Source organism: Eleutherodactylus coqui, unplaced genomic scaffold, assembly GCF_035609145.1.
Source record: "Eleutherodactylus coqui strain aEleCoq1 unplaced genomic scaffold, aEleCoq1.hap1 HAP1_SCAFFOLD_99, whole genome shotgun sequence".
NCBI lineage: Eukaryota > Metazoa > Chordata > Amphibia > Anura > Eleutherodactylidae > Eleutherodactylus > Eleutherodactylus coqui.
In genome coordinates, this window is record NW_027102144.1 from 99,051 (window position 1) to 169,641 (window position 70,591).

At 51.9% G+C, this 70,591-nt stretch overlaps 5 protein-coding genes across 5 annotated transcripts; 2 read left to right on the forward strand and 3 right to left on the reverse strand.

Moving 5' to 3' along the window:
• Window positions 1-25,742: 25,742 nt before the first annotated feature.
• LOC136598640 (histone H4) lies at window positions 25,743-26,054 on the forward strand. The gene has a single exon (XM_066588746.1). It carries the CDS (start codon window positions 25,743-25,745, stop codon window positions 26,052-26,054), a length of 312 nt encoding a protein of 103 aa, XP_066444843.1.
• A 1,146-nt stretch (window positions 26,055-27,200) lies between these two features.
• On the reverse strand, window positions 27,201-27,599 carry LOC136598645 (histone H2A type 1). Its single transcript, XM_066588750.1, has one exon. It carries the CDS (start codon window positions 27,591-27,593, stop codon window positions 27,201-27,203), a length of 393 nt encoding a protein of 130 aa, XP_066444847.1. The 5' UTR covers window positions 27,594-27,599.
• A 307-nt stretch (window positions 27,600-27,906) lies between these two features.
• LOC136598646 (histone H2B 1.1) lies at window positions 27,907-28,330 on the forward strand. Its single transcript, XM_066588751.1, has one exon. The coding sequence runs from the start codon at window positions 27,924-27,926 to the stop codon at window positions 28,302-28,304; it is 381 nt and encodes a 126-aa protein (XP_066444848.1). The 5' UTR covers window positions 27,907-27,923; the 3' UTR covers window positions 28,305-28,330.
• Window positions 28,331-30,766: 2,436 nt separating this feature from the next.
• LOC136598644 (histone H3) lies at window positions 30,767-31,250 on the reverse strand. Its single transcript, XM_066588749.1, has one exon. It carries the CDS (start codon window positions 31,236-31,238, stop codon window positions 30,828-30,830), a length of 411 nt encoding a protein of 136 aa, XP_066444846.1. The 5' UTR covers window positions 31,239-31,250; the 3' UTR covers window positions 30,767-30,827.
• Window positions 31,251-31,843: 593 nt separating this feature from the next.
• On the reverse strand, window positions 31,844-32,535 carry LOC136598650 (histone H1B-like). The gene has a single exon (XM_066588754.1). It carries the CDS (start codon window positions 32,518-32,520, stop codon window positions 31,864-31,866), a length of 657 nt encoding a protein of 218 aa, XP_066444851.1. The 5' UTR covers window positions 32,521-32,535; the 3' UTR covers window positions 31,844-31,863.
• Window positions 32,536-70,591: the final 38,056 nt, after the last annotated feature.

The window sequence follows — 70,591 nt, forward strand, 5'->3', positions numbered from 1 at the left end:
AGAGAGGTTGAATATAGTGGTGAGATGGGAGATGACCACTGGGGAGAAGGAACGGAGGAGGTGTGAGGGGAGAGGGTCGCTAGCGCAGGTGGTGGGGCGAGCAGAGAAGAGCAATTTGGAGACTTCTTCCTCTGTCGCTGGTCTGAGTACAGACAGTGAGCAGGAGCTAGATGCAGTGCTGACAGGACTGGGGTCAGGGCTAGTCTGGGATTGGGAAGTTATTTCCTGACGGATGTCGTCTATTTTCTTTTTGAAGTAAGCAGCCAACTCTTCAGCACTGAGATCCGTCACTGGGGGCTGCGGTTTTGGGCTGAGAAGGGAGTGAAAAGTATCAAAGAGCCGTTTAGGGTTGTGCGATAATGAGGAGACTAGAGAGGTGAAGTAGACTTGTTTGGCATGGTGGAGGGCGAGGTTGTAGGTTCTGAGCATGCATTTGTAGTGGAGGAAGTCTGGTGCCGTTTGCGACTTCCTCCACAGCCGTTCAGCACTTCTAGAGCACCGCCGGATGAAGCGTGTATGAGGTGTGAGCCAGGGTTGCCGTGTTCTACATCGAATGGCTCAGGTTCTGGGGGGCGCTGCTTCATCCAGGGCATGTTTGAGAGCGGTGTTGTAGTGAGCGGCAGCCAGGTTGGGGCAGGAGAGGAGAGAGATGGGGGACAGAGAGGACTGTAGGGATTCAGCAAAGTCCTGGGTGTGAATGGCCTTAAGGTTCCTGTAGGTACTGTAGGTAGGTGGGTCTGGAGAGATGGTAGGGAGCGTGACAGAGAAAGAGAGGAAGTTATGATCCGAGAGCGGGAGAGGGGAGTTAGTGAAGTTGGAAACAGAGCAGAGACGGAAGAAGACCAGATCAAGAGTGTTGCCATCCCTGTGAGTGGGAGAGGCTGTGAGTTGAGAGAGACCAAGGGAGGAGGTGAGCGAAAAAAGCTTAGAGGCAGATGGGGACATAGGGTCATTAGTGGGGATGTTAAAATCACCTAAGATGAGGGTTGGAATTTCATAGGATAGGAAGTGGGGGAGTCAGGCAGCAAAGTGGTCCAAAAACAGGCGAGGAGCACCTGGGGGGCGATAGATAACTGCTACTCGCATGGACAGCGGGCGGAAAAGCCGTAGCATATGTACCTCAAATGATGGAAACGTGAGTGAGGGTACAGGGGGGGGTGACCTGGTAGGTGCATTTCGGGGAAAGAAGAACACCTACTCCTCCGCCACGCCTGTCATCTGGTCTCGGGGTATGGGAGAACTGCAGGCCATTGTAAGACAGTGCAGCAGGGGAGGCTGTGTCAGACTGCTGGATCCACGTTTCTGTGAGAGCTAGCAGGTTTAAAGATTTAGCAGTAAAAAAGTCATGGATGGTGGGGAGTTTATTACATGCTGACTGGCAGTTCCAGAGGGCACATTTAAAGGAGTCAGGGGAGGCTATGCATGGGCTAGCAGTTGGGCTTGGGGATTTTCTTAGTGAGTCAGGTAGGGGTTGATAGCTAGGAGCTGTGGAGGGTGGGCCAGGATTGGGAGAGATATCCCCAGCAGCTAGTAGCAGCAGGATAGAGAGGGTTAGCAGATGGCTAGGAGATTTATGAGGGCGGCTGTTATTTTTGTTAGTGGCACTAGGGGGTTTGAGGCTAAGCAAGAAGGTAAAGAGTGGATGAGAGCTGTGCATAGGCGAGGACAGGAGAGAGGGGCTAATGTGTATAGAGTGCCCCAGAGGTGGGCACTTGAAAGAAGTTCTGAAACTGAGAGCAAGAATGAGAACAGAGGTGACAGCATTAGCGATAGCTTTGAAGTGCAAAGTATTTAGGCAGAGTTTGTGGCCTACCTGCCTCCTACCATGTCGAACTGCCATGGTCAAACTGTCTCATACTTTCTACAGCATACTTCATAACAGCATTATATTCGCGTGGCAGCCACCCGCGTGGCATGCATGCTTACACTGATATTATAGTAAAAGTTTAAGGTATGACTAGGAAACAGCTGGGAGTGGCTAATCAGGTTCCAATTGACTGGCCAGCTGACTTTAGCATTGCAAACCTAATGACTAGAGATGAGCGAACGTATTCGTCCGAGCTTGATATTCGTGCGAATATTATGGTGTTCGGGATGTTCGTTATTCGTAACGAACACCACGCGGTGTTCCGGTTACTTTTGCTTCCTTCCCTGAGACGTTAGCACGCTTTTCTGGCCAATTGAAAGACAGGGAAGGCATTACAACTTCCCCCTGTGTTGTTCCAGCCCTATACCACCCCCCCTGCTGTGAGTGGCTGGGTGATCAGGTGTCCGCCGAATATAAAAGTCGGCCCCTCGCCTCAGATGCCTGGTGAGTTAGTGAGGGACAGTGCTGCTGGTACCGGAGCTGCTGTAGGGAGAGAAATAGCAGTTAGTGTAGGCTTCAAGAACCCCAAAGGTCCTTATTAGGGCCAGTAATACCTGTGTGTTGGCTGCTGTTAGCAGTGCCTTTTTTTTCCCCTCAAAATCGCCTCTGCAGAGCGTTGCACCCGGCATTAGGGACAGAAGTGTTGGATAGGCAGGGAGAGTGTTAGGAGTGAGTGTAGCCTTCAAGAACCTCAACGGTCCTTTCTAGGGCCATATTTAACCGTGTGCAGTACTGTGCTGGCTGCTGTTAGCTGTGCTGCATTTTTTTTTTTTTTCTCAAAATCGCCTCTGCAGAGCATTGCACCCTCCATTGATACTACAGGGAAAGAATTGTGTAGGCAGGGCCACAACACAGTTATTATTCATTGAATATACGCAGTGCGGCCTTTTGGTGGAAAAAAAAGGGAAACCAAATCTATTTGTCCTGCCTCTGTGCGTCCTAAGGGCGGTGGACACGAGTGAGCTGCGTGTACAACGTTAAAAAATCAGACGCACCCAGCTACGGTTTACTGCTGGCTTCGCCATTTGCTTTCCTTAATTGGGAAAAAAATACCTGCTCTGCCAGAGTTAATAACTCTGCTACCCTCAAGTTCTGTGACACATTAGCAGGGCCACAGCACAGTTATTAAACTTAGATTATTCATTCACTAGAGGCAGTGGGGCCTTTCGTTTTCAAAAAAAGGGAAAAAAATATATTTGGCCTGCAGTCTTGTGCCAATTTATTTCCTGCCTCTGAAATCAAATCACTGGTAATACAGCATGCTGAGGGGTAGGGGTAGGCCTAGAGGACGTGGACGCGGGCGAGGACGCGGAGGCCCAAGTCAGGGTGTGGGCACAGGCCAAGCTCCTGATCCAGGTGTGTCGCAGCCGACTGCTGCGCGATTAGGAGAGAGGCACGTTTCTGGCGTCCCCACATTCATCGCCCAATTAATGGGTCCACGCGGGAGACGGTTATTAGAAAATGAGCAGTGTGAGCAGGTCCTGTCCTGGATGGCAGAAAGTGCTTCGAGCAACCTATCGTCAACCCGCAGTTCTGCGCCGTCCACTGCTGCAAATCAGAATCCTCTGTCTGCTGCTCCACCTTCCTCCCAGCCTCCTCACTCCACTACAATGACACCCGCTCAGGAGCGGGAACACTCCCAGGAACTGTTCTCGGGCCCCTGCTTAGATTGGGCAGGAGTGGTTCCTCTCCCACCAGAGGAGTTTATCGTCACTGATGCCCAACCATTCGAAAGTTCCCGGGGTCCGGGGGAAGAGGCTGGGGACTTCCGCCAAATGTCTCAAGAACTTTCTGTGTGTGAGGAGGACGATGACGATGAGACACAGTTGTCTTGCAGTGAGGTAGTAGTAAGGGCAGTAAGTCCAAGGGAGCAGCGCACAGAGGATTCGGAGGAAGAGCAGCAGGACGATGAGGTGACTGACCCCACCTGGTGTGCAACGCCTACACAGGACAGGTCTTCAGAGGGGGAGGCACGGGCAGCAGCAGGGCAGGTCGCAAGAGGCAGTGCGGTGGCCAGGGGTAGAGGCAGGGCCAGACCGAATAATCCACCAACTGTTTCCCAAAGCGCACCCTCGCGCCATGCCACCCTGCAGAGGCCGAGGTGCTCTAAGGTCTGGCAGTTTTTCACAGAGACGCCTGACGACCGACGAACAGTGGTGTGCAACCTTTGTCGCGCAAAGCTCAGCCGGGGAGCCAACACTAACAGCCTCACCACCACCAGCATGCGCAGACATATGATGGCCAAGCACCCCACAAGGTGGGACGAAGGCCGTTCACCGCCTCCGGTTTGCACCCCTGCCTCTCCCCCTGTGCCCCAACCTGCCACTGAGATGCAACCCCCCTCTCAGGACACAGGCACTGCCGCCTCATGGCCTGCACCCACACCCTCACCTCCGCTGTCCTCGGCCCCATCCACCAGTGTAGTTCAGCGCACCGTCCAGCCGTCGCTTGCACAACTGTTGGAGCGCAAGCGCAAGTACGCCGCCACGCACCCGCACGCTCAAACGTTAACCATCCGCATAGCAAAATTCATCAGCCTTGAGATGCTGCCGTATAGGGTTGTGGAAACGGAGTCCTTCAAAAGTATCATGGAGGCGGCGGCCCCGCGCTACTCAGTTCCCAGTCGCCACTACTTTTCCCGATGTGCCGTCCCAGCCCTGCACGACCACGTCTCCCGCAACATTGTACGCGCCCTCACCAACGCGGTTACTGCCACGGTCCACTTAACAACGGACACGTGGACAAGCACAGGCGGGCAGGGCCACTATATCTCCCTGACGGCACATTGGGTGAATTTAGTGGAGGCTGGGACAGAGTCAGAGCCTGGGACCGCTCACGTCCTACCCACCCCCAGAATTGCGGGCCCCAGCTCGGTGGTGGTATCTGCGGAGGTGTATGCTTCCTCCACTAAACCACCCTCCTCCTCCTCCTCCTCCTCCTCCTCCGCAACCTCTGTCTCGCAATCAAGATGTGTTAGCAGCAGCATGTCGCCAGCAGTCGGTGTCGTGCGGTGTGGCAGCACAGCGGTGGGCAAGCGTCAGCAGGCCGTGCTGAAACTATTCAGCTTAGGAGATAAGAGGCACACGGTCCACGAACTGCTGCAGGGTCTGACACAGCAGACCGACCGCTGGCTTGCGCCGCTGAGCCTCCAACCGGGCATGGTCGTGTGTGACAACGGCCGTAACCTGGTGGAGGCTCTGCAGCTCGGCAGCCTCACGCACGTGCCATGCCTGGCCCACGTCTTTAATTTGGTGGTTCAGCGCTTTCTGAAAAGCTACCCACGCTTGTCAGACCTGCTCGTAAAGGCGCGCCGCCTCTGCGCACATTTCCGCAAGTCCCACACGGACGCTACCACCCTGCGCACCCTGCAACATCGCTTTAAGCTGCCAGTGCACCGACTGCTGTGCGACGTGCCCACACGGTGGAACTCTACGCTCCACATGTTGGCCAGGCTCTATGAACAGCGTAGAGCTATAGTCGAATTCCAACTCCAACATGGGCGGCACAGTGGGAGTCAGCCTCCTTGATTCTTTTCAGAAGAGTGGGCCTGGTTGGCAGACATCTGCCATGTCCTTGGTAATTTTGAGGAGTCTACCCAGGTGGTGAGCGGCGATGCTGCAATCATTAGCGTCACCATTCCTCTGCTATGCATCTTGAGAAATTCCCTGCAAAGCATAAAGGCAGCTGCTTTGCGCTCGGAAACGGAGGCGGGGGAAGACAGTATGCCGCTGGATAGTCAGAGCACCCTCCTGTCTATTTCTCAGCGCGTACAGGAGGAGGAGGAGGAGCATGAGGAGGATGAGGAGGAGGGGGAAGAGACAGCTTGGCCCGCTGCTGACGGTACACCGGCTGATTGCCTGTCATCCTTTCAGCGTGTATGGCCTGAGGAGGAGGAGGAGGAGGAGGAGGAGGAGGAGGAGGATCCTGAAAGTGATCTTCCTAGTGAAGACAGCCATGTGTTGCGTACAGGTACCCTGGCACACATGGCTGACTTCATGTTAGGATGCCTTTCTCGTGACCCTCGCGTTGCACGCATTCTGGCCACTACGGATTACTGGGTGTACACACTGCTCGACCCACGCTATAAGGAGAACCTGCCCACTCTCATTCCCGAAGAGGAAAGGGGTTCGAGAGTGTTGCTATACCACAGGACCCTTGCGGACAAGCTGATGGTAAAATTCCCAGCCGACAGCGCTAGTGGCAGAAGGCGCAGTACCGAGGTCAAGGTAGCAGGGGAGGTGCGGAGATCGAGCAGCATGTACATCCCAGGCAGTGCAACAGTCTTTAAGGGCCTGGCCAGCTTTATGGCTCCCCACCAAGACTGTGTCACCGCTCCCCAGTCAAGGCTGAGTCGGCGGGAGCACTGTAAAAGGATGGTGAGGGAGTACGTAGCCGATCGCACGACCATCCTCGGTGACGCCTCTGCCCCCTACAACTACTGGGTGTCGAAGCTGGACACGTGGCCTGAACTAGCGCTGCATGCCCTGGAGGTGCTTGCTTGTCCTGCGGCTAGCGTCTTGTCGGAGAGGGTGTTTAGTGCGGCTGGGGGAATCATCACAGATAAGCGTAGCCGCTTGTCAACCGACAGTGCCGACAGGCTAACACTCATCAAGATGAACAAAGGCTGGATTTCCCCAGACTTCTGTTCTCCACCAGCGGACAGCAGCGATACGTAAGCAATACGTAGGCTGCACCCGCGGATGGAAGCTACGTTCTCTCTCAGCATCCAAAACGGGGACATTTCTGCTTCATCAATCTGTGTCTAATATTCCTCCTCCTCCTCCTGAAACCTGAACGGGCAATTTTTCTTAGGGCCACAAGGCTCACTCAAACAATTTTTCTGAACAATTTTTATAAGTTTCAATGCGCTTAAAAGCGGCAGAGAAGTGGCAGCGGAGTGTCATCCAGGCAGTGATTGTGCTTTGTTGTAGCTAGTGTGGTGCTTAGCAAAGGCATGCCATGCTAATGAGGGCTTTTCAGAAGTAAAAGTTGTTGGGAGGGGGGGGGGGCACTCTTGCCGGTATTGTGGCTTAATAGTGGGACCTGTGAACTTGAGATGCAGCCCAACATGTAGCCCCTCGCCTGCCCTATCCGTTTCTGTGTCATTCCCATCACTTTCTTGAATTGCCCAGATTTTCACACATGAAAACCTTAGCGAGCATCGGCGAAATACAAAAATGCTCTGGTCGCCCATTGACTTCAATGGGGTTCGTTATTCGAAACGAACCCTCGAACATCGCGGGAAGTTCGTTTCGAATAACGAACACCCGAACATTTTGGTGTTCGCTCATCTCTAGTCAAGACTAGAGATGAGTGAGCACCAACATGCTCGGGTGCTCGTTGCTCGAGTCGCGCTTTCCGCGATGCTCAAGAGTTTGTTTCAAGTAACCAACCCCATTGAAGTCAATGGGCGACTTGAGCATTTTTGTATATAACCCATGCTCCGCTAAGGTTTTCTACGTGAAAACCTAGAAAACCCAAGAAAGTGATGGAAACGACACAGGAACGGATAGGACAGGCGAGGGGAAACATGCAGGGCTGTATCTCAGGTTCCCAGGTCCCACTATTAAGCCACAATAGCGGCAAGAGTGGACCCCCCCCCCCCTTTTTACAATTTTTACTTCGGACAAACCCTCATCAGCAAGGCACACCTTAGCTAAGTACCACACTACCTCCAACCAAGCACAAGCACCGCCTCCGAGACACACCGCTGCCTCTTCTCCTGGGTTGCATGCTGCCCAACCCCCCCGTACGACCCTGCGTCCGCAGCGCACACAAAAGTGTCCCTGCGCAGCCTTCAGCTGCCCTCATGCCACACACTGGCCTCAGCCGCACCACCCTCATGTATATTTATAAGTGTGTCTGCTATGACGAGGAACCAGAGGCACACACTGCAGAGGGTTGGCGGGGCCAGGCAGCGACCCTCTTTAAAAGGGGTGGGGCGATAGCTTACAATGCTGTAGAGAATCGATGAGAAATTGACGTTCAATCTTCATTCCAATCCTGTGCCACCTCCGTCAGGAGCTTCAAACGTGGGCATGAGTTACATAGCTATGGGGAATCCATGTGCCCACACAGTATTCATTTTCTCTAGGTGTCGCATAGCTCAATCGACACCGCAAGGGGAAAGCCATCTGCACTCTGCCCCCTACCCAAGTCAGTCAGTGTCTTTGTGCCAGACAGGTCAAATACTGTGATGGGAACTAAGTTTGCACCAACAACGTGAGATAAAATGCAGGTAGGCTTCGGCCCACACTGAATGCCCTAGTCAGTCTGGGTAATTTTTTGGGTGGCCATGTACGTTGAACACCACGATGGAAACACTTAGTGCACTCATAGTATGCACAGACCCCTGTAATACTCCTGAAGCAAAGGTATAGGCTGACCCCACTAACAGTTATGTTGCAGAAGTCCAGGGAGACCCTATTAACACTTCTGTAGTAATAGTATAGCCGCACCCCAGTAACATTCCAGTAGCTGCAGTATAGGCAGAGCCCAGTATCAGTTACATTTCAGTAGTAACAGTATAGACAGATTGACAACACCTATGTGGAAAAGTTTTATTTTCTGAGACAAGAGAGGGGCATTTGATTGCAATGAAAAGGATATTCAAGGTACTGAAAGTCTGCACTCCTCCCCATCTCCAACTGAAATATGGAAAGGCGTCATTCATATGTTTTCTGTTGTCCATTTCAAAGTGTTAGCAAAAAGCAATCCAAGTTTCTGGCTATACCACGCATCTTTCTTAGGAATTACCAAAGATGATCACAAGTAAAGGCCTCATCATCGGTCAGTCCAAAATCCTTCAGGGAGTATGTGGTTCTCAGCTGGCCTGCTTCCACCAAGGATCGATGCCTGCTGCTACTCTGTCCCTTGCCCTGCAGGGATGCTGTGTTCTATAGTCACCTGTATTCCGATCTCAGCTGTACGCTTATCTTTGGACTTAGCAGTACCAACAAGTTGGAAGCCACCATTGTTCTACCAGTCGGCTGAAAGCTTCAGCTAGGGATAACGGACTACCACCACTGTTTTGTTTAGTTGGTTTTCGGAATGTGGCCAGGATGAAGTTGTGGAGTGTCGACCTAGTAGCACGGTTGTATTTAGTTGGTTTTCGGAATGTGGCCAGGATGAAGTGGGGGCTTTCTTATTGTGTCATTTTAGGTGAAATTCTTGGACTGCTGCCAGATGGACCACTGTGAAAGCATTTGCCAAGAATGTTTTCATTGTTGGAGGAGGAGGGGAATGTTTTTGAGGCAGTACGTGTCCTGCACACGTGTCCGTGGTTATATGCACCTTCCCAGTAACCACGTTGGTATACAAATTGCTGCGACTGTGGACCTACTAGCTCGGCCTCGCCACTGATCATGTCTTAGGAAAGCCTCAGTTTTCACAAGCCTGTAACATTGCCGTAGCAGCAGTATAGGCAGAGCCCAGAATTAGTAACATTTCAGTGGTAAGAGTATAGACAGACCCCAGTAACATTTCCGTAGCAGCAGTATAGGCAGAACCCATAACATTTGAGTAGTAACAGCATAGACAGACCCCAGTAACATTTCATTTGCAGCAGTATAGGCAGGCCCCAGTAACATTTCATTGGCAGCAGTATAGACAGACCAAGTAACATTTCACTAGTAACAGTATAGACCAGACCTGGGCAAAGCACGGCCCGCGGGCCACATCCGGCCCGCTGAATAGCTCGGACCGGCCCGCAAAGAGTGTCCTGAATGAAGTTAAGGGCTCATGCACACTGCTGTAGTTTCGCCCGGCCCGTAACCCAAGCGAAACTACGGCGTGCTGCTGCGGAGAGGAGATGGGAGTGCTCCTTACCGCTCCCCTCTCCATTGGCATACACGGGGGCCGCGCCGTAAAACGGGGTGAAACACCGTTAAAAACCCTTTCTGCCTTCTCCTCGGGGGTCCTCGATGAGGACCAGTGCAGGAGTGCATCTGCACCCGATGTGCCTGACGATCGGGTGCAGATCCACTCCTGCACTGCAGTGTCGGGCCTGCCCCGACATCGGAGCTGTGGAGGGAAATTATGATGTCGGGGCAGGCCCGACATTGGACTGGAAAGGGTTAAGGCAATGTGCATGGAGCCTTCGTATGTTGGTCTGGCCCTCTAAAACCATTCCAATTTCTCATGTGGCCCCATGGGAAAATTAATTGCCCACCCCTGGTATAGACAGACCCCTGTAACATTTTAGTAGCAGCAGCGTAGGCAGAGCCCAGTAACATTTTAGTAGCAGCAGCGTAGACAGAGCCCAGTAACATTTCGGTAGTAACAGTATAGACATACCCCTGTAACATTTCATTTTCAGCAGTAAAGCCAGAACCCAGTAACATTTGAGTAGTAACAGCATAGACAGACCCCAGTAACATTTCATTTGCAGCAGTATAGACAGACCCCAGTAACATTTGAGTAGTATCAGTAACAGTATAGACAGACGTCTGTAACATTTTAGTAGCAGCAGCGTAGGCAGAACCCAGTAACATTTGAGTAGTAACAGCATAGACAGACCCCTGTAACATTTGAGTAGTATTAGTAACAGTATAGACAGACGTCTGTAACATTTCCGTAGCAGCAGTATTGGCATAGCCCAGCATTAGTAACAACGCGGCGCACCTTGCCGAGCAGGTCAGGCAAGTGAGGGTAGTTTTTAAGAAACCGCTGAACCACCAGATTGAAGACGTTGGCCAGGCATGGCACGTATGTGAGGCTGCTGAGCTGCAGAGCCGCCACCAAGTTACGGCTGTTGTCATACACGACCATGCCCGCTTGGAGGCTCAGCGGCGAAAGCCAGACGTCGGTCTGCTCTGTCAGACCCTGCAACAGCTCGGGGCCGTGTGCCTCTTGTCACCTTGGTTTAGTAGTTTCAGCACGGCCTGCTGATGCTTGCCCACCGCTGTGCTGTCATGCCACACCGACTGCTGGCGACGTGCTGCTCACACTTCTTAATTGAGAGGTACAGGTTGCGTATGAGGAGGGGGAGGGTTTAGAGGGGGTGGCATAGACCGCCGCAGATACCAGCACTGAGGTAGGACCCGCTATTCTGGGTGTGGGTAGGACGTGGGCGGCCCCAGGCTCTGACTCGGTCCCAGCCTCCACCAAATTCACCCAATGGGCCATCAGGGAGATATAGTGGTCTTGCCCCCCAGTACTTGTCCACGTGTCCGTGGGTCTTGCCCCCCAGTACTTGTCCACGTGTCCGTGGTTAAGTGGACCTTCCCAGTAACCGCATTGGTGAGGGCACAATTTATGTTGCAGGAGCCGTGCTGGTGTAGGGCTGGGACGGCATACCGGGAAAAATAGTGGTGACTGGGACCGAGTAGCGCGGGACCGCTGCTGCCATCATGTTTTTGAAAGCTTCCGTTTCCACAAGCCTGTACGGCAGCATCTCTAGGCTGATTAATTTTGCAATGTGCACATTTACAGCTTGTGCGTATGGGTGCGTGGTGGCGTTTTTGCGCTTTTGCTCAAACGCTTGTGTTGGCGACAGCTGAACGCTGCGCTGAGAGACATTGCTGGGTGGAGTGGAGGACAGTGGAGGTGAGGGTGTGGTTGCAGGCTGGGAGGCGCACGTGCCTGTGTCGTGAGCGGGGGGGGGGGTGGATCTGAGTGGCAGGTTGGGACACAGGGGGAGGTGGTGTGCTGGAGGTGGTGAACGGCCTTTGTCCCACCTTGTGGGGTGCTTGGCCATCATATGCCTGCGCATGCTGGTGGTGGGGAGGCTGGTAGTGGTGGCTCCCCGGCTGATCTTGGCGCGACACAGGTTGCACACCACTGTCCGTCGGTCGTCTGTGCTCTCACTGAAAAACGTCCACACCTTTGAAGACCTAGACCTCTGCAGGGTGGCTTGGCGTGAGGGGGTGCTTTTGGGAAACAGTTGGGGGGGTCTTCGCTCTGGCACCTGCCTCTACCCCCGGCCACTCCACTGCCTTTTCCAACCTGTCCTGCTGCTGCACTTGCCTCCCCCTCTGAAGAACTCTTCTCAGTTGGCTTAGCGAACCAGGTGGGATCAGTCACCTCATCGTCCAGCGGTTCTTCCTCCGAATCCTCTGTGCTCTGCTCCCTCGGACTTACTGCTCTTACTACTACCTCACTGATAGACAACTGTGTCTCATCATCATCGACCTCCTCACCCACTGAAAGCTCTTGAGACAGTTGCCGGAAGTCCCCGGCCTCATCACCCGGACCCCGGGAACTTTTCAAAGATTGGGCATGGGTCACGACAAACTCCTGAGGTGAGAGAGGAACTATTATTTCCCAATCAAGGCAGGGGCCCCAGAACAGTTCCTGGGAGTCTGCCTGCTCCTCAGAATGTGTCATTTTCATGGAGTGAGGAGGCTGGGAGGAAGGAGGAGCAGCAGCCAGAGGATTCAGAGTTGCTGTAATGGACTGCGTAGAAGACTGGGTGGTCGATAGATTGCTGGATGCATTTTCTGCCATCCACGACAGGACCTGATCACACTGCTCTGTTTGTAATAAAGGTCTATTAAGTGGACCCAAAAATTGTGATATGAAGCTGGGGACCCCAGAAACTTTCCTCTCTCCTAATCCCGCAGCAGCCGGCTGCAATTCACCTGGACCAGGAACTCGTCCTGTGCCCACACCCTCACTTGGACCTCCGCGTCCTCGACCCTTACCCCTACTCCTCATCATGGCGGATTAAGAATAGAGCAGGGCCCAAATAAATTACCCCACTGTACAGCACTGACAACTGGGCCTTAATTCACCGCACACAGAGACTTGTAGATAGCGGAGGCTCTATGCTGTGACTTGAAAACATTTACCCGCTGTCTTGCGCTGATACCTAGGGGTAATTTACTGCTCGCAGAGACTTGTAGATAATAGAGGCTGTGTGGAGGGGGAGAAGAGTCTAACGCCAGTGGATAGTGCTGGTAACTGCGGCGATCTCAACCCCACAAAGGAAAGGGTATAGTGGGACGCTCTGCACAGCGGCAGAGCTGAAATACTTTGCAGTGGCCCCGGTAATATTACGGTACTGTTTAGCGGTGAGACCGCTGTCTAATACACTGCAGACACAGAACGGTATAACTGAAGTCGTTTGCAGTAGGCTAGGAAATATTTGAGTGCAGTTTCATGGTGAGAGCCGGTTGTACGGCACTGCAGCCTGAGAACGCCTATTACTGAAAGGCTGGGAACAGGCCTAGATGCGTAATACAAAAATGGATGCACTACAACTCCCAGCAGGCCACAAGTATAATGTACACGGTCAGATGCAGCCCAATGGAGGAGCTTTGGGGTTTTTGTAGACAGGATCCTACTCTAACACTTTCCCTATATCAGCAGCTCTTTCCCTATACTCTGTATAATACACTGCAGACTTAGAACGCTATAGCTGTAATGGCCTGCACAGCCCGAGATGGGGGGGGGGGGGGGGGGTGCACTACTGCTCCCTGCCAGCCACAACAGTAATGCACACGGTCAGATGTGGCCCTAAGGAGGACAGTTGGGGTTCTTGTAGACAAGAACCTATGCTAACCCTATATCAGCAGCAGCACTGTCCCTATACTCTCCCAGCGTGTGTCTTAGGCGAGGCACGGGCGGGACCGCTTTAGGTACTCGGCGGTCACCTGATCTCGCCAGCCACTCACTGCTGGGGGGTGGGATAGGGCTGGCGTGTCACAGCAGGAAGTGGTAATGCCTTCCCCGCATGTCTATTGGCTAGAAAATGGCGCTAAACATGCAGGGAAGGACATGGAATTGACTGGAGTACCGCGTGGTGTTCGTCTCCAGTCCCCTAATGCTCGGGTGAGTGTGCTCGCTCATCTCTCGTTATTACCTTAATTATATCAATGTGGATTCTATCATTTATATTGATTACATAGTATATCTAAAGATAGACAGACAGACATACAAACACATTGCATGCTAATGAGCCCGCCTGTCTGGCAGTTGACTGTGCATTGTGATGTTATCAATCTGGTGTGACACGGGCCGTATAGAATGATGAATACTGGAGCTTGGTGGCCATCTGAAGTCAGTCTCCACTTCGGACGGGTTACAGATTAAACAGTATTGTATTGTCGTAAATGTGCCCGGTCATATCTCTGCTTGCTGCATGCGGTGTGCTATATTGTTGCAGCGTGTGCATCTTCCATGCTGGCACTTATAGGATCCTGCCGGTAGGGTAGATAAATTGCCCCTATGTTTTTGATGTGTCCTTACAGAATACTATATTGGGCCTGGGGGTTATGGTATCTATTAGGTAAATATCACTTTTAAGTATCTCCCGGTGTTTAATGAAGAGAATTCTAAAGGCCCATTTAGACACAACGATTATCACTCAAAATCCACGCACACGGCAGTTCATGGGGCAGTTTTGAGCGTTCGCTTTGCATAAGCGTGTAAATGAAGACTCACGCTGTATGCAGAATACAAGCGGGACCGCTATCTTCTCCATACAGCTGTTGTCTTCTCGGAGCGCTCAGCTGATATCCCGCTAAGCACTCCTAGTGGGGTATGCAGAACACAGCTGGAGCGCTTGTCTTCTTCATATTCCGGCTGTGTTCCCCAAGCAGGATACCAGCTAAAACAATAGTATCAGTGGCATCCCGCTGAGAATGCAGCATGCAGCATGGATAAGGCTCATCGTTGTCTTTCAGCTAGCTAAATGGGCCTTTATTGAAACATTGAAACATGTCTGCTTGCTGGGGGGGGGGGCAGTGCCCGTGTAAGGGTCTAGTACTATGTTGTATGCATTGCACAGCTGCAGCATGTAAGGGGCTAATGTCTGAAAGTGGCTGGGATATGTCTACAAAAGTACCAATATCTGTACCGTCACAAGAAGTCTGCCTTCTATAAATGCGAGTGATTGAGGTGTAGTTGGAGTCCATCCTCTTCAACGGTTAGGAGTGAAGGGTACTATTGTACCCTGATGCTGTTGGGGCATGGTGGTCTGGACGCAGGTCAAGACCTGTTGCCGTGTTATGGAGGACAGGGGTTAATGCACCATGTGGAGAGACTGCTGGTGCTGCCTGTCTTTGATGCATGCTGGATTAGTCATGCCTGGGAGTAGGGTGATGTTGTGTGGTTTCCCATTCACTCTGCCAGTTCCCATGTGCATAGTGGCTATATATTATCACGCCTCCCTTTGCTCAGTGCTGCTTATTATGTTCCATAGTGGAGTCCCTGGAGTTTGGAGCTCTTCTGTGCTGGGTATTTTTCTACTTGCAGATAAGTCGCTGTGGGTTCCTTTTCAGTTGCATTTCTGTTTTTCATTTCTGTGTTGCTTTGCTGTTCGGTTCATCTCTCCAGGGGTCCTTTCAGGGACAGACAGGGCCCAGGAGGAAGACCGTGGGGCTGTCTCTATCAAGACTACTACTCTTCTTTAAGGCAGGGCCCCCTCACCCCACTTACTAGGTTAGGGCCAGGCTTCATCCTCCCTGGAGCGGTGCTACCATTCAGCATAGCATGGTGTGCGGCTCTTCCTACAGCGCATGCGTTCCCTGTCGCCGTGCTGAGTGTGGTACCCTGGTGTCGCACAGGCTTTTCATCAGGGTTATGCATTTCAGTTGTGGTGCACACTGCTCTTCGGTGCATATCTATCTACCAGAGTAGTTGTGAACATCACCCTGAGCCGGTGCTGAGCGTAGTGCTTGTGAACCATTGGGGCGTCACGCCCGCAGCAGTCAGGAACACGGCGATCCATGGGCAACCATATATATCCTGACAATGGTAATGATCTCACCTATGTAGCAGGTTATGTTAGCTCCCGTCTTATATGTCTTGCTGTGTCCTCTTTTCTGCATGAAGAAAGCAGTCTCTCATCCATACCGCTCGATCCTAGGCGGTACGTCCGGAGACGTTTGTATTTTTCTTGTTATAATGGGCACATACTGAATACATAGAGGAAAGCTTTTATCTCTATGCCTCCAGGCTCCTATCATTTAAATGCACATATATATCCTGGGCCTGCTAACCTGAAGTTGAATGCACATTAAATATGCTAATCATAGAGCCTCTGAGGCGAAGCAGGGTAATTTGGAAGTGGGCCCACTCAGCAGATAATAGGCTCTCTGCCTGAAAGAAGGTAGTCATAGATTCATAGAATGGTAGAGTTAAAAGGACCCCCAGGGTCATCGGGTCCAACCCCCCGCTCAGTGCAGGATCACTAAAACATCCCAGATAGATGGTTGTCCGGCCTCTGAAGACTTCCATTGAAATAAAATTCCCCACCTCCCGTGAAAACCTGTTCCAATCATTGATCCCCCTCACTGTCTAATATCTAATCTGTGTCTCCTCCCTTTCAGGTTCATCCCATTGCTTCTAGTCTTTCCTTGTGCAGATGAGAATAGGGCTGATCCCTCTGCTCTGTGACAGCCCTTCACATATATGTTGGCAGTAGAGATGAGCGAACACCAAAATGTTCGGGTGTTCGTTATTCGTAACGAACTTCCCGTGATGCTCGAGGGTTCGTTTCAAACAACGAACCCCATTGAAGTCAATGGGCGACCAGAACATTTTTGTATTTCGCCGATGCTCGCTAAGGTTTTCATGTGTGAAAATCTGGGCAATTCAGGAAAGTGATGGGAATGACACAGTGACGGATAGGGCAGGCGAGGGGCTACATGTTGGGCTGCATCTCAAGTTCCCAGGTCCCACTATTAAGCCACAATACCGGCAAGAGTGGGCCCCCCCCCCTCCCAACAACTTTTACTTCTGAAAAGCCCTCATTAGCATGGCATACCTTTGCTAAGCACCACACTACCTCCAACAAAGCACAATCACTGCCTGCATGACACTCCACTGCCACTTCTCCTGAGTTACATGCTGCCCAACCGCCCCCCCTCCCCCCCCACAGCGCACACCAAAGTGTCCCTGGGCAGCCTTCAGCTGCCCTCATGCCACACCACGCTCATGTCTATTTAGAATTGCGTCTGCCATGACGAGGGACCGCAGGCACACACTGCAGAGGTTGGCACGGCTAGGCAGCGACCCTCTTTAAAAGTGGCGGAGCGATAGCCCACAATGCTGTACAGAAGCAATGAGAAATAGAATCCTGTGCCACCGCCATCAGGAGCTGCACACGTGGGCATAGCAATGGGGAACCTATGTGCCACACACTATTCATTCTGTCAAGGTGTCTGCATGCCCCAGTCAGACCGGGCTTTTTAATTCATAGACACAGGCAGGTACAACTCCCTATTGTGAAGTCCCTGTCGACCGACAGCATGGGTGGCTCCCTGGAACCCACCGGTAGTACACAGAAATATCCCATTGCATTGCCCAACACAGCTGAGGTAGTAATGTCGTGCTTAATGCAGGTGGGCTTCGGCCCACACTGCATGCCCCAGTCAGACCGGGCTTTTTAATTCATAGACACAGGCAGGTACAACTCCCTATTGTGAAGTCCCTGTCGACCCACAGCATGGGTGGCTCCCTGGAACCCACCGGCGGTACACAGAAATATCCCATTGCATTGCCCAACACAGCTGAGGTAGTAATGTTGTGCTTAACCCTTTCCAATCCAATTTGTATATGGTTTTCCTAGGGGGCTTACTCTTTTTCTGCCGTTATACAACGGCGTTATATGCTGGCTAAAGCCAGTACTGCATGAGGTGACACGTAGGATAGGCTCCGACAGCAGAGAGGCTGGCAATATACAGTAAGAGAACCCCGACGGACGTCTACCAACAACGGAGCTGTACAGCCTTAAACCCTAATGTCTTCACAGGTCACACAGTGGACTGGAAAGGGTTAATGCAGGTGGGTTTCGGCCCACACTGCATGCCCCAGTCAGACTGGGGTTCTTTACAAGTGGACACATGTAGGTTAAACTCCCTGTGGACCCACTGCCTAGGTGGGTGCCAGGAAGCCACCGGCGGTACATAGAAATATCCCATTGCATTGCCCAACACAGCTGAGGTAGTAATGTCGTGCGTAATACAGGTGGGCTTCGGCCCACACTGCATGGCCCAGTCAGACGGGTTCTTTAGAAGTGTACAGATGTATTAAAAACTCAGTGTGCACCTACAGCATGGGTGGCTCCCTGGAACCCACCGGCGGTACATAAAAATATCCCATTGCATTGCCCAACACAGCTGAGGTAACGTCAGCTGTAATGCAGGTGGGCTAAAAATTAATTTGATTACACTGTAGGCGAGGGCCCCCAAAAATTGCTGTATCAACAGTACTAATGTACATCCCAAAAATTGGCCATGGCCAGCCAAGAGGGCAGGTGAAACCCATTAATCGCTTTGGTTAATGTGGCTTAAGTGGTAACTAGGCCTGGAGGCAGCCCAGTGTAACGAAAAATTGGTTCAAGTTACAGTTCCAACGCTTTTAAGCGCATTGAAACTTATAAAAATTGTTCTGAAAAATTATTTGAGTGAGCCTTGTGGCCCTAAGAAAAATTGCCCGTTCAGCGTGATTACGTGAGGTTTCAGGAGGAGGAGCAGGAGGAGGAGGAGGAGGAATATTAGACACAGATTGATGAAGCAGAAATGTCCCCGTTTTGGATGGTGAGAGAGAACGTAGCTTCCATCCGCGGGTGCAGCCTACGTATTGCTTACGTATCGCTGCTGTCCGCTGGTGGAGAACAGAAGTCTGGGGAAATCCAGCCTTTGTTCATCTTGATGAGTGTTAGCCTGTCGGCACTGTCGGTTGACAAGCGGCTACGCTTATCTGTGATGATTCCCCCAGCCGCACTAAACACCCTCTCCGACAAGACGCTAGCCGCAGGACAAGCAAGCACCTCCAGGGCATACAGCGCTAGTTCAGGCCACGTGTCCAGCTTCGACACCCAGTAGTTGTAGGGGGCAGAGGCGTCACCAAGGATGGTCGTGCGATCCGCTACGTACTCCCTCACCATCCTTTTACAGTGCTCCCGCCGACTCAGCCGTGACTGGGGAGCGGTGACACAGTCTTGGTGGGGAGCCATAAAGCTGGCCAGGCCCTTAAAGACTGTTGCACTGCCTGGGATGTACATGCTGCTCGATCTACGCACATCCCCTGCTACCTTGCCCTCGGTACTGCGCCTTCTGCCACTAGCGCTGTCGGCTGGGAATTTTACCATCAGCTTGTCCGCAAGGGTCCTGTGGTATAGCAACACTCTCGAACCCCTTTCCTCTTCGGGAATCAGAGTGGGCAGGTTCTCCTTATACCGTGGATCGAGCAGTGTGTACACCCAGTAATCCGTCGTGGCCAGAATGCGTGCAACGCGAGGGTCACGAGAAAGGCATCCTAACATGAAGTCAGCCATGTGTGCCAGGGTACCTGTACGCAACACATGGCTGTCTTCACTAGGAAGATCACTATCAGGATCCTCCTCCTCCTCCTCCTCCTCCTCAGGCCATACACGCTGAAAGGATGACAGGCAATCAGCCGGTGTACCGTCAGCAGCGGGCCAAGCTGTCTCTTCCCCCTCCTCCTCATCCTCCTCATGCTCCTCCTCCTCCTCCTGTACGCGCTGAGAAATAGACAGGAGGGTGCCCTGACTATCCAGCGGCATACTGTCTTCCCCCGCCCCCGTTTCCGAGCGCAAAGCAGCTGCCTTTATGGTTTGCAGGGAATTTCTCAAGATGCATAGCAGAGGAATGGTGACGCTAATGATTGTAGCATCGCCGCTCACCACCTGGGTAGACTCCTCAAAATTACCAAGGACATGGCAGATGTCTGCCAACCAGGCCCACTCTTCTGTAAAGAATTGAGGAGGCTGACTCCCACTGCGCCGCCCATGTTGGAGTTGGTATTCGACTATAGCTCTACGCTGTTCATAGAGCCTGGCCAACATGTGGAGCGTAGAGTTCCACCGTGTGGGCACGTCGCACAGCAGTCGGTGCACTGGCAGCTTAAAGTGATGTTGCAGGGTGCGCAGGGTGGCAGCGTCCGTGTGGGACTTGCGGAAATGTGCGCAGAGCCGGCGCGCCTTTACGAGCAGGTCTGACAAGCATGGGTAGCTTTTCAGAAACCGCTGAACCACCAAATTAAAGACGTGGGCCAGGCATGGCACGTGCGTGAGGCTGCCGAGCTGCAGAGCCGCCACCAGGTTACGGCCGTTGTCACACACGACCATGCCCGGTTGGAGGCTCAGCGGCGAAAGCCAGCGGTCGGTCTGCTCTGTCAGACCCTGCAGCAGTTCGTGGGCCGTGTGCCTCTTATCGCCTAAGCTGAGTAGTTTCAGCACGGCCTGCTGACGCTTGCCCACCGCTGTGCTGCCACACCGCGCGACACCGACTGCTGGCGACATGCTGCTGCTAACACATCTTGATTGTGAGACAGAGGAGGAGGAGGAGGAGGAGGAGGGTGCTTTAGTGGAGGAAGCATACACCTCCGCAGATACCAGCACCGAGCTGGGGCCCGCAATTCTGGGGGTGGGTAGGACGTGAGCGGTCCCAGGCTCTGACTCTGTCCCAGCCTCCACTAAATTCACCCAATGTGCCGTCAGGGAGATGTAGTGGCCCTGCCCGCCTGTGCTTGTCCACGTGTCCGTAGTTAAGTGGACCGTGGCAGTAACCGCGTTGGTGAGGGCGCGCGCAATGTTGCGGGAGACGTGGTCGTGCAGGGCTGGGACGGCACATCGGGAAAAGTAGTGGCGACTGGGAACTGAGTAGCGCGGGGCCGCCGCCTCCATGATACTTTTGAAGGACTCCGTTTCCACAACCCTATACGGCAGCATCTCAAGGCTGATGAATTTTGCGATGCGGACGGTTAACGTTTGAGCGTGCGGGTGCGTGGCGGCGTACTTGCGCTTGCGCTCGAACACTTGCGCAAGCGACGGCTGAACGGTGCGCTGAACTACACTGCTGGATGGGGCCGAGGACAGCGGAGATGAGGGTGTGGGTGCAGGCCATGAGGCGGTAGTGCCTGTGTCCTGAGAGGGGGGTTGCATCTCAGTGGCAGGTTGGGGCACAGGGGGAGAGGCAGGGGTGCAAACCGGAGGCGGTGAACGGCCTTTGTCCCACCTTGCGGGGTGCTTGGCCATCATATGTCTGCGCATGGTGGTGGTGGTGAGGCTGTTGGTGTTGGCTCCCCGGCTGAGCTTTGCGCGACAAAGGTTGCACACCACTGTTCGTCGGTCGTCAGGCGTCTCTGTGAAAAACTGCCAGACCTTAGAGCACCTCGGCCTCCGCAGGGTGGCATGGCGCGAGGGGGCGCTTTGGGAAACACTTGGTGGATTATTCGGTCTGGCCCTGCCTCTACCCCTGGCCACTGCACTGCCTCTTGCAACCTGCCCTGCTGATGCCCTTGACTCCCCCTCTGAAGACCTGTCCTCCTGAGTAAGCGTTGCACACCAGGTGGGGTCAGTCACCTCATCGTCCTGCTGCTCTTCCTCCGAATCCTCTGTGCGCTGCTCCCTGGGACTTACTGCCCTTACTACTACCTCACTGCAAGACAACTGTGTCTGATCGTCATCGTCCTCCTCACCCACAGAAAGTTGTTGAGACAGTTGGCGGAAGTCCCCAGCCTCTTCCCCCGGACCCCGGGAACTTTCGAATGGTTGGGCATCAGTGACGATAAACTCCTCTGGTGGGAGAGGAACCGCTGCTGCCCAATCTAAGCAGGGGCCCGAGAACAGTTCCTGGGAGTGCTCCCGCTCCTGAGCAGGTGTTATTGTAGTGGAGTGAGGAGGCTGGGAGGAAGGAGGAGCAGCAGACAGAGGATTCGGATTGGCAGCAGTGGACGGCGCAGAACTGCGGGTAGACGATAGGTTGCTCGAAGCACTTTCTGCCATCCAGGACAGGACCTGCTCACACTGCTCATTTTCTAATAACCGTCTCCCGCGTGGACCCATTAATTGGGCGATGAATGTGGGGACGCCAGAAACGTGCCTCTCTCCTAATCGCGCAGCAGTCGGCTGCGACACACCTGGATCAGGAGCTTGGCCTGTGCCCACACCCTGACTTGGCCCTCCGCGTCCTCGGCCGCGTCCACGTCCTCTAGGCCTACCCCTACCCCTCAGCATGCTGTATTACCAGTGATTTGATTTCACAGGCAGGAAATAAATTGGCGCAAGACTGCAGGCCAAATATAATTTTTGCCCTTTTTGGAAAACGAAAGGCCCCACTGCCTCTAGTGAATGAATTATCTAAGTTTAATAACTGTGCTGTGTCCCTGCTTATGTGTCACAGAACGTGAGGGTAGCAGAGTTATTATAACTCTGGCAGAGTAGGTATTTTTTTTCCCAATTAAGGAAAGCAAATGGCGAAGCCAGCAGTAAAGCGTAGCTGGGTGCGTATGATTTAGCACTGTTCTTCACGCAGCTCACACGTCTCCACCGCCCGTAAGGACGGACAGAGGCTGGACAAATAGATTTGTTTTCAGTTTTTTCCCACCAACAGGCAGCACTGCGTATATTCTATGAACATGAGAAGTTTAATAACTGTGCTGTGTCCCTGCTTATGTGTCACAGAACGTGAGGGTAGCAGAGTTATTATAACTCTTGGAGAGCAGGTATTTTTTTTCCCAATTAAGGAAAGCAAATGGCGAAGCCAGCAGTAAAGCGTAGCTGGCTGCGTATGATTTAGCAATGTTTTTCACGCAGCTCACACGTCTCCACAGGCGTAAGGACGGACAGAGGCTGGACAAATAGATTTGTTTTCAGTTTTTTCCCACCAACAGGCAGCACTGCGTATATTCAATGAACCTGAGAAGTTTAATAACTGTGCTGTGTCCCTGCTTATGTGTCACAGAACGTGAGGGTAGCAGAGTTATTATAACTCTTGGAGAGCAGGTATTTTTTTTCCCAATTAAGGAAAGCAAATGGCGAAGCCAGCAGTAAAGCGTAGCTGGCTGCGTATGATTTAGCAATGTTTTTCACGCAGCTCACACGTCTCCACAGGCGTAAGGACGGACAGAGGCTGGACAAATAGATTTGTTTTCAGTTTTTTCCCACCAACAGGCAGCACTGCGTATATTCAATGAACCTGAGAAGTTTAATAACTGTGCTGTGTCCCTGCTTATGTGTCACAGAACGTGAGGGTAGCAGAGTTATTATAACTCTTGGAGAGCAGGTATTTTTTTTCCCAATTAAGGAAAGCAAATGGCGAAGCCAGCAGTAAAGCGTAGCTGGCTGCGTATGATTTAGCAATGTTTTTCACGCAGCTCACACGTCTCCACAGGCGTAAGGACGGACAGAGGCTGGACAAATAGATTTCTTTTCAGTTTTTTCCCACCAACAGGCAGCACTGCGTATATTCTATGAATAATAACTGTGTTGTGGCCCTGCCTATACAATTCTTTCCCTGCAGTATCAATGGAGGGTGGAATGCTCTGCAGAGGCGATTTTGAGAAGCCCAAAAAAAATGCAGCACAGCCAACAGCAGCCTGGACAGTACTGCACACGGATAAATATGGCCCTAGAAAGGACCGTTGAGGTTCTTGAAGGCTACACTCACTCCTAACACTCTCCCTGCCTATGCAGCACTTCTGTCCCTAATGCCAGGTGCAACGGTCTGCAGAGGCGATTTTGAGAAAAAAAAAAAAATCCCACTGCTAACAGCAGCCAACACACAGCTATCAGTGGCCCTAATAAGGACCTTTGGGGGGTCTTGAAGCCTACACTAACTACCAATTCTTTCCCTACAGCAGCTCCGGTATAAACAGCACTGTCCCTCATCTAACTCACACCGCATCTGAGGCGAGCCGCGGGAGGGGCCGACTTTTATATTAGGCGAACACCTGATCTCGCCAACCACTCACAGCAGGGGGGTGGTATAGGGCTTAAACGTTGCAGGGGGAAGTTGTAATGCCTTCCCTGTCTTTCAATTGGCCAGAAAAGCGCGCTAACGTCTCAGGGAAGGAAGTGAAAGTAACCAGAACACCGCATGGTGTTCGTCACGAATAACGAACATCCCGAACACCCTAATATTCGCACGAATATCAAGCTCGGACGAACGCGTTCGCTCATCTCTAGTTGGCAGCTATTAAGTCTCCTCTCAGCCTTCTTCTCTACAAGGTAAACATTCCCAGATCCCTTAACCGTTCCTCATAGGACATGCTTTGCAGACTGCTCTCCATCTTGATAACTCTTGCCTGAACTTGCTCCAGTTTGTCGGTCTTTTTTTAAAGTGGGGTGCCCAGAACTGGACCCAGTATTCCAGATGAGGTCTGACTAAGGAAGAGTAGAGGGGGGTAATGACCTCACGTGAGCTAGACTCTGTGCTTCTCTTAATACATCCCAGAATTCTGTTTGCCTTTTTGGCTGCTCCATCACATTGTTGACTCATGTTCAGTCTATGATCTATTAGTATACCCAAGTCTTTTCCTTAGATAAGTGTACATTTCAGTCACTCTGGTTGATGCCTGTTAGACAGCCATTCCTCAGCCTCAGACGACGAAGAGAAGAAACTTGTGCGGTCCCCATCCACCACTCGCAGTCGCACAGGATATGCCATGGAGTATGGCAGCTGGAGATCTCAGAGTTGCCTTTTGATCCCAAAGATGGGCGCTCTCTGCTTTTGTAGATCTGCCGAGAAGTCCGGGAAGATGGATTTTGCAGCATTGTTGCATCTAAGAGGGCCTCCTGTTCTGGCAGCTTGTAGGATCACCTCTCTATCCCAGGAGTTGAGCAGCTTTGCCAACAGGGGTCTAGGAGGAGCGCCCGCCTGGTATAGGTGGTTTCATGGGTACTCAGTGTGCGCGCTCCACCACAAAGACCTGTGTGACAGGGAAGCATTCAGGTAGTCACCGTTCCATGATCCCCTGCGGTCTCTGCCCCTCAGTGCGTTCTGGCAGGCCCACAACACAGTTTATACCGCCGTGAACCATTTTCCAAGCCGCCCGCCTTTTGTTTCCAGATTTCTGCTTTTGCCGTAAGCTCTCGCACAGTAGCTGCCGTCGGGGATACGGTATCATCCAGCACAGAGATCCTGTCCTCTGTACTAGTGACGCGGTCTCTTAGATTCACAGTAGCTGTCTGCATCGCTGATAAGAGCCGATCGGACAGTCATTGCAAAGTCTGAACCAACCCAGCAAGCGAACTCAAACAGGCGGTTGGTGCAGAGGCCACGTCTCCTGATGCAGATGATGTAGTAGGCTCCGTGTCGGGGGGTTCCCCCCTCACAAACATCTTTAGTTTATCACTGGGAGAGTTCTGTCTAGTGGGTCCCATAGCAGAACCACTTCTGCGTTTCTTGCCTTTGTAGGGGATTTTGCAAATTGCTTAAAGCTCCTTAAGTAGACCTGTAAAGGCCCCTAAGACATAAGGAGTATACAGCAGTGTCTGGCAGCAGTCACACAGGGAAGTCGTTTGGTTTGCACTTCATTGATGACTGTAAAGGGGGACTCCGGGTCTTGAGAATCTGCAGAGTGTTGCACAGCATGGTGGCCACAGCAGAGGAGGAGTAATCCTGGCGCTTCTTGGGGTGGCAGTAGAAGTGCCACGGTATGCCCTGTGCCGGGGACTGTCACAGGTTATGGGGCCTCCTTGTTATACACAGTGCCCTGATGTTCCTGCCGCCCACAGCTGTCTGTTGTGGCTCCTGAGTGTCTCTCTGCTCCGGCAGGGGAGCGCTGATGCAGCAGAGCTCTAGTACTCCCCTTCACCGAAGCCTCCCTGCGCGCTCTCCCCTCGCCCCCACGTGTTTGTGGCAGCAGCTGCACTGCTCGCTTTACAGGAGGGATTCACGCTCCAGCGGCTCTCTGCTGCATGGCCCTTGTCTCCGTCACCCCTCCTCCGTCTTCTCTCCCACTGCTTCAGGAGCTGACAGGCCAGTCGGCTGCACAAGATGGCTAGGGCTCTTGTATTCAGCCAATCAGCAGGGAGAGGGGATGGGCCTTTACGCTAGACAACTAAAAGAAACGCCCCGCAATGACGGCCCTGATCAGTAGTTCCCTCTCTGGTCCGCTCCCTGTCTATATAGAGTAGGGCTCTGCGCTGAGCACTTATTGCTTTCTACTGACAACGTGGAAGATGTCTGGTCGCGGTAAAGGAGGGAAAGGTCTTGGGAAGGGCGGCGCCAAGCGGCACAGGAAGGTGCTCCGTGATAACATCCAGGGCATCACCAAGCCTGCCATCCGCCGTCTAGCTCGCAGGGGTGGCGTCAAGCGTATCTCCGGCCTCATCTATGAAGAGACTCGCGGCGTCCTGAAAGTCTTCCTGGAGAACGTGATCCGCGACGCCGTCACCTACACCGAGCACGCCAAGCGCAAGACCGTCACTGCTATGGACGTGGTGTACGCGCTCAAGCGCCAGGGCCGCACTCTCTACGGCTTCGGAGGTTAATAATTCTGCTTTTTCTCCATAACACAAAGGCTCTTCTCAGAGCCGCCCACCTCTTCCAAGGAAAGGCTGTAATCCAACTCCTTGTGGGGTCGTCAGCAGCGGTGATAGTCTATGCGCTCTGACATGATACAGCCGGGGTGTAGCAGCCTCCCCGACAGGGTGCGCTTCAGGCTGCGGTCACGGCACGCTTTTAAACCCCTTAACCTGTTTAGGGCAGGCAGGTTATGTTTATAATACGCGAGGAGCTGGGCCTGAATTAATGAGTGCGGTGAAGGGTTAACAGACCTGCCGTTGGAGGTCGGGTGGTTTTAGTGCCGCCTATGGGCGGGGCTATAGTCAGATTCTTCCCGCTCATTGGCTGATCCCCGGAGATTTTGAACTTCCCGCTCAGTTGATCGCGTCTCCCGCTCTTCCTGTCCTCCATTCATCCATGTAACACGTGTAATCAGTGACCAGGCCGTCTGATATAGAGGCGCTCGGGGCTGGAGGTAAAGAACCCTCAGATACACCCCCTAATCCCAGCCCTACGACGGGCGGTGGAATCCTCTACCTGCTCCACCCGTAACGCAAGAGGACGTCTAATCCCTGTAGGTTTACTATAATCCAAAACCAGCCTGTGCCGTGCAGGGCTCTGGGAAAGCTGGGTGATATAGCTACACCTCCATAAAAGGGGCATGGCCGTGGTGAACTGGGTGACATGATGAGCGCACTTCTAAGGGGGCGACCGTGCAGAGCTCTGAGAGGGCTGGATGATGCGGCTGCAACGCTTTGTAAGCATACGGCCCACGCAGGACCCTGAGAAAGCTGGGTGTTCTATCCGAAACACAACGGAAGCGTTCCGATTCTTGTATATACGTGACCAAACAGAGGACTCTGTTAACCCCTACAGCCGCCCGTCCTCTGGACATGAGGTCACCTAGAGCAGGACGATTGTCCGCTTCTGCCGGTGACAGGGATGGCCACATTGGCATCCGCCCCAACCTCTGCCTCCTTGTGGAAAGTCCTGTACTACATTTATACAGTTTCCTGGTGCAGCCGGCGTACCGGCCACCGAGTATCACAGCATAGAAGCGGCGAAGCTCTGTTATAAGGAGCATGTGGGTGGCTCTTAGAAGAGCCTTTGGTTCTATGGAGGGATCGGCACGATCACTTGCTCTTGCTCGTCTTGCTGCTCTCGGTCTTCTTGGGCAGCAGCACGGCTTGGATGTTGGGCAGGACGCCTCCCTGGGCGATGGTCACCCCACCGAGCAGCTTGTTCAGCTCCTCGTCGTTGCGCACAGCCAGCTGGAGGTGACGGGGGATGATGCGGGTCTTCTTGTTGTCCCGGGCGGCATTGCCAGCCAATTCCAGGATCTCAGCGGTCAGATACTCTAGCACTGCTGCCAGATAGACCGGAGCGCCGGCACCCACCCTCTCAGCGTAGTTGCCCTTGCGGAGAAGCCTGTGTACACGGCCGACAGGGAACTGCAGTCCTGCCCGGGATGAGCGAGTCTTGGCCTTAGCACGGACTTTGCCTCCTTGTTTGCCGCGTCCAGACATCTTCTAGCACAGGAAAGCAGAATTAGGATAAAACACCTTGAAAGTTGTGATAACGAGAAGGCGCAGTTCTGTTGATTTTTATAACCTGCTGCTCCGCCCTCCTCTCTTCTAATTGGGTAGATTGCAAACACGCAATAGAGGCCAGACTTGAGGAAGAACCAATGAGCTGCACTGGGCGTGGCTAAAGACGCTCACAGAGGCCACATGTCGCTCCAGTAGAACGGCAAGCAGACGGCGGTCCTCATTTGCATGGCCCCGCTATAAATACCGCAGCGCTGGGAGGTGCAAGAACACTGTTCTCTCTAGTGAGGAAAGTATCTCTACGTTATCATGCCTGATCCCGCCAAGTCTGCTCCAGCGCCCAAGAAGGGCTCCAAGAAAGCCGTGACCAAGACTCAGAAGAAGGACGGCAAGAAGCGTAGGAAGACCAGGAAGGAGAGCTATGCCATCTACGTGTACAAGGTGCTGAAGCAGGTCCACCCCGACACCGGCATCTCCTCCAAGGCCATGGGCATCATGAACTCCTTCGTCAACGACATCTTCGAGCGCATCGCAGGGGAAGCCTCCCGCCTGGCTCACTACAACAAGCGCTCCACCATCACCTCCCGGGAGATCCAGACCGCCGTGCGCCTGCTGCTGCCCGGGGAGCTGGCCAAGCACGCCGTGTCCGAGGGCACCAAGGCCGTCACCAAGTACACCAGCGCCAAGTAATCTGTCTAGTGGCCCGCCGTGCACGATCACCCCAAAGGCTCTTCTAAGAGCCACCCACCCCGTCTACAGCAGAGCTGCCACCTCCTAGTCGGTGTGTAGGTTATTGTAATACGTTGCTGTAGAGTGAATGATAACCAGATTGTGTGCTAGTTCTCTCTGGTGTCTCTTCTGCATCGTGCAGTATAAATGGCATTATTGGGGGAGGCAGCAGCGGAACACAGATGATCATCTCAGACTCCACCGCCTGCTGCGGTTTGGGGCTCCGTTTTCTTCCCCGTGTCCACAAGCGCTCGGGGGGGCTCTGTCCTATTGCCTTCCAGCAATAGCAATCATGTCTCCTGCTGGCAGTAGGTGGGGATAGACCGCCGTTATGTCGGCGCGGCTGCAGGGTGTTGATGCATTGCTCCCGGTGTGAGGACAAAGCGGCCGCAGCATTGTTATGGACGATGCCCTGACGGACTGCTCAGAACCCGTGGTTTATATCGCCAGTAATGCAGCTGGGATGAATTAGAAGAAAGCTGCGGATGGTAAAGAGCAACTAGGAGGATCGCCGACACAAGGTGCAGTTCCAGCACACTTTAGGGAATATTTAGAAACCCAGCGCGGGAGTTCGGGATATTAACCGAGTGTGATCGGTGGAGTGTACAGCGCCGGCCGCATGCTTCTCCCGATATGTACCCGTCCCGGCAGCTCGCTGATAACCCCAACTGTTCTCTCAGAAATGGTGAATACGTGACAGCCGGGCCGGGGAGCTGATAGTGAGCGGACCTGGAGCTTGTGTCCTGGGAATAGGCAGATCTCTAAACCATCCGGGGGACCCGCGGGCAGAAGAGCCGTCACTCTAGAGCACCCGCGGACGCCTCCATACTGGTGGGCACTGTGCGGCGCTCTACCTAGATTTAGTGGCGCCGCACCGGACAATAAAGCCATCAGATAATCGGCGACTGTTGCTGCTCGCGGTAATCTGAGCACAGTGTATCCCCTGCTGATCAGATACCGGCAGCCCTGATCGCCGCTCTATCAGATTCCCCGTCAGTGATTACACGGGTTACATGGAGTGTGTGTGACCGAAGCAGTGGGGTGCACAACGGGTCGGAGGCAGACGACATAGTTGTCCAAGGATGACATGCTGGGGGCTGTAGTGCATTGTAGTGGGTACAAGGGGGTAGCGGAGGCAACCCGGGATGCCTGACAATGAGAGGCTTGAAGCGCCAGGAAAGGGGAGGAGGAGCATGACGAGAAGAGCCTCACACTCCCCAGCTCCGCATGTAGAGGTGTCCAGGCGCCTCTTGACTCCTTTTACTCCAGCGGCCGCAAAGGGAACGAGAGCGGTGCAGGGACCAGAGTAGCAGCAGCAGTGGGAATGGGAGCCAAGATAGCCTGGCGGGGACCAGAGTGACAGCGGTCATCCCCTCACATAGAGGCGCAGACTGTATCTCTCAGAGATCTGCAGGGCCACCCTCTTGCCTAGGTTTAGTGCTGCGGCTATATCATTCAGCTCTCCCAGAGTCCTGCAACACGATGTCAGTGCAGTATTCTGGGAGAGCTGGGTGCTATGACCACAACTCTATATAAAATAATGGCTCCGCGGGTCCTTGGGAGATCTTGGTGCAATTGCAGCACTTCTATATGAGAGGACGGCCGTGCAGGACGCCTCCAATATGGTAGCACTACACGGATTAGCGGGCAGGCCGTATGCTTTAGTGCAAGGAGGACATACAATCAGTGCGCCGCAGCCTGCTTCCTCCTCTCTATCGGTAGGAGGGAAAAGGGACTAGAGCCTGAAGTACGCGCGGGCCAGGAAGCTCTTCCTTCACCTGGGACATTCCAATTATCAGACTGGCAATCAGACAGAATCAGCGGCAACCCCCCACAAGGAGTTGGATTACAGACTTTTCTTGGAAGATGTGAGCGGCTCTGAGAAGAGCCTTTGTGTTATGGTGAAAGAGCAGAATTAGAAAACAATAATAAATGACGCAAGTTTAAGGCCTTCCTAATGGGGCAATTACATGTTGGCCACTCCCCTTCCTTGCTGATTGGTTTAGCACAGAACCGTTTGAAATTTGGAATTTACCCGCTTCCTCTACAACTCTCAAAAGCCTCCTGGCTAGGTGCCTCATGTCGTTGTGTAGTATTATTGTTGTTTTTGTATTGCTTTCTTTCTCCTTGGTACAATGAGATAACATCCACATATAAAATACATCATCAACACTAATCCCTTCCCTCCCGGCGGACTACAGGAACCGATAGATGCCTCTCACTGACAACTTCATCGCTTTGTCTCTTTCTACAATATGGAAATATGAGAAAATGGCATAAATTACCCGAGGTACTGACTAGGTCACTGAAGGGGTTAACAGACCACCTCCTGCTGACGACACATTATTGCGGACAGGCTGGCTGTGAACCCAAATGGGGAGGGAATCGGAAGAATGACAGCGGAGGACAGGATGCAGCTCGTTTGAGGAGGATTTGGTGGCTCTGAAAAGAGCCTTTGTGTTCCATGCGGTGCCCAGAGCAGATCTAAGCCCTCTCTCCACGAATCCTGCGGGCCAGCTGGATGTCTTTGGGCATAATGGTGACCCGCTTGGCGTGGATGGCGCACAGATTGGTGTCCTCGAACAGTCCTACCAGGTAAGCCTCGCTGGCCTCCTGCAGGGCCATGACCGCTGAGCTCTGGAAGCGCAGATCAGTCTTGAAGTCCTGGGCGATCTCTCTCACCAGGCGCTGGAAGGGAAGCTTACGGATCAGCAGCTCGGTGGACTTCTGGTAGCGACGGATTTCACGGAGAGCCACTGTACCTGGACGGTAGCGGTGAGGCTTCTTCACTCCGCCGGTGGCAGGAGCGCTCTTCCTGGCGGCCTTCGTAGCCAGCTGCTTGCGGGGAGCTTTCCCTCCGGTGGATTTACGAGCGGTCTGCTTGGTTCTGGCCATAGCGCTGCTGTAGAGATGCACACAGATGTGATATGATGGGAGCCGTAGAAAGAGCAGAGCCTTTATACCCTACTTGCTCTTCCCTATTGGCTCTTAGAAACAACGCCCCCTACATCTCATTGGCTTTTTCGAACAAACCACTAGCCCGCCAAAACGCTTGACGACCAATCAGCGTTCGGCAGAGGCTTGCCCTACCTCAGCATGATACGTACGGGTGTCTGTGAAATCATGTTCTCAGCTGCTTCCCTGCATTGATATGTCCGCAGAAACACACACTCCACGCTGCACGGCAGTCTCCCCCATTAGAAGCTGTGCTGCTTTTATGGGAAATGCATTAGGTCGGCGAGTCCCCTCCCTCTTCACACTCAGCCCGGCATCCATACACACGTTGGTCACAGTGCCCAACAGTAACGGGGGTGATGCGGCGACAATGTCTCGTATTACTCCCCCTCTACAGCCTCCCCCTCGCTCCCTAGACTCCCAACTGATATGAAGTCCCCTGTAGCCGCTATGGGGGCGCTGCTATCTAGAACAGAATTCGAGGCAGTGATAATACAGCTCTGCGGTGAGAAGGTGGCGGCTCTGAAAAGAGCCTTTGTGGGGTAAATGCACGGGCGGCTTCAGCTTATTTCTTAGCCGCACTCCTCTTGGCTTTAACAGCCTTCTTAGCCGGACTCTTGGCAGCTTTGGGTTTGGCCGCCTTCTTAGCCGGACTCTTCGTCACCTTCTTGGGCTTTGGGGCGGCCTTCGGCTTTGAGGCTTTCTTCGGGCTCTTGGCCACTTTCTTGGCGGCGGCCGCTGCAGGTTTCTTTGCTTTTTTCGGGCTTTTGGCCGGAGCCTTCTTGGGCTTCTTAGGAGATTTCGCCGCTTTCTTGGCTCCAGCGGGCTTCTTGGGCTTGGCCGCAGACGCTGGCTTCTTTTTGGCCGGCTTGTCCTTAGTCTCCTGCTTCTTGTTCAGCTTGAAGGAGCCGGAGGCGCCGCTGCCTTTCACCTGGAGCAGGCTGCCCTTGGTGACCAGAGACTTGACGGCCAGCTTCAGGCGGCTGTTATTCTTCTCTACATCGTACCCTCCGGCAGCCAGAGCCTTCTTCAGGGCGGCTAGAGACACCCCGCTGCGCTCTTTAGAGGCGGACACGGCTCTGACGATCAGCTCCGACACGCCGGGACCGGAGGACTTCTTGCTTTTCTTGGCGCCCCCTGCGGCGGATTTCTTCGGCTGCTTCTTGGATTTGGCAGCCGGCTCGGCGGCAGGAGGAGCGGCGGCTGGCGCGGTTTCTGCCATTGTGTGCTGCGGAAATCAAATAGTAAAACTCTCCTGGAAGAGAAACTCTGAGAGCGGCGCTGGTGGCGCCTCTTATATGTACAGCGGCCGCGCTCTGATTGGCTCGTGAGCAGGCCCGTCCTGAGCTGCTATTGGCTGACACTGAGCACAGCTAGTGCCTTATCCCATCCGGGCCTCCTCTCCGCTCCGTTCTCCTCTTGTGCTTCCCTGCCCGGGATAAGAGTCCGTTACCGGTCAGAACCGGACAGGAGAGCTCGCTTTCAACGTGACTCCTCACTCTCTGACATCTCATGCAACCGTTTACAGCCGCCGCTGGCGGAGGTTCCGGGGAGGAGCGGAGAGGAGGCCACGAGATCTTCGCCATAGTTCTCCCGATCTGCACATCACCGCCTATCTGCGGAGATAAAACCGCTGCGGGAGCGCCTTCCCTCTATTCCCGGCCCTTGTCACCATCCCCGGGATCTACTCCACAATCTCCATCGTGCAGAAGCTGATTGCACAATGTGAGGACGACCTGGAGCTGCCGAGAGCCCAGAGGTGTAGCACAGGCGGCGCCTCCGCTCACTGCCAGCTCCCGGGTGCTGAATGTATACTGTATATACTGCAGACTTCTCTATACTGCGGCGCAATGTAAGATGAGGAAACCCAGTACCCCCCCTGTACACTCAGACGATCGGGAATGCCACACGTTATCGTCCCTTTAATACCCCGGACATGATGGGTGTGGTTGTCCACAAGAAGAAGCGATTATTCTTCTCTGCAGGTTCATCTCCTCCCGCGGGCTGCTGCCCGTTCTATATCATCCCAGGGATATCATGTGCTGGACGTGACGGCCATTGCATCGGCTCTGTAGTTCCCATCAATCGTTGACGGTGAAGATGGAACTTGGGATTCTGCTGAAGAGCGGTGGCATCTAACAACGCTCTAATCGGGATGTAGATCGCCAAAAAATGACGCCTGAACAAAGCCTTCTACCCGCGGTTCTCCTGCAGCCGGCGATGGCCTGTCAGTCACTGATGCCGGAGCGGAGCAGTAATACAGCGGGACTCTCAGCGCCAGATCCAGTGCCGCAGTCGGTGACATCGTACAGAACCCGCAGGGAGGGTTCTACTGTAGATCCCCGGGGCAGCAGATGTTGTACAGTGTCCGCTGGGATTCCTATGGCAGAGCGTGTTGGTCCAGAAAGCTTTCACAGACCCTGAAGGACCATCGGTACTGTGAGACCCCCCGCTTCTCCCACAACCCCGTCCCATATACCCCTCCAGATCGCTAATCAGCTCTTCTATTTAGCGCCCAATGAGGCTACCCAGAAAAAGAGCAGTGCAGGGGCAGCTAGTGGAGCTCTTGTAGGCAAGCCGCTGCTCCGACCGAACAAAAGCAGCGCACAGTCATCGGCAGAGCTGGCCACCAGCGGCGCCATGGACAGCGAGAGCGGGGTTCGCCGTGGCAGCGGCGCTAGTGCCATCGGTGTACGGGAGCTGAGATATGTGAGCTTGCCAGGGGAATGGGCGGTACATGTGGGGAGGTGTGTGTGCGGCAGCCGGTCCACCGTCGTGCCCCTCGCCTAGACGTACCATCTAACTCAGGGCTCCCAACCCATGTTTCCACCCTTACATCCGCGGGAGACATAATGCACCAGGGCCGCTCAGCTGTAAGTGAATAGGAGCAACGCAGATGGTACGGCATCAGTACACCTGTAGCTGAGCTCCGTCTCCCGGCCGGCCTCCAGCTTCCTTCTCAGTACAGTAGGGTCACTCCGGCTTTGCTGCACCTCATGCCCTCCCATGAACCCTCCTCCGGGCAGGTGTGAGGGGAGGGGGCAGCGCTCTCTAGGACGGGCTCTCCTAGCTGCCTCGGACGCTGCTCTTGTTCTATGTCTACGTGATGCCCCCGTGGGGAGGAGAGGATAATAAATACCATCGGGTGCCATCAAGAAGCTTCACGGAAGACAGCTCCCTGTCCGGGCTGCCCCATGCGTGACTTCCCACGGGACACCGGCCTAGCTATGTACATTTAACCCTTAACCCACTAGCCTCCGGTCACTGTACCTACCTGCAGTCATACATGTAAAGGCAGTAGCCGCAGTACACGGTGCGGCCGGCGGGTCAATAATCTGCTCACAATGACCAACATGGACATACAATGGAGAACAATACAATAAATGAGTTCTGAATGTAATGTTTATGTAAAGGTCGCCGTGTCCGTACAAAGGGTCTAGTGTTCTTGTGTCACATTGTGTGCAAGTAGTAGCGGCAAAGGGAAACCTTTAGGCTGATATCTTGTCACGGAGTGTTGTTCAATCTTTGGCAATCCGGACTGATGCCCCAATAATAGTCGGCCCTGATATATGCACCCCGTCTACCCTGATACCCTGCCTCCATGACCTTCACATCTTGGTGGGATCGTCCACCTTGCTCATGGCTGAGGGCACCAAGGTTTTCCGGGAAGTTACCACGATGGCTGAGCAGAAAATGCCTCTCGCTGCTGATGTTGCAGCATTGTGTAGATTCGGACAAACTGCGGACAAACCCTCATTAGCAAGGCACACTTTAGCTAAGCACCACACTACCTCCAACCAAGCACAAGCACTGCCTGCGGGACACATCGCTGCCTCTTCTCCTGGGTCACATGCTGCCCAACCCCCACCCTGCGTCTGCAGCGCACACAAAAGTGAGACATTGACGTTTGATCTTCATTCCAATCCTGTGCCACCTCCGTCAGGAGCTGCAAACGTGGGCATGCGTTACATAGCAATGGGGAATCCATGTGCCCACACAGTATTCATTCTGTCTAGGTGTCGCATAGCTCAATCGACACAGCAAGGGGAAAGCCATCTGCACTCTGCCCTCTACCCAAGTCAGCCAGTGTCTTTGTGCCAGACAGGTCAAACACTGCGATGGGAACTAAGTTTGCACCAACAGCTTGGGTGGTTCCTAGGCAACCCAAGACATGAACAATAAATAAATCAGAGCGGCCAAACATGGCAGACTTGCACCGCACCGGCGACATAGGCCTCGGCGCACAGCTTCAGCAATCGTAGGCATGAAGCGGACTTCGATGCTAGTTCATCTGCGACGGGCTCATCAAATCAGTTAGCTTTCCTTTCACCGCTCCAATGACTGGATTAGCAGGGAAAAGTTGCACAGCCCCAACCTGGCGCAGTTGCAGTTCCCCCGGGACATAGTCCTCGGCCAACAGCTTCAGCATTCATAGGCAGGAAGCGGACTTTCACTGCACCCAGTACATAGGCCTCTGCACAAACCCTCAGCAATCGTGCGCCTAGAGCGGACTCCCATGCTAGCATAGCTGTGAACGTCTCATTAGCGCTGTATTGCTCCTCTTGTTTGTCCCAATGCAGCGCCCCGGATAGCTGAGGTAACGTGAGATAAAATACAGGTTGGCTTCGGCCCACACTGCATGCTAGTCAGTCTGGCCTTTTTTCATAGTAACAGGCAGGTAAAACTCCGCTATGGGAAGTCAGGGTTGACCTACAGCATGGGTGGGTCCCAGGAAGTACACAAATAAATCCCATTGCAGTGCCCCCAGATAGCTGAGCTAACGTGAGATAAAGTACAGGTTTGCTTCGGCCCACACTGCATGCCCTAGTCAGTCTGGGTTTTTTGGGGGGTCAGATACGTAGAACACTGCGATGGGAACACTTAGTGCACCCATACTATACACAGACCCCTGTAATATTCCTGTAGCAAAGGTATAAGCTGACCCCACTAACAGTTATGCTGCAGAAGTCCAGGGAGACCCTATTAACACTTCTGTAGTAATAGTATAGACGGATCCCAGTAACATTTCAGTAGCTGCAGAATAGGCAGAGCCCAGTAACATTTCAGTAACAGCAGTATAGGCAGAGCCCAGTATTAGTAACATTTCAGTAGCAGCATTATAGACAGACCCTAGTAACATTTCCGTAGCGGCAGTATAGGCAGAGCCCAGTATTAGTAACATTTCAGTAGTAACAGTATAGACAGACCCCAGTGACATTTCTGTAGCAGCAGTATAGGCAGAGCCTAATATTAGTAATTTTTCAGTAGTAACAGTATAGACAGACCCCTGTAACATTTCCGTAGCAGCAGTATAGGTAGAGCCGAGTATTAGGTACATTTCAGTAGTAACAGTATAGACAGACCACAACAACATTTTAGTTGCAGAAGTATACACAGACCCCAGAAACATTTATGTAGCAGCAGTATTGGCAGATCCCTGTAACATTTCTGCAGCTGAAGTATAGGCAGGCCCCTGTAACGTTAATGCAGTTACACTCCTCTCCTTTGGCCCAAACAAGTTTCTCCGATAACTGTGGTAACACAGGAGAAAGCACATGATGTGCATTGCTGATCCCCTGACCCCAAGCGGGAGGAGGTGGCATTACAAGGCCAAGACACCATGACCAGGACCCGCTATAGTCTGTGTTGGAAGCATGCTAGCGGGCCCAGGGTCAGGCTCGGTTCCAAGCCTCCACCTTTGTGACCCAAGGTGCCCTGAGTTACATAGCAACAAGAAATCCATGTGTTGCACCATAGATAGCTCAACACTGGAAGAGGCAGTCTTTGTGTTCCTTGGCCTAGCCTATGCTGTAAGTGCACAAAGATGGTATTACACAGGAAGAAATTGGAGTGCCCAACCATGGGAGAGTTTTGCCCCGCCAAGCCACTTGGCCTCGGACAGCAATTCAGGCCTAGTCAGCCACTGTACTATTTGTGCCAATTAGGTAAAACACCGCGATGGGAAGACTTAGTGCACCCATAGTATAGACAGACCGCTGTAACATTCCTGTAGCAGAGGTATATACTCACCCCAGGAACATTTCTGTAGCAGCAGTATAGGCAAACCCCTGTAACATTTGTGTAGCAGAAGTATAGACCGACCCCAGTACCATTTTTGAAGCAGCAGTATAGGCAGACCCCAGTACCATTTCTGTAGTGGAAGTATAGGCAGACCCCAGTAACATTTCTCTAGCAGCAATATACGCAGACCCCTGTAACATTTCTGTAGCAGCAGACCCCTGTAACATTTATGTAGCAGAAGCGTATGCAGACCCCAGTACCATTTCTCTAGCAGCAATATACACAGACCCCAGTACCATTTCTGTAGTGGAAGTATAGGCAGACCCCAGTAACATTTCTCTAGCAGCAATATACGCAGACCCCTGTAACATTTATGTAGTAGAAGCTTATGCAGACCCCAGTACCATTTTTGTAGCAGCAGTATAGGCTGTGAGGAAGGAGGAGCAGCAGCCAGAGGATTCAGAGTTTCAGCAGTGGGTGGCGTAGAAGACTGGGTGCCTGATACATTGCTGGATGCATTTTCTGCCATCCACGACCGGACCTGCTCACACTGCTCTGTTTGCAATAAAGGTCTACCACGTGGACCCACAAATTGTGATATGAAGCTGGGGACCCCAGAAACTTGCCTCTCTCCTAATCCTGCAGCAGCCGGCTGGGATACACCTGGACCAGGAACTTGGCCTGTGCCCACACCCTCACTTGGAACTCTGCATCCTCGCTCACGTCCACATCCTCTACCCCTACCCCTACCCCTCAGCATGGTGGATTACGAATAGAGCAGACACCGACTGCTGTAAATAATTATGGAATCATATGCGTACACTTTCACGCAGAGAGCGGAATCGTAACACTAACTCCAGGCAGAAAAAATGGAAGCAATGCAATAGTGATGCACCAGAACTCCCGCCAGGCAGCCAGTAAAATGCAGACGCTCAGCGGTAGCCCTAAGTAGGAGCTTGTTGGGGGTTTTTTTTGGTCAATGAATACAGGCTATATAGTGTGTATATCACTTTCCCTCTATCAGTCGCTGTGGCCGTATGTTGTGCGTCTCTAATTCACTGCAGACACAGCCCGGTGTAAATGATCTTGGAATTATGTGCCTAGACTTTGTCACTGAGAGCGGTCTAGTAAGGCAAACTCCAGGCAGAAAACAAATATAGTCAGGAAGGCCGCAAACAGGCCTAAGTGCAATAGTGATGGACTACAACTCCCATCAGACAACCTGTAAAATGCACACGGTCACAGGTAGTCCTAAGAAGGACCGTTGGGGTTCTTGTACACAGGATGCTACACTACCACTCTCCATATCTCAGCAACGCTGTCCCTATACTACTACTACTACTACTACTACTACTACTACTACTACTACTACTACTACTACTACTACTACTACTACTACTAATAATAATAAACAACTTTATGTGTATAGCGCCAACATATTCCGCAGCGCTTACATAGACAGGGGATACAGAAAGACAAAAGTACAAACATTACAGAACCACGGTTACATAGTAATCAATTGATGGAAACAATAGGGGTGAGGGTCCTGCTCCAACGAGCTTACATACTACAAGTAATGGGGTGATACAGAGGGTAAAGGGGCTGGAGATGTGTACGGTATGGCGAGGTGGAGAGTGAGGGATGCTATACACATAGACAATGGTCAGACATTTAGCCGTGTGACAGCAGAATCGGTATGACTGCAGGAGCGGTTTATGATGGCTAGCAGGGATTGCAGTCAGTAGGTCAGGGAGCATGTTATCAGGCGGAGTGCAGAGGGGTTTGTTTAGGGAATGCGGTATGCCTCCCTGAAGAGGTGCATTTTTAGAGCACGCCTGAAGTTCTGCGAGTCCTGGATTGCTCGGGTAGCCTTTGGTAGTGCGTTCCAGAGGACCGGTGCTGCTCTGGAGAAGTCTTGGAGGCGGGAATGAGAAGTTCCAATTAAAGGCGAGCTCAATCTGGTTTCGTTAGCAGAGCGGAGAGCCCGGGCTGGTTGATGGATTGAGATGAGGGAGGCAATATAGGGGGGTGCTGCGTTGTGGATGAGGGATACAATATAGGGGGGCGCTGCGCTGTGGAGGGCTTTGTGGATGAAGGTGGCGAGTTTAAATTGAATTCTGTATTTAACGGGCAGCCAGTGCAGTGACCGGCACAGGGCAGAGGCGTCCGAGTAGCGGCTGGACAGGAAGATGAGCCTGGCTGCCGCATTCAGGATGGATTGGAGAGGGTAGAGTCTGGTGCAGGGGAGGCCGATCAGCAACGAGTTGCAATAATCGAGCCGGGAGTGGATGAGGGCGACAATAAGCATTTTTAGTGTGTCCACAGTGAGAAAAGAGCAGATTCTTGCGATGTTCTTGAGGTGCAGCTGACATGTTCGGGCCAGAGATTGGATGTAGGGGGTAAAAGAGAGATCAGAATCAAATATGACTCCAAGGAAGCGGGCGTGTTGTCTAGAAGTTATGGTGCCACACACTGAGATGGAGATGTCAGGATGAGGGCGGTTAGTGGAGGGTGGAAATACCAGCAGGTCAGTTTTAGAGAGGTTTAGTTTTAGGTAGAGAGAGGACATAGTGTTAGAGACAGCGGACAGACAGTCGGTGATGTTTTGGAGTAAAGGTGCAGAGATGTCACGGGATGAGGTGTATAGTTGGGTGTCATCAGCATACAGGTGGTATTGGAGGCCAAATCTCCTGTTGGTTTGTCCAATAGGGGCTGTGTAAATAGAGAAAAGTAGTACAGACTGCAGCCTGAGAACGCTAAAGCTGTAATGGGGCTGCACGCCCGATATAAAAAAATAAATAAATGCAAAACTGCTACCAGCAGCCACAACAGTAATGCAGACGGTCAGATGCAGCTCTAAGAAGGACCGTTGGGGTTCTTGTACACAGGTTCCTACACTAAGGGCTCATGTCCACGGGGAAAATATGATTTAGGATCCTCAGCGGATCTCCCGCATGCGGATCCGCATCCCATAGGGATGCATTGACCACCCGCGGGTACATAAATACCCGCGGATCGTCAATAAAAGTGATTTAAAAAAAAATGGAGCATGAAAAAATCTGGACCATGCTCCATTTTCATGCGGGTCTCCCGCGGGGACGGCTCCCGCGGGCTTCTATTGAAGCCTATGGAAGCCGTCTGGATCCGCGGGAGACCTAAAATAGGAATTTAACCCCTTAATGACGCGGCCATTTTTCGTTTTCCATTTTCGTTTTTTCCTCCCCCCTTTAAAAAAATCATAACTCCTTTATTTATCCATCCACGTCACTGTATGAGGGCTTGTTTTTTGCGGGATGAGTTGTATTTTTCAATGGTGCTATTTAAAGTACCATATAATGTACTGAAAAACTTTTTAAAAATTCTAAGTGGAGTAAAATGGAAAAAAACCGACATTTTGTCATCTTTTAGTACGTCTTGCTTCTACGGCGCACAAATGGCAACAAAAACGACATGATAACTTTATTCTATGGGTCGGTACGATTACTACGATGCCAAACTTGTTTAGTTTTTTTTTTACTATACTCCTCTTTTTTTTTTTTAAAGACATAAAATTTTTTTCAATTATTTTCTGTCGTCATTTTGTGCGCGCGATAACTTTTTTAATTTTCCGTCGACGTAGTTGAGCAAGGTCTCATTTTTTGTGGGATGTCCTGTAGTTTCTGATAGTACCATTTTGGAATACATATGACTTTTTGATCGCTTTTTATTGCGTTTTTTATTGGAGACAGGGTAACTAAAAAAGTGCATTTCTGGCGTTCTTCATTTTTTGTTTCGGACGACGTTCACCGTGCGGGAAAAATTATGTGCTACTTTGATAGATCGGACTTTTACGGACGCGGCGATATCAAATACATATTTTTAATTTATTATTTAGATTTTTTAATAATAGATATGGCAAAAGGGGGGTGATTTAAACTTTTACAACTTTTTTTTTTTTTTCAATTAAAAAAAAACTTTATTGATTCTTTTTTTTACTTTACTTTGAAGTCCCCCTGGGGGACTTTAAGATGCGATGCTTTGATCGCTCCTGCAGTATGACGTAATGCTATAGCATTACGTCATACTGCTTTTTGACAGGCAGCCTATGAAGCCACCCCACGGGGACGGCTTGATAGGCAGTCTGCTAAGGCAGCCCTGGGGCCTTTCATTAGGCCCCCGGCTGCCATGATACGTGCAAGGCTCCCCCGATCTCACCGCGGGGGGGCCGCGCGGGACCCCCGAACATCGTTCGGGGGATTTAAATGCCGCTGTCAGAATTGACAGCGGCGTTTAAATGGTTAATAGCCGCGATCGGCCGCGCGGCCGCTCGCGGCTATTGCCCGCGGGTGTCAGCTGTTATAAACAGCTGACGCCCGCGCTGTATGAAGAGAGGTTGCCACGCAACCTCTCTTCATACATACCCCGACGCTCTATGACGTACCAGGTACGTCATTGGTCGTTAAGGGGTTAAAGCATTTACTCACCCGCAGCGGACCGGGAAGCTCTGCTCTTCCTCACGGCCGCATCTCCCTTGCTTCGGCTCGGCGGATGTGCCGGCGCATGCGCGCGGCACGTCGACGACGTGCCGGCGACGTGCCGCCGGCGTCAGGAATTCATCCGCCGGCCGAAAATGAAGATCCGGCCGTGAGGAACAGCTGATCTTCCCCGCCCGCGCCGGATAGGTAAATGCTTTTAAATTGCTATTTTCGGCGCTCATGTCCACGGGGCAGGAGGGACCCGCTGCAGATTCTACATTGAGAATCTGCAGCGGATCTGATTTTCCCCGTGGACATGAGGCCTAACACTCTCCCTATAGCAGCAGCAGCACTGCCCCTGATCTCTCTCAGTGTGTGACTGTGGCGAGCCGCAAGCGGACCCACTTTAAATACTCGGGGGTCACTTGATCTCGCCAGCCACTCACTGCAGGGGGGTGGGATAGGGCTGGAACGTCACAGGAGGAAGTTGTAATGCCTTCCCTGCATGTCTATTGGCCAGAAAATTGTGCTAACATTTCAGGGAAGGAAATTGAATTGCCTCGAGTACCGTGTGGTGCTCGTCTCGAGTAACGAGCATCCCGAGTGCCCTAATGCTCAAACGAGTATCAAGCTCAGACGAGTACGCTCGCTCATCTCTATTAGTTAGAATATTTAAAGCGGGCCCGCTCGCGGCTCGCCTCAGACACACACTGGGAGTGTATAGGGAAAGTGCTGCTGCTGCTACTATAGGGAGAGTGTTAGTGTAGGATCCTGTCCTCAATAACCCCAACGGTCCTTCTTAGGGCTACATCTGACCGTGTGGATTTTACCGGGTGGCTACTGGGAGTTGTAGTGCTTCCATTTTAGTATTATGCAGCTAGGCCTGTTTGCAGCCCTCCGTAATGTTTTTTTTTGTTTTTTTTTTGTTTTTTTTTTTTTTTTCTGGCCGGAGTGTGCGTAAAAATACCGCTCTCAGCGTGGAAGTGTACGCAAATAATTCCTTGCTTATTTATAGGGGTCTGTGTCTGCAGTAAATTAGACGCACAGCGTAGGGCCACAGCCACTTCTAGAGGGAAAGTGATATACACTATACGGCCTGTATCCTCTGCGCAAAAAAAAAAACCCAAAAGCTCCTTGTTGGGCTACATCTGACCGTGTGCATTTTACTGGGTGGCTGATGGGAGTTGTAGTGCTTCCATTTTAGTAATACGCAGCTAGGCCTGTTTGCAGCCTGCCGTGTTATTTTTTTTCTGGCTGGAGTGTGCAGTAAAATACCACTCTCACGATAAACAGTACTGTAATATCACCGGGCTATTGCGAAGCACTTCAGCTGAGCCGCTGTGCAGAGCGCCTCACAATACCCTTTCCTTGGTGGGGTTGAGATCGCCGCAGTTACCAGCACTCTCCACTGGCTTTACAGTCTTCTCCCACTCCACACAGCCTCTCTTATCTACAAGTCTCTGCGAGCAGTAAATTACCCCTAGGTATCAGAGCAAGACAGCGGGTTACTTTTTTCAAGCCACAGCATAGAGTCTCCGCTACCTACAAGTCTCTGTGTGCGGTGAATTAAGGCCAAGTCGTCAGTGCTGTACAGTGGGGTAATTTATTTAGACCCTGCTTTATTTGTAATCCGCCATGATAAGGAGTAGGTGTAAGGGTCAAGGAGGTGGACACGGATGTCCAAGTGAGGGTGTGGGCACAGGCCGAGTTCCTGGTCCAGGTGAATCACAGCCGGCTGCTGCGGGATTAGGAGAAAGGCAAGTTTCTGGGGTCCCCAGCTTCATATCACAATTTATGGGTCCACATGGTAGACCTTTATTACAAACAGAGCAGTGTGAGCAGGTCCTGTCGTAAATGGCAGAAAGTGCATCCAGCAATGTATCGACCACCCAGTTTTCTACACAGTCCACTACTCCCAGATAGGGACTGCAACTCTGATTCCTCTGGCTGCAACTCCTCCTTCCTCCCAGCCTCCTCACTCCATGAAAATGACATATTCTGAGCAGACAGACTCCCAGGAACTGTTCTCGGGCCCCTGCCATGAGTGGGAAAAAATGGTTCCTCTCTCACCTGAGGAGTTTGTCGTGACCGATGCCCAACCTTTGGAAAGTCCCCGGGGTCTGGATGATGAGGCTGGGGACTTCCGGCAACTGTCTCAAGAGTTTTCAGTGAGTGAGGAGGATGATGATGATGAGACACAGTTGTCTATCAGTGAGGTAGTAGTAAGGGCAGTAAGTCCGAGGGAGGAGCGCACAGAGGATTTGGAGGAAGAGCAGCTGGACGATGAGGTGACTGACCCTACCTGGATTGCTAAGCCTACTGAGGACAGGTCTTCAGAGGGGGAGGCAAGTGCAGCAGCAGGACAGGTTGGAAGAGGCAGTGGAGTGGCCAGGGGTAGAGGCAGGGCCAGGGCGAAGAATCCTCCAACTGTTTCCCAAAGCACCCCCTCGCGCTAAGCCTCCGTGCAGAGGGCTAGGTGTTCAAAGGTGTGGATGTTTTTCAGTGAGAGCGCAGACGACCGGTGAACAGTGGTGTGCAACCTGTGTCGCGCCAAGATCAGCCTGGGAGCCACCACGACCAGGCTATGGCATATGAGGGCCAAGCACCCCACAAGGTGGGACAAATGTCGTTCACCGCCTCCGGGTTACACCACTGCCTTGTCCCCTGTGCCCCAACCTGCCACTCAGATCCACCCCCCCCACCCCCCCCCCCCCACCCCCGCTCAGGACACAGGCACGTGCGCCTCCCGGCCTGCACCCACACCCTCACCTCCAGTGTCGTCCACCCCATCCAGCAATGTCTCTCAGCACAGCGTCCAGCTGTCGCTAGCAGAAGAGTTGGAGCAAAAGCGCAAATACGCTACCACGCACCCACACGCACAAGCTGTAAATGTGCACATTGCAAAATTAATCAGCCTAGAGATGCTGCCGTACAGGCTTGAGGAAACGGAGGCTTTCAAAACACGATGGTGATGGCAGCGCCGCGCTACTCGGTCCCCAGTCGCCACTATTTTTCCCGGTGTGCCGTCCCAGCCCTACACCAGCACGTCTCCCGCAACATAAATTGTGCCCTCACCAACGCGGTTACTGGTAATGTCCACTTAACCACGGACACGTGGACAAGTACTGACGGGCAGGGGCACTATATCTCCCTGACGGCACATTGGGTGAATTTGGTGGAGGCTGGGACCGAGTCAGAGCCTGGGACCGCTCACGTCTTACCCACACCCAGAATAGCGGGTCCTACCTAAGTGCTGGTATCTGCTTTGCACTATGTCACCTACTCTAAACCCTCCCCCTCCTCCTCCTACGCAACCTCTACCTCTCATTTAAGAAGTGTGAGCAGCACGTCACCAGCAGTCGGTGTGGCGCGACGCGGCAGTACAGTGGTGGGCAAGCGTCAGCAGGCCGTGCTAAAACTGCTCAGCCTTGGTGACAAGCGGCACACGGCCCACGAACTGTTACAGGGTCTGACAGAGCAGACCGACCTCTGGCTTTCGCCGCTGAGCCTCCAACCGGGCATGGTCGTGTATGACAACGGCCGTAACCTGGTGGAGGCTCTGCAGCTCGACAGCCTCACACACGTCCCATGCCTGGCCCACGTCTTCAATCTGGTGGTTCAGCGGTTTCTTAAAAACTACCCTCACTTGCCTGACCTGCTCGGCAAGGTGTGCCGGCTCAGCGCACATTTCCGCAAGTCCAAGACGGACGCTGCCACCCTGCGCACCCTGCAACATCGGTTTAATCTGCCAGTGCACCGACTGCTGTGTGACGTGCCCACACGGTGGAACTCTACGCTCCACATGTTGGCCAGGCTCTATGAGCAGCGTAGAGCTATAGTGGAATACCAACTCCAACATGGTTGGAGTCAACCTCCTTGATTCTTTACAGAAGAGTGGGCCTGGTTGGCAGACATCTGCCAGGTCCTTGGAAACTTTGAGGAGTCTACCCAGATGGTGAGCGGCGATGCTGCAATCATTAGCATCACCATTCCTCTGCTATGCCTCTTGAGAAGTTCCCTGCAAGGCATAAAGGCAGACGCTTTGCGCTCGGAAACGTAGCCGGGGAAAGACAGTATGTCGCTGGATAGTCAGAGCACCCTCCTGTCTATATCTCAGCTTGTTGAGGAGGAGGAGGTGGAGGGGGGCAGGAGGAGGAGGGGGAAGAGACAGCTTGGCCCACTGCTGAGGGTACCCATGCTGCTTGCCTGTCATCCTTTCAGCGTGTATGGCCTGAGGAGGAGGAGGAGGATCCTGAAAGTGATCTTCCTAGTGAGGACAGCCGAGTGTTGTGTACAGGTACCCTGGCACACATGGCTGACTTCATGTTAGGATGCCTTTCTTGTGACCCTCGCGTTACACGCATTCTGGCCACTACGGATTACTGGGTGTACACACTGCTCGATCCACGGTATAAGGAGAACCTTTCCACTCTCATACCCGAAGAGGAAAGGGGTTTGAGAGTGATGCTATACCACAGGACCCTGGCGGACAAACTGATGGTAAAATTCCCATCCGACAGCGCTAGTGGAAGAAGGCGCAGTTCCGAGGGCCAGATAGCAGGGGAGGCGCGGAGATCAGGCAGCATGTACAGCGTATGCAGGGGAACACTCTCCAAGGCCTTTGCCAGCTTTATGGCTCCCCAGCAAGACTGTGTCACCGCTCCCCAGTCAAGGCTGAGTCGGCGGGAGCACTGTAAAAGGATGGTGATGGAGTACGTAGCCGATCGCACGACCGTCCTCCGTGACGCCTCTGCCCCCTACAACTACTGGGTGTCGAAGCTGGACACGTGGCCTGAACTAGGGTGTTTAGTGAGGCTGGGGGAATCGTCACGGACAAGCGTACTCGCCTGTCAACCGACAGTGCCGACAGGCTTACACTCATAAAGATGAACAAAGCCTGGATTTCCCCAACCTTCTCTTCTCCACCAGCGGACAGCAGCGATACCTAAGCAATACGTAGGCTGCACCCGCGGATGGAAGCATCGTTCTCTATCACCATCCAAAACGGGGACCTTTTAGCTTCATCAATCTGTGTATAATATTCCTCCTCCTCCTCCTGCTCCTCCTCCTGAAACCTCACGTAATCACGCCGAACGGGCATTTTTTCTTAGGCCCACAAGGCTCACTCATATAACTTTTGTAAACAATGTTTATACGTTTCAATGCTCATTAAAGCGTTGAAACTTTCACCTCAACAATTTTTATTTTAACTGGGCTGCCTACAGGCCTAGTAACAAATTAAGCCACATTAACCAAAGCGATTAATGGGTTTCACCTGCCCTCTTGGTTGGGCATGGGCAATTTTTCTGAGGTACATTAGAACTGTTGGTACACCAATTTTTTTGGACCCTCGCCTACAGTGTAATCCTAGTAATTCTTATGGGCTTCGCCTGCACTCATGCTACAGCAAGGTGTGTGGGGTTGGCCTACACTTTTGCTACATAAATGTAACTGGGGCCTTGTCTATACTGCAACTACTGAAATGTGAAAGATACTGTTATCTTCCTAAACAGCTGCAACGGGAATGTTACGGTGGCCTGTCTTGACTGCTACTACTGAAATGGAACTAATACTGTGCTCCCCCTATACTGCTGCTTCAGAATTGTTAATGGGGCCTGTCTTGAGTGCTACTACTACTGAAATGGAACTAAGACTGTGCTCCCCCTATACTGCTGCTTCGGAATTGTTACTGGGGCCTGTCTGGACTGCTACTACTACTGAAATTGAACTAATACTGTGCTCCCCCTATAATGCTGCTAGTGATATGTTACTGGGGCCTGTCCCTAATGCTACTGCTGAAATGTTACTAATTCTGGGCTCTGCCTATACCGCTGCTAATGCTAATCAATAGAAGATAAAAAAATAAACCAGCGCTCCGGTGTATCCGAAGATGACAATCAGAAGATGCAGAAGTTTGTGTTAGAGATTATGGTTTATATAGTAATAAGTATTACTTACTTTACAGGGGTGCTTATAGTGAAATGCTATGTCACTGGGGTGTGGAAACAGAGGCTTCCCCCCGCCACGGCCCACTTAATCCTGGCCACATTCAAAAACCAACTAAATAAAACTGTGCTACTAGGTCCGCAGTCGCCACCACATTCCCACCAACGCGGTTACTGTTAAGGTACATATTACCACTCTGACTGGGGCATGCACTGTGGGCCGAAGCACACCTGTATTGTATGTGAGGTTAGCTCTGCTGAGCAGGGCACTGCAATGGGATACATTTATGTACCGCCGATGGGTTCCAGGGAGCCACCCATGCTGTGGGTCCACAGGGACTTCACATTAGGGATTTGTACCTGCCAGTGTCTATGTATTAAAAACCCCGGTCAGACTGGGGCATGCAGTGTGGGCCAAAGACCACCTGCATTTAATGGGATGTTACCTCAGCTGTGCTGGGCAATGCAATGGGATATATTTATGTACCGCCGGTGGCTTCCTGGGACCCACCTATGCTGTCGGTCCACACGGAGTTGTAACTGCATGTGTCTACTTATAAAGAACCCCAGTCTGACTGGGGCATGCAGTGTGGGCCGAAGCCCACCTGCATTAAACCTGATGTTACCTCAGCTGTGCTGGGCACTGCAATGGGATTTATTTTCGTACCGCCGGTGGGTTCCAGGGAGCCACCCATGCTGTCGGTCCACACAGAGTTGTAACTGCATGTGTCCACTTCTAAAGAACCCTAGTCTGATTGGGGCATGCAGTGTGGGCCGAAGCCCACCTACATTACACCTGACGTTACCTCAGCTGTGCTGGGCACTGCAATGGGATGTATTAATGTACCGCCGGTGGGTTCCAGGGAGCCACCCATGATGTGGGTCCACAGGGACTTCACATTGGGGATTTGTACATGCCTGTGTCTATGAATTAAAAACCCCGGTCAGGTTGGGGCATGCAGTGTGGGCCGAAGCCCACCTGCATTAAACCTGACGTTACCTCAGCTGTGCTGGGCACTGCAATGGGATCTATTTATGTACCGCCGATGGGTTCCAGGGAGCCATCCATGCTGTCGGTCCACACAGAGTTGTAACTGCATGTGCCCACTTATAAAGAACCCCAGTCTGACTGAGGCATGCAGTGTGGGCTGAAGCCCACCTGCATTTAATCTGACGTTAGCTCTGCTGTCCAGGGCACTGCAATGGGATACATTTATGTACAGCCGGTGGGTTCCAGGGAGCCACCCATGCTGTGGGTGCACACGGAATTCCCATTGCGGAGTTGTACCTGCCTGTGACTATTAATAAAAAAAACCCTGGTCTGACTGGGGCATGCAGACACCTTGACAGAATGAATAATGTGTGGCACATGGGTTCCCCATTGCTATGCCCATGTGTGTAGCTCCTGATGGAGGTGGCACAGGATTGGATTTCTCATTGCTTCTGTACAGCATTGTGGGCTATTGCCCCGCCCCTTTTAAAGAGGGTCGCTGCCTGGCCGTGCCAACCCTCTGCAGTGTGTGCCTGCAGTTCCTCCTCATGGCAGACACACTTATAAATAGACATGAGGGTGGTGTGGCTATGAGGCCAGCGTGTGGCATGAGGGCAGCTGAAGGCTGCACAGGGACACTTTGGTGTGCGCTGTGGACACTGGGTCGTGCGGGGGGGGGGGGGGGGGGGGCAGCATGTAACCCAGGAGAAGTGGCATTGGGGTGTCATGCAGGCAGTGATTGTGCTTTGTTGGAGGTAGTGTGGTGCTCAGCTAAGGTATGCCTTGTTAATGAGGGTGTTTCAGAAGTAAAAATTGTTGGGAGGGGGGGGCACACTCTTGACGCTATTGTGGCTTAATAGTGGGATCTGGGAACTTGAGATGCAGCCCAACATGTAGTCTGTCGCCTGCCCTATCCGTTTCTGTGTCGTTCCCATCACTTTCTTGAATTTCCCAGATTTTCACAAATGAAATCCTTAGCGAGCATCGGCGATATACAAAAATGCTCGGGTCGCCCATTGACTTCAATGGGGTTCATTACTCGAAACGAGCCCTCGAACATCGCAGAAATTTCGACTCGAGTAACGAGCACCCGAGCATTTTGGTGCTCGCTCATCTCTATGTAAGCGCTGCGGAATATGTTGGCGCTATACAAATAAAGATTATTATTATCTCTATGATCTAACTTTTTTTCCCGGACTTCGCCTACACTAATGGTACACCAATGTTTCAGGGGTTCGCCTATACTTCTGCTACAGAAATGTTACTGGGATCTGCCTATACTGCTGCTACAGAAATGTTACAGGGGTCTGCCTATACTGCTGCTACAGAAATGTTACAGGGGTCTGCCCATACTTTTGCTACTGGAATGTTACAGGGGTCTGTCTATACTATTGGTGCACAAAGTCTTCCCATCACAGTGTTTTACCTATCTGGCCCAAAAACACTGACTGACTAGGGCATGAATTGTGGGCTGAGGCCAACATGTATTTTCTCTCGCGTTACCACAGTTATAAGCGGGACTGGTTTGGGCCAAACAAGAGGAGCGATACTGCACAAATAAGATGTTCACAGCTGCACTAGCATTGAAGTCCGCTCTATGCCCGCCATTGCTGAGGGTTTGTGCAGAGGCCTAGTTCATGATGGAAATGCAACTGCACCAGGTTGGGCCCGTGGAACTTGGCCCTGGTTATTCCAGTCTTTGGAACGGTGAAAGCAACCGCAACAAATTAAATGAGACGTTCACTGCTGTACTAGCATCGGAGTCAGCTCTATGCCCACGATTGCTGAGGGTTTGTGCAGAGGCCTATGTCCTTGGTGCAGTGAAAGTCTGCCATGTTTGGGCACTCTGATTTCTTCATGGTTCATGCCTTGGGATTCCTTGGACTCACCTATGCTTTGGGTGCACACAGACTTCCCATAGCGGTGATTTACCTGTCTGGCACAAAGACACTGACTGACTTGGGTAGGCTGCAGAGTGCAGATGGCTTTCCCCTTACGTTGTCGATGAGGTACCCGACACCCAAACACAAGGAGTAGTGTGTGGACACATGGAGTCCCCACTGCTATGTCATTGGCGGTACCTTGGGTCACACAAAATGGAGGCTGGGACCAAGCCTGACCCAGGGCCCGCTCACATACTTCCCACGCAGAGTATTGCTGCATTGTGGAAATGAGTAGAAGTGCTGGGCTGGCACCTGAGTCCCCTTTATGCCCACGTTTGCGACTCTTGACAATTTTGCGACAGAGGTGGCACAGGATTGGAATTCAAAAAGGGTTGCTGCCTGACCCTGCCAACCCTCTGCAGTGTGTGCCCCCGGTTCCTCATCATCTCAGACGCACTTATAAATAGGCATGAGGGAGGTGTAGCTATGCAGCGAGCGTGTGGCATGAGGGCAGCTAAATGCTGCACAGGGAAACTTTTGTGTGTGCTGTGGACGCAGGAGTGCAGTGTGCGTTGGATTGGGCAGCATGTAACCCAGGAGAAGAGGCAGCAGTGTCACCTGCAGGCAGTGGTTGTCCTTGGTTGCAGGTAGTGTTGTGCTTAGCTAAGGTGTGCCTTGCTAATGAGTGTGTGTGTGTGTGTGGGGGGGGGGGGGGGGGGCAGGCTCTTGTCCCCATTGTGGCTTAATTGTGGGACCTGGCCCACTTTCCACCACACAAAGATTTCCCTTCCTTTCCTCGAAAAACTTTAATGTCCCCTCCTACATGTTTAGTGCCATTTTTATTTTAGCCACTAAACACGCAGGGGCGGCATTGCCACTTCCTGCTGAGACTTTCCAACCCTGTGCACATCTACAGCAGATAGAGAAAGTGTTACTGTAGGGATTAGGTAGCAATTAAGCAGGGATCCTGACTACATGAACCCAACAGTCCTTTCTTGGACTACTCTTAGTGTGTGCTTTAGCATTTTGGCTGGCTGGGACCAGTAGTGCACCATTTTTCCCCCCAAGCATCCCAGCTGTATTCTGCCCACTGTTAGAGGTTTTATGCTGTGTACTACTAGGGTTTTATATTTAGTTTTTGGGAGGCTCTAAGTGCTGTTGCTGTATTGGAGCATACTGTATCTACCAGTCTATGTGTGCTTTGAATTAGCCCTAGTTCTCAGCGCTATACAGTGGGTTATTTTTTTCTGGCCCAGCTCAAGGCCTCTCAAATTTACGAGTCTCTGTGGGCGGTGTATTAGGAATAGATTTCAGTGCTTTACACTGCTTTAATTTTTTTCTAGCACTGCATTGAGCCTCTCATATCTACCAGTCTCTGTGGGCGGTGAATTAGGCCTAGATGTCAGTGCTTTACACTGGTTCAATAGACACGTGGCACAAACTGGTGCTGTACGCCCTGGAGGTGCTGGCCTACCCTGCCGCTAGCATATTATCAGAGAGGGTGTTTAGTGCTGTTGGAGGGATTATCACGGATAAGCGTACCCGCCTGTCGACTGAGAGCGCCAACAGGCTTACACTCATTAAGATGAACAAAGGCTGGATTTACCCTGACTTCTCTTATCCACTGATGGGGAGCAGCCGAGCATAAAGATTATTTAAGCTGGAACTAAAGAACCATGCATCCTATATCACCCCCCAAAATGGAGGGAAGTAGCTTGGTCTATCTTTCTCTGATCTTCCTCCTCTTCCACCTTCTCCTAAACCAGCATGACATCACACTGAGCAGCCAATTTTTCTACAGGCCAAACGGCTCTGTAAAAACTATTGGTTTTTTTTTTGGTTTTTTTTTCGGAGGGCTAAACACATTTTTCAGGGGTACACCTGTACTCTTGGTACACTATTTTTTCAGGCCTACACCTTTACTCTTAGCAAACTATTTTCTTTTTTCGGGCTTCACCTATAGTCTTGCTAAACAAATGTTTCCAGGTGTTCGCCTGTACTCTTGGTCCACCAATTTTCCAGTGGTTCATCTAAACTCTTGTTACACAACGGTTTCCCAGCATGGTGTTCAGCAATCTGACACATACACAGATTGAATTGCCCTGCTTTGCCCATTAAAATTTCTTCATGTTTCATGTTGTCTTTGGAGCGATGAAAGGAACCATAACTGATTTAATGAGACTTTCACAGAAGTACTAGCATTTGAGTCCACTTTATGCCCGCGTTTGTTGAGGGTGGGTGGAGAGGCCAAGGTCCTGGGTGATGGCAACTGTGCCAAGCTTGGCCTGTGGAATTTCTTTGTGGTTCATCCAGTCTTTGGAGTGATGAAATGAACCGTAACTGATTTTCTGTCCCTGAACAGAGTCTCTCAAATCTCCAAGTCTCTGTGTACGGTAAATTACTACTAGGTATCATCGCTTTACACTGGTTCATTTTTTTCTGGCCTTGCTCAAAGCCTCTCAAGTCTACAAGTCTCTGTGGGTGGTGAATAAGCCCTGCTTCTCAGCGCTATACACTAGTTGCTTTTTGTTTTTTTTCTGGCTCTGCTCAAAGCCTCTCAAATTTACGAGTCTCTGTGGGCGGTGTATTAGGAATAGATTTCAGTGCTTTACACTGCTTTAATTTTTTTCTAGCACTGCATTGAGCCTCTCATATCTACCAGTCTCTGTGGGCGGTGAATTAGGCCTAGATGTCAGTGCTTTACACTGGTTCAATAGACACGTGGCACAAACTGGTGCTGTACGCCCTGGAGGTGCTGGCCTACCCTGCCGCTAGCATATTATCAGAGAGGGTGTTTAGTGCTGTTGGAGGGATTATCACGGATAAGCGTACCCGCCTGTCGACTGAGAGCGCCAACAGGCTTACACTCATTAAGATGAACAAAGGCTGGATTTACCCTGACTTCTCTTATCCACTGATGGGGAGCAGCCGAGCATAAAGATTATTTAAGCTGGAACTAAAGAACCATGCATCCTATATCACCCCCAAAAATGGAGGGAAGTAGCTTGGCCTATCCTTCTCTGATCTTCCTCCTCTTCCACCTTCTCCTAAACCAGCATGACATCACACTGAGCAGCCAATTTTTCTACAGGCCAAACGGCTCTCTAAAAACTATTGTTTTTTTTTTGTTTTTTTTCGGAGGGCTAAACACTAGAGATGAGCGAACACCAAAATGTTCGGGTGTTCGTTATTCGGAACGAACTTCCCGCGATGCTCGAGGGTTCGTTTCGAACAACGAACCCCATTGAAGTCAATGGGCGACCAGAGCATTTTTGTATTTCGCCGATGCTCGCTAAGGTTTTCATGTGTGAAAATCTGGGCAATTCAAGAAAGTGATGGGAATGACACAGAAACGGATAGGGCAGGCGAGGGGCTACATGTTGGGCTGCATCTCAAGTTCACAGGTCCCACTATTAAGCCACAATACCGGCAAGAGTGCCCCCCCCTCCCAACAACTTTTACTTCTGAAAAGCCCTCATTAGCATGGCATACCTTTGCTAAGCACCACACTAGCTACAACAAAGCACAATCACTGCCTGTATGACACTCCGCTGCCACTTCTCCTGGGTTACATGCTGACCAACCGCCCCCCCCTCCCCCCCACAGCGCACACCAAAGTGTCCCTGCGCAGCCTTCAGCTGCCCTCTTGCCACGCCACACTCATGTCTATTTAGAAGTGCGTCTGCCATGAGGAGGAACCGCAGGCACACACTGCAGAGGGTTGGCATGGCTAGGCAGTGGCCCTCTTTAAAAGGGGCGGGGCGATAGCCCACAATGCTGTACAGAAGCAATGAGAAATAGAATCCTGTGCCACCGCCATCAGGAGCTGCACACGTGGGCATAGCAATGGGGAACCTATGTGCCACACACTATTCATTCTGTCAAGGTGTCTGCATGCCCCAGTCAGACTGGTAATATGTACCTTAACAGTAACTGCGTTGGTGGTAATGTGGTGGTGACTGAGGACCTAGTAGCACGGTTGTATTTTGTTGGTTTTCGGAATGCGGCCAGGATTAAGTGGGCCGTGGCGGGGGGATGGTGTGGGGGCTCTCGTTGTGTCGGTAAAGGTGAAATTCTTGGACTGCCACCAGACGAACCAATGCAAAGACATTTGCCAAGAATGTTTTCCCTGTTGGAGGAGGAGGGGGATGTTTTTGAGGCACTACGTGTCCTCTCCACGTGTCCGTGGTTATATGCACCTTTACAGTAACCGCGTTGGTGGTAATGTGGTGGTGACTGCGGACCTAGTAGCACGGTTGTATTTTGTTGGTTTTCGGAATGCGGCCAGGATTAAGTGGGCCGTGGCGGGGGGATGGTGTGGGGGCTCTCGTTGTGTCGGTAAAGGTGAAATTCTTGGACTGCCACCAGACGAACCAATGCAAAGACATTTGCCAAGAATGTTTTCCCTGTTGGAGGAGGAGGGGGATGTTTTTGAGGCACTACGTGTCCTCTCCACGTGTCCGTGGTTATATGCACCTTTACAGTAACCGCGTTGGTGGGAAATGGCCTCGCCGCCATCATGTCTTTGGGAAGCCTCTGTTTCCACACCCCAGGGACATACCATTAGCAGCGGTATAGGCAGAGGCCAGAATTCGTAATATTTCAGCCGTAGCATTAGGACAGGCCCCACTAACATATCACTAGCAGCAGTATAGCGGGAGCGCAGTCTTCGTTCCATGTCAGCAATAGTAGCACTCAAGACAGGCCCCAGTAACAATTCTGAAGCAGCAGTATAGCGGGAGCGCAGTCTTCGTTCCATGTCAGCAATAGTAGCACTCAAGACAGGCCCCAGTAACAATTCCGAAGCAGCAGTATAGCGGGAGCGCAGTCTTCGTTCCATGTCAGCAATAGTAGCACTCAAGACAGGCCCCAGTAACAATTCCGAAGCAGCAGTATAGCGGGAGCGCAGTCTTCGTTCCATGTCAGCAATAGTAGCACTCAAGACAGGCCCCAGTAACAATTCCGAAGCAGCAGTATAGCGGGAGCGCAGTCTTCGTTCCATGTCAGCAATAGTAGCACTCAAGACAGGCCCCAGTAACAATTCCGAAGCAGCAGTATAGCGGGAGCGCAGTCTTAGTTCCATTTCAGTAGCCTTAGTATAGCCAAGGCCCAAGTTACATTTATGTAGCTAAAGTGTAGGCCAACCCCACACACCTTTCTGTACCATGAGTGCAGGCGAAGAACATACAAATTGCTATGATTACACTGTAGGTGAGGGCCCCAAAAATTTGGTGTACCAACAGTACTAATGTACCTCAGTAAAAATTGGCCATGCCCAACCAAGATGGCAGGTGAATCGCTTTGGTTAATGTGGCTTAAGTGGTAACTAGGCCTGGAGGCAGCCCAGTGTAACGAAAAATTGGTTCAAGTTAAAGTTCCAACGCTTTTAAGCGCATTGAAACTTATAAAAATTGTTCAGAAAAATTATTTGAGTGAGCCTTGTGGCCCTAAGAAAAATTGCCCGTTCAGCGTGATTACGTGAGGTTTCAGGAGGAGGAGCAGGAGGAGGAGGAGGAATATTAGACACAGATTGATGAAGCAGAAATGTCCCCGTTTTGGATGCTGAGAGAGAACATAGCTTCCATCCGCGGGTGCAGCCTACGTATTGCTTACGTATTGCTGCTGTCCGCTGGTGGTGAACAGAAGTCTGGGGAAATCCAGCCTTTGTTCATCTTGATGAGTGTTAGCCTGTCGGCACTGTCGGTTGACAAGCGGCTACGCTTATCTGTGATGATTCCCCCAGCCGCACAAAACACCCTCTCCGACAAGACGCTAGCCGCAGGATAAGCAAGCACCTCCAGGGCATACAGCGCTAGTTCAGGCCACGTGTCCAGCTTCGACACCCAGTAGTTGTAGGGGGCAGAGGCGTCACCAAGGATGGTCGTGCGTTCCGCTACGTATTCCCTCACCATCCTTTTACAGTGCTCCCGCCGACTCAGCCGTGACTGGGGAGCGGTGACACAGTCTTGGTGGGGAGCCATAAAGCTGGCCAGGCCCTTAAAGACTGTTGCACTGCCTGGGATGTACATGCTGCTCGATCTACGCACATCCCCTGCTACCTTGCCCTCGGTACTGCGCCTTCTGCCACTAGCGCTGTCGGCTGGGAATTTTACCATCAGCTTGTCCGCAAGGGTCCTGTGGTATAGCAACACTCTCGAACCCCTTTCCTCTTCGGGAATCAGAGTGGGCAGGTTCTCCTTATACCGTGGATCGAGCAGTGTGTACACCCAGTAATCCGTCGTGGCCAGAATGCGTGCAACGCGAGGGTCACGAGAAAGGCATCCTAACATGAAGTCAGCCATGTGTGCCAGGGTACCTGTACGCAACACATGGCTGTCTTCACTAGGAAGATCACTTTCAGGATCCTCCTCCTCCTCCTCCTCCTCCTCCTCCTCAGGCCATACACGCTGAAAGGATGACAGGCAATCAGCCGGTGTACCGTCAGCAGCGGCCCAAGCTGTCTCTTCCCCCTCCTCCTCATCCTCCTCATGCTCCTCCTCCTCCTCCTCCTGTACGCGCTGAGAAATAGACAGGAGGGTGCCCTGACTATCCAGCGGCATACTGTCTTCCCCCGCCCCCGTTTCCGAGCGCAAAGCAGCTGCCTTTATGGTTTGCAGGGAATTTCTCAAGATGCATAGCAGAGGAATGGTGACACTAATGATTGTAGCATCGCCGCTCACCACCTGGGTAGACTCCTCAAAATTACCAAGGACATGGCAGATGTCTGCCAACCAGGCCCACTCTTCTGAAAGGAATTGAGGAGGCTGACTCCCACTGCGCCGCCCATGTTGGAGTTGGTATTCGACTATAGCTCTACGTTGTTCATAGAGCCTGGCCAACATGTGGAGCGTAGAGTTCCACCGTGTGGGCACGTCGCACAGCAGTCGGTGCACTGGCAGCTTAAAGTGATGTTGCAGGGTGCGCAGGGTGGCAGCGTCCGTGTGGGACTTGCGAAAATGTGCGCAGAGCCGGCGCGCCTTTACGAGCAGGTCTGACAAGCGTGGGTAGCTTTTCAGAAAGCGCTGAACCACCAAATTAAAGACGTGGGCCAGGCATGGGACGTGCGTGAGGCTGCCGAGCTGCAGAGCCGCCACCAGGTTACGGCCGTTGTCACACACGACCATGCCTGGTTGGAGGCTCAGCGGCGCAAGCCAGCGGTCGGTCTGCTGTGTCAGACCCTGCAGCAGTTCGTGGGCCGTGTGCCTCTTATCGCCTAAGCTGAGTAGTTTCAGCACGGCCTGCTGACGCTTGCCCACCGCTGTGCTGCCACACCGCGCGACACCGACTGCTGGCGACATGCTGCTGCTAACACATCTTGATTGCGAGACAGAGGAGGAGGAGGAGGAGGAGGAGGAGGGTGCTTTAGTGGAGGAAGCATACACCTCCGCAGATACCACCACAGAGCTGGGGCCCGCAATTCTGGGGGTGGGTAGGACGTGAGCGGTCCCGGGCTCTGACTCTGTCCCAGCCTCCACTAAATTCACCCAATGTGCCGTCAGGGAGATGTAGTGGCCCTGCCCGCCTGTGCTTGTCCACGTGTCCGTAGTTAAGTGGACCGTGGCAGTAACCGCATTGGTGAGGGCGCGTACAATGTTGCGGGAGACATGGTCGTGCAGGGCTGGGACGGCACATCGGGAAAAGTAGTGGCGACTGGGAACTGAGTAGCGCTATGCCGCCGCCTCCATGATACTTTTGAAGGACTCCGTTTCCACAACCCTATACGGCAGCATCTCAAGGCTGATGAATTTTGCTATGCGGACGGTTAACGTTTGAGCGTGCGGGTGCGTGGCGGCGTACTTGCGCTTGCGCTCCAACAGTTGCGCAAGCGACGGCTGGACGGTGCGCTGAGCTACACTGCTGGATGGGGCCGAAGACAGCGGAGGTGAGGGTGTGGGTGCAGGCCAGGAGACGGTAGTGCCTGTGTCCTGAGAGGGGGGTTGCATCTCAGTGGCAGGTTGGGGCACAGGGGGAGAGGCAGGGGTGCAAACCGGAGGCGCTGAACGGCCTTCGTCCCACCTTGCGGGGTGCTTGGCCATCATATGTCTGCGCATGGTGGTGGTGGTGAGGCTGTTGGTGTTGGCTCCCCGGCTGAGCTTTGCGCGACAAAGGTTGCACACCACTGTTCGTCGGTCGTCAGGCGTCTCTGTGAAAAACTGCCAGACCTTAGAGCACCTCGGCCTCTGCAGGGTGGCATGGCGCTAGGGGGCGCTTTGGGAAACACTTGGTGGATTATTCGGTCTGGCCCTGCCTCTACCCCTGGCCACCGCACTGCCTCTTGCAACCTGCCCTGCTGATGCCCTTGACTCCCCCTCTGAAGACCTGTCCTCCTGAGTCAGCGTTGCACACCAGGTGGGGTCAGTCACCTCATCGTCCTGCTGCTCTTCCTCCGAATCCTCTGTGCGCTGCTCCCTCGGACTTACTGCCCTTACTACTACCTCACTGCAAGACAACTGTATCTGATCGTCATCGTCCTCCTCACCCACAGAAAGTTGTTGAGACAGTTGGCGGAAGTCCCCAGCCTCTTCCCCCGGACCCCGGGAACTTTCGAATGGTTGGGCATCAGTGACGATAAACTCCTCTGGTGGGAGAGGAACCGCTGCTGCCCAATCTAAGCAGGGGCCCGAGAACAGTTCCTGGGAGTGCTCCCGCTCCTGAGCAGGTGTTATTGTAGTGGAGTGAGGAGGCTGGGAGGAAGGAGGAGCAGCAGACAGAGGATTCGGATTGGCAGCAGTGGACGGCGCAGAACTGCGGGTAGACGATAGGTTGCTCGAAGCACTTTCTGCCATCCAGGACAGGACCTGCTCACACTGCTCATTTTCTAATAACCGTCTCCCGCGTGGACCCATTAATTGGGCGATGAATGTGGGGATGCCAGAAACGTGCCTCTCTCCTAATCGCGCAGCAGTCGGCTGCGACACACCTGGATCAGGAGCTTGGCCTGTGCCCACACCCTGACTTGGCCCTCCGCGTCCTCGGCCGTGTCCACGTCCTCTAGGCCTACCCCTACCCCTCAGCATGCTGTATTACCAGTGATTTGATTTCACAGGCAGGAAATAAATTGGCGCAAGACTGCAGGCCAAATATAATTTTTTCCCTTTTTTGAAAACGAAAGGCCCCACTGCCTCTAGTGAATGAATAATCTAAGTTTAATAACTGTGCTGTGTCCCTGCTAATGTGTCACAGAACGTGAGGGTAGCAGAGTTATTAACTGTGGCAGAGCAGGTATTTTTTTTCCCAATTAAGGAAAGCAAATGGCGAAGCCAGGAGTAAAACGTAGCTGGGTGCGTATGATTTTTAAAGGTGTCACACGCAGCCGACACGTGTCCACCGCCCTTAGGACGGACAGAGGCCGGACAAATAGAATTATTTTCCGTTTTTTGGCACCAAAAGGCAGCACTGCGTATATTCTATGAACATGAGAAGTTTAATAACTGTGCTGTGTCCCTGCTAATGTGTCACAGAACGTGAGGGTAGCAGAGTTATTAACTGTGGCAGAGCAGGTATTTTTTTTCCCAATTAAGGAAAGCAAATGGCGAAGCCAGGAGTAAAACGTAGCTGGGTGCGTATGATTTTTAAAGGTGTCACACGCAGCCGACACGTGTCCACCGCCCTTAGGACGGACAGAGGCCGGACAAATAGAATTATTTTCCGTTTTTTGGCACCAAAAGGCAGCACTGCGTATATTCTATGAACATGAGAAGTTTAATAACTGTGCTGTGTCCCTGCTAATGTGTCACAGAACGTGAGGGTAGCAGAGTTATTAACTGTGGCAGAGCAGGTATTTTTTTTCCCAATTAAGGAAAGCAAATGGCGAAGCCAGGAGTAAAACGTAGCTGGGTGCGTATGATTTTTAAAGGTGTCACACGCAGCCGACACGTGTCCACCGCCCTTAGGACGGACAGAGGCCGGACAAATAGAATTATTTTCCGTTTTTTGGCACCAAAAGGCAGCACTGCGTATATTCTATGAACATGAGAAGTTTAATAACTGTGCTGTGTCCCTGCTAATGTGTCACAGAACGTGAGGGTAGCAGAGTTATTAACTGTGGCAGAGCAGGTATTTTTTTTCCCAATTAAGGAAAGAAAATGGCGAAGCCAGGAGTAAAACGTAGCTGGGTGCGTATGATTTTTAAAGGTGTCACACGCAGCCAACACGTGTCCACCGCCCTTAGGACGGACAGAGGCCGGACAAATAGAATTATTTTCACTTGTTTTACAAGCAAAAGGCAGCACTGCGTATATTCTATGAATAATAACTGTGTTGTGGCCCTGCCTATACAATTCTTTCCCTGCAGTATCAATGGAGGGTGCAATGCTCTGCAGAGGCGATTTTGAGAAGCAAAAAAAAAATGCAGCACAGCTAACAGCAGCCTGGACAGTACTGCACACGGATAAATATGGCCCTAGAAAGGACCGTTGAGGTTCTTGAAGGCTACACTCACTCCTAACACTCTCCCTGCCTATGCAGCACTTCTGTCCCTAATGCCAGGTGCAACGGTCTGCAGAGGCGATTTTGAGAAAAAAAAAATTGCCACTGCTAACAGCAGCCAACACACAGCTATCAGTGGCCCTAATAAGGACCTTTGGGGGGTCTTGAAGCCTACACTAACTACCAATTCTTTCCCTACAGCAGCTCCGGTACAAACAGCACTGTCCCTCATCTAACTCACACGGCATCTGAGGCGAACCGCGGGAGGGGCCGACTTTTATGTTCGGGTGACACCTGATCTTCCCAGCCACTCACAGCAGGGGGGTGGTATAGGGCTTGAACGTCACAGGGGGAAGTTGTAATGCCTTCCCTGTCTTTCAATTGGCCAGAAAAGCGCGCTAACGTCTCAGGGAAGGAAGTGAAAATAACCAGAACACCGCATGGTGTTCGTTACGAATAACGAACATCCCGAACACCCTAATATTCGCACGAATATCAAGCTCGGAAGAACACGTTCGCTCATCTCTACTAAACACATATTTCAGGGGTACACCTGTACTCTTGGCACACTATTTTTTCAGGCCTACACCTTTACTCTTAGCAAACTATTTTCTTTTTTCGGGCTTCACCTATACTCTTGCTAAACAAATGTTTCCAGGTGTTCGCCTGTACTCTTGGTCCACCAATTTTCCAGTGGTTCGTCTAAACTCTTGTTACACAACGGTTTCCCAGCATGGTGTTCAGCAATCTGACACATACACAGATTGAATTGCCCTGCTTTGCCCATTAAAATTTCTTCATGTTTCATGTTGTCTTTGGAGCGATGAAAGGAACCATAACTGATTTAATGAGACTTTCACAGAAGTACTAGCATTTGAGTCCACTTTATGCCCGCGTTTGTTGAGGGTGGGTGGAGAGGCCAAGGTCCTGGGTGATGGCAACTGTGCCAAGCTTGGCCTGTGGAATTTCTTTGTGGTTCATCCAGTCTTTGGAGTGATGAAATGAACCGTAACTGATTTTCTGGCCCTGAACAGAGTCTCTCAAATCTCCAAGTCTCTGTGTACGGTAAATTACTACTAGGTATCATCGCTTTACACTGGTTCAATTTTTTCTGGCCTTGCTCAAAGCCTCTCAAGTCTACAAGTCTCTGTGGGTGGTGAATAAGCCCTGCTTCTCAGCGCTATACACTAGTTATTTATTTTTTTTTTTTCTGGCTCTGCTCAAAGCCTCTCAAATCTACAAGTCTCTGTGTGCGGTGTATAAGGAATAGTTTTCAGTGCTTTACACTTCTTAAATTTTTTCTAGCACTGCATTGAGCCTCTCATATTTACCAGTCTCTGTCTCTGTAGGTGATGAATTAGCCCTAGGTATCAGCGGTATACATTGATTAATTTTTTTTCAGGCCCTGCTCTGTCCTTAACCCTACACGACGAGGATTAGGGGTAAGGGTCAAGGACGTGGACGCGAGCGTTAGAATGAGGGTGTGGGCACAGGCCGAGGTCCTTGGCAGGGTGAAACAGTGCCAGCTGCTGACGGATTGGTAGAGCGCCGCTTGTCTCCACTCCCCAGCTTCATGTCATATTTTGCAGGTCCGCATGGTAGACCATTATTTAAAGCACAGCAGTGCGATCAGGTGCTGACATGGATAGCGAATAACACCTTCAGTACTTTATCCAATACACAGTCTTCCACACAGTCCACTCACGCCACCCAAGGGACTGTGCCTCTATATCCTCAGGCTGCTCTTCCTTCGTCCCAGCCTGGTCACTCCAGGAAAAGAGGGAGTTTGTGTTGAACAGGCATACACTCAAGAACTCTTCCTGCGTCCCTGCCCTGAGTCTAAAAAAAACTGGTTCCACAGCAACGTGAGTAGTTTGCCGTGACCGATGCCGAAAATGTGGAACTTTCACAGACTCAGGGTGATGAGGGTGGGGACTTTGAATAACTGTCTCAAGAGCTATTTGTGGATGATGAGGATGAGACAGTTGTCTGTCAGCAAAGTGGTTGTTAGGGCAATAAGTCTGAGGGAGGAGCAGACTGAGGAGTAAGAGGAAGAGCTGATGGCTGATGGACGATGAGGTGACTGACCCAACCAGGCTTGCAAACCCTACTGAAGACAGGGCTTCAGAGGTAGGGGGGGGGGGGGGCAAAAACAAGCAGCAGAGCAGGTTGGAAGAGGCAGTGTGGTGGCCAGGGGGAGAACCAGCTCCATAGCAAATAATCCACCAACTGTTCCCCACAGCACCCCTTCGCGGCAAGCCACCATGCAGAGGGATAGGTGTTTGAAGGTCTGGAGGTGTTTATTGAGAGCGCAGACGACCGACGAACAGTGGTGCAAACCTGTGTTGCACCAAGATCAGCAAAGGAGCCACCGCTACCATCCTGACCACCACCAGCATGCACAGGCATATGATGGCTAAGCACCCCCATAAGGTGGAACGCAAGCCATTCACCGCCTGCGGGTCACACCACTGCCTCTTCCCCAGTGCTACATCCTGGCACTGAGATGCAACCCCCCTCCCAGGACGCAGGCACAAGTGTTTCCCGGCCTGCACCCACACCCTCACCTCAACGGTCCTCCACCAATGTGTCCCAGCGCAGCGTTCAGCTGTCGCTAACCCAATCGTTGGAATGAAAGCGGAAATACGTGGCCACCCACCTACATGCACAATTTTTAAATGTGCATATCGCACAGCTACTTAGCTTGGAGATGCTGCCATGCAGGCTAGTAGCAATTGAGGCTTTCCGCAACATGATGGCGGCAGCGGTCCCTCGGTACTTGGTCCCCAGTCGCCACTATTTTTCCCTGTGTGCATGCCCGCCCTACACCAGCACGTCTCACTCAACATAAACGGTGCCCTCACAAACGTGGTTTCTGGAAAGGTCAACTTAACCACCGACACATGGACAAGTGCTGGCGGGCAGGGACGCTACATCCCCCTCACTGCACATTGGGTGAACTTCGTGGAGGCAGAGACCGAGTCTGACCTTGGGTCTGCTCACGTGCTACTGACACCGAGAATTCCGGGTCCTACGTCCGTGAAGGTTTCTCTGGCTTGAGATAGAAGAGGCACACTGCCCAAGAGCTGTTGCAGGGTTTGACAGAGCAGACAGATCTGTGGCGTTTGCGCTAAACCTCCAACCAGGCATGGTCGTGTGTGATAATGGGCGTAACCTGGTGGCGGCTCAGTAGCTTGGCAGACTAACACACGAGCCATGCCTGGCCCACGTGCTAAATCTGGTGGTCCAGCACTTTCTGAAAAACTACCCCCATTTGTCTGACCTGTTCAGCAAGGTGTGTCGCGTGTGCGCCCATTTAAGGAAGTCCACCTCAGATGCCGCCACCGTCAAGGCGCTGCAACATCAGTTCCAGCTGCCAGAGCATCGACTGCTGTGTGACGTGCCCACATGCTGGAATTCTATGTTGCACATGTTGGCCAGGCTGTACGAGCAGCATAGAACCATTGTGGAATACCAGCTGCAACATGGCCGGCGGAGTGGTAGTCAGCCTTAGCAGTTCTTCACAGAGGAGTGGGCTTGGATGGCAGACATCTGTCAGGTTCTAGAAAACTTTGAGGAGTCTACACAAATGGTGAACGGTGATGTGGCCATTATCAGTATAACCATCCCGCTGCATTGCCTGCTGAGAAGTTTGCTGCTAAGCATAAAGGCCGACGCTTGGCGGTTATGACAGGAGATGGGGGGTTGCAGTATGTTGCTTGATAGCCAGACCACCCTCATGCCTGTTTCTCAATGCATATTGGAGGAGGAGGGGGTGGAGAAGGAGGAGAGGGATGAGACTGCCGCCCACACTTCATAGGGTACCCATGCTACTTTCCTCACATCTGCTCAGCGCGTATGGGCTGAAGCGAAGGAGGAGGACGAGGATCATGAAAGTCATACTCTTAGTGAGGACAGCGATGTGTTGCGTACTGGGACTCTGGCATACATGGCTGACTCCATGTTAAGCTGCCTTTCCCGTGACCCTCACATAAGATGCATTATTGCCAACCAGGATCACTGGCCATTCACCCTTCTCGACCCACGGTATAATGAGAAACTTTCCACTCTCATTCCCGCGGAGGAAAGGAGTACGAGAGTGATACAAGGACCTGGTGGAAAAGCTGATGCTAAACTTCCCATCTGACAACGCTAGTGGTAGAGGACGTACTTCAGTGGGCCAAGTAGCAGCTCTACACAACTATTTGGTGTCAAAGCTGGACACGTGGCACAAACTTGCACTGAACTAGAGAACCATGCACCCTATATCACCCCCAAAAAGGGGAAAAGTATCTTGGTCTATGCCTCTCTGATCGTCCTCCCCCTCCTCCTTCCTCCTCATCACGCTGAATAGCCAAGTTTTCAGAGGGCCAAAAGGCTCTGTTAAAACTAAATTTTGTGGAGGGCTGCATCCAGGCTCTGTTACAAATTAAGCAACTACGAGCTCTATCTTAAAAAAACAAAAAAAAAACAAAACAGTTTCTGGGTTTCACCTGCACTCTGGGTAAACCGATTTTTTCCAGGAGTACACCTGTACTCTTGGTACACCGATTTTTCAGGTGTTCGCTTGTCCTCTTGGTACAGAAATGCTTCAGAGGTTTGTCTATACTCTTGTTACACAACGGTTTCCCAGCGCGGTGTTCAGCTATCTGACACATACACAGAATGAATTGTCCTGCTTTGCCCATTAAAATTTCTTCATGTTTCATGCTGTCTTTGGAGCGATGAAAGGAACTGTAACTGATTTCATGAGACTTTCACAGAAGTACTAGCATCCGAGTTTGCTTTAAATACCCTGAGTGGTTTGGTTTTGGTCTGATAGACACCCGCACATCCAATCTCTTGCCCAAATATTCAACCTACACCTCAGACATATTGCCAAATTATGTCCATTCCTCACCACGGACACCCTAAAAACACTGGTGGTTGCACTCAACCACTCCTGACTCGACTGCTGCAACTTGCTTCTCATCAGCTTCCCCCGCACCAGACTCGCTCCAATCCATACTAACCATGGCAGCTAGGCTCATTTTTCTATCCAGCCATTTTTCAGGCACCTCTGCACTATGTCAGTCGCTGCATTGGCTGCCCATCCGCTGCAGAACTAAATTTAAACTCGTCAACCGCACCCACAAAGCTGTGCATGGTGCCGCACCTCCATGCATCACCTCCCTCCTTTCCGTACACCACACAGCCCTCTCACTCCCATCCGTTAACACACTCAGACTAAACACCCCTCTAATACGAACCTCACATGCTCGCCTACAGGACTTCACCAGAGCAGCACCCATCCTCTGTGTTATCAGACCACACCGGTACCGATCTGATGACCTCGTTGCCAGGTGCCAAATTGGTAGATATGGAAGCCCGTGATGAGAAGATTTGCTAGCAATTATCTATGAATAGTGTCCTGAAATGTAAAGTGTTAAGTTTCAGAATGCAATAAGTTTATGTTTCTTACCTTCTATTGGACTATTGACCCTTAAATAGAAGACTGAAACCTATGCTTTGTAGTGCCGTGAACTAGGAATTTAAGATAAGAAGTCAACAGGCAAATTAAATAAGGCTGAGCTATGTTAACAGAGAAGACACACAACTATTGCAGAAATGTTCTCTAATGCAACAGCAATATCCTGACTTAGGTAATTCTGTGTCTGAGACGGGCCTTAAGAGCTTTGAGAATATTTGGTAGATGTCAATAAGTCTTATGATCAATAAGTATTTTCACCTTTGTAACAGTAAGCTACGTAACACTAATCTTTGTACCAAGCAACATTTGGATACGCCCTCGTCTTCCTGTATAAGAGTTGGCAATGTTCATAATAAAGTCGAATTTCATTGGGATTCTCACTGGAGAAGTGTCTTGACATAACATGGAGTGATTTCATGCTATTGATAGATAATTGCTCATCACGGGCTTCCATATCTACCAATTTGGCACCTGGCAACGAGGTCATCAGATCGGTACCGGTGTGGTCCGATAACAATAGCATGAAATCACTTCATGTTATGTCAAGACTAGAGATGAGTGAGCACCAACTTGCTCGGGTGCTCGTTGCTCGAGTCGAACTTTCCGCGATGCTCGAGAGTTTGTTTCAAGTAACCAACCCCATTGAAGTCAATGGGTGACTTGAGCATTTTTGTATATAACCCATGCTCCGCTAAGGTTTTCTATGTGAAAATCTAGAAAACCCAAGAAAGTGATAGAAACGACACAGAAACGGATAGGGCAGGCGAGGGGAAACATGCAGGGCTGTATCTCAGGTTCCCAGGTCCTACTATTAAGCCACAATAGCGGCAACAGTGGACCCCACCCCCCCTTTACAATTTTTACTTCGGACAAACCCTCATCAGCAAGGCACACCTTAGCTAAGCACCACACTACCTCTAATCAAGCACAAGCACCGCCTGCGAGACACACCGCTGCCTCTTCTCCTGGGTTACATGCTGCCCAACCCCCCCCCCCCCCCGTACGACCCTGCGTCCGCAGCGCACACAAAAGTGTCCCTGCGCAGCCTTCAGCTGCCCTCATGCCACACGCTGGCCTCATAGCCACATCACCCTCATGTATATTTATATGTGTGTCTGCCATGAGGACGAACCGGAGGCACACACTGCAGAGGGTTGGCGGGGCCAGGCAGCGACCCTCTTTAATAATAATAATAATAATAATCTTTATTTGTATAGCGCCAACATATCCCACAGCGCTTACATAGACAGGGGATACAGAAAGACAAAATGCAAACATTACAGAACCACGGTTACATAGTAATCAGTTGATGGAAACAATAGGGGTGCGGGTCCTACTCCAATGAGCTTACATACTACAGATAATGGGGGGATACAGAAGGTAAAGGGGCTGGAGATGTGCACAGTATGGGGGGTGGAGATGTGCCCGGTATGGCGAGGTGGAGAGTGAGCGATGCTATACACATAGACAATGGTCAGACATTTAGCCGTGTGATGGCAGAATCAGTATGACTGCAGGATCGGTTTATGATGGCTAGCAGGGATTGCAGTCAGTAGGTCAGGGAGCATGTTATCAGGCGGAGTACAGAGAGGTTTGTTTAGGGAATGCGGTATGCCTCCCTGAAGAGGTGCGTTTTTAGAGCACGCCTGAAGTTCTGCGAGTCCTGGATTGCTCGGGTAGCTTTTGGTAGTGCGTTCCAGAGGACCGATGCTGCTCTGGAGAAGTCTTGGAGGCGGGAATGAGAAGTTCGAATTAAAGGGGCGCTCAGTCTCGTTTCATTAGCAGAGCGGAGAGCCCGGGCTGGTTGATGGATTGAGATGAGGGAGGCGATATAGGGTGGCACTGTACTGTGGAGGGCTTTGTGGATGAAGGTAGCGAGTTTGAATTGAATTCTGAATTTAACGGGCAGCCAGTTCAGTGACCGGCACAGGACAGAGGCGTCCGAGCAGCGGCTGGACAGGAAGATGAGCCTGGCTGCCGCATTCAGGATGGACTGGAGAGGGTAGAGTCTGGTGCAGGGGAGGCCGATGAGCAACGAGTTGCAATAATCGAGCCGGGAGTGGATGAGGGCGACAATAAGCGTTTTTAACGTCTCCACAGTGAGAAAAGAGCGGATTCTTGCGATGTTCTTGAGGTGCAGCTGACATGTTCGGGCCAGAGATTGGATGTAGGGGGCAAAAGAGAGATCAGAGTCAAATATGACCCCAAGGCAGCGGGCGTGTTGTCTAGGAGTTATGGTGCCACACACTGAGATGGAGATGTCAGGAGGAGGTCGGTTAGTGGAGGGTGGAAATACCAGTAAGTCAGTTTTAGAGAGGTTTAGTTTTAGGTAGAGAGAGGACATAGTGTTAGAGACAGCGGACAGACAGTTAGTGATGTTTTGGAGGAAGGGTGCAGAGATGTCACGGGCAGAGGTGTATAGCTGGGTGTCATCAGCGTACAGGTGGTATTTGAGGCCAAAACTCCTGATGGTTTGTCCAATAGGGGCTGTGTAGATAGAGAAGAGAAGGGGGCCAAGGACCGAGCCCTGGGGGACCCCAACAGCAAGGGGAAGAGGAGGGGAGGTAGAGCCAGCAAAGGAGACACTGAAAGAGCGGTCAGATAGGTAAGAGGAGAACCAGGAGAGGGCAGTGTCCTTTAGGCCAATGGAGCGTAGCATACTGAGGAGGAGTTTGTGGTCAACAGTGTCAAATGCTGCAGAAAGGTCGAGGAGGATCAGTAGGGAGTAATCGCCCCTCGATTTGGCTGTCAGTAGGTCATTGGATACCCTAGTAAGGGCAGTTTCTGTCGAGTGTTGAGGTCGGAAGCCAGACTGTAGGTGGTCTAGGAGAGAGTTCTCTGATAAATAGCTTACAAGGCAGGAGTAAACTAGGCGTTCTAGTAGTTTGGAGATGAAGGGGAGGTTTGAGATGGGTTTGTAGTTGGCAGCATCAGTCGCGTCCAGAGTCGGTTTCTTTAGCAGTGGGGATATGATGGCGTGTTTGAAAGAAGAGGGAAATATGCCAGAGGTCAGAGAGAGGTTGAATATAGTGGTGAGATGGGAGATGACCACTGGGGAGAAGGAACGGAGGAGGTGTGAGGGGAGAGGGTCGCTAGCGCAGGTGGTGGGGCGAGCAGAGAAGAGCAATTTGGAGACTTCTTCCTCTGTCGCTGGTCTGAGTACAGACAGTGAGCAGGAGCTAGATGCAGTGCTGACAGGACTGGGGTCAGGGCTAGTCTGGGATTGGGAAGTTATTTCCTGACGGATGTCGTCTATTTTCTTTTTGAAGTAAGCAGCCAACTCTTCAGCACTGAGATCCGTCACTGGGGGCTGCGGTTTTGGGCTGAGAAGGGAGTGAAAAGTATCAAAGAGCCGTTTAGGGTTGTGCGATAATGAGGAGACTAGAGAGGTGAAGTAGACTTGTTTGGCATGGTGGAGGGCGAGGTTGTAGGTTCTGAGCATGCATTTGTAGTGGAGGAAGTCTGGTGCCGTTTGCGACTTCCTCCACAGCCGTTCAGCACTTCTAGAGCACCGCCGGATGAAGCGTGTATGAGGTGTGAGCCAGGGTTGCCGTGTTCTACATCGAATGGCTCAGGTTCTGGGGGGCGCTGCTTCATCCAGGGCATGTTTGAGAGCGGTGTTGTAGTGAGCGGCAGCCAGGTTGGGGCAGGAGAGGAGAGAGATGGGGGACAGAGAGGACTGTAGGGATTCAGCAAAGTCCTGGGTGTGAATGGCCTTAAGGTTCCTGTAGGTACTGTAGGTAGGTGGGTCTGGAGAGATGGTAGGGAGCGTGACAGAGAAAGAGAGGAAGTTATGATCCGAGAGCGGGAGAGGGGAGTTAGTGAAGTTGGAAACAGAGCAGAGACGGAAGAAGACCAGATCAAGAGTGTTGCCATCCCTGTGAGTGGGAGAGGCTGTGAGTTGAGAGAGACCAAGGGAGGAGGTGAGCGAAAAAAGCTTAGAGGCAGATGGGGACATAGGGTCATTAGTGGGGATGTTAAAATCACCTAAGATGAGGGTTGGAATTTCATAGGATAGGAAGTGGGGGAGTCAGGCAGCAAAGTGGTCCAAAAACAGGCGAGGAGCACCTGGGGGGCGATAGATAACTGCTACTCGCATGG

Excerpts from the sequence above, each read along its gene's own strand:
- LOC136598650 (XM_066588754.1), bottom strand. The coding sequence starts at position 32,520 with ATGGCAGAAACCGCGCCAGCCGCCGCTCCTCCTGCCGCCGAGCCGGCT.
- LOC136598640 (XM_066588746.1), top strand. The coding sequence starts at position 25,743 with ATGTCTGGTCGCGGTAAAGGAGGGAAAGGTCTTGGGAAGGGCGGCGCC.
- LOC136598644 (XM_066588749.1), bottom strand. The coding sequence starts at position 31,238 with ATGGCCAGAACCAAGCAGACCGCTCGTAAATCCACCGGAGGGAAAGCT.
- LOC136598646 (XM_066588751.1), top strand. The coding sequence starts at position 27,924 with ATGCCTGATCCCGCCAAGTCTGCTCCAGCGCCCAAGAAGGGCTCCAAG.
- LOC136598645 (XM_066588750.1), bottom strand. The coding sequence starts at position 27,593 with ATGTCTGGACGCGGCAAACAAGGAGGCAAAGTCCGTGCTAAGGCCAAG.